The 72,089-nt window shown below is 47.4% G+C and overlaps 1 protein-coding gene and 1 long non-coding RNA gene across 2 annotated transcripts; one reads left to right on the forward strand and one right to left on the reverse strand.

Annotated features, from left to right (window-relative positions):
- Window positions 1-7,041: 7,041 nt before the first annotated feature.
- LOC144100723 (uncharacterized) lies at window positions 7,042-9,373 on the forward strand. The gene is made up of 2 exons (XR_013307820.1): window positions 7,042-7,153; window positions 9,094-9,373. It is a non-coding gene; the product is annotated as an uncharacterized LOC144100723 (long non-coding RNA).
- Window positions 9,374-10,750: 1,377 nt separating this feature from the next.
- On the reverse strand, window positions 10,751-33,105 carry LOC144100732 (Na(+)/citrate cotransporter-like). The gene is made up of 7 exons (XM_077633570.1): window positions 32,993-33,105; window positions 30,055-30,135; window positions 19,470-19,556; window positions 18,461-18,632; window positions 17,343-17,504; window positions 15,294-15,431; window positions 10,751-10,954 (listed from the first exon to the last, which is right to left on the reverse strand). The coding sequence occupies exons 1-7, from the start codon at window positions 33,052-33,054 to the stop codon at window positions 10,790-10,792; spliced, it is 867 nt and encodes a 288-aa protein (XP_077489696.1). The 5' UTR covers window positions 33,055-33,105; the 3' UTR covers window positions 10,751-10,789.
- Between the last annotated feature and the right edge of the window lie 38,984 nt (window positions 33,106-72,089).

Here is a 72,089-nt window from a genome sequence, read left to right on the forward strand (position 1 = left end):
CTTGCATCCCGATCACTTACGCTGAATTCATTAAGCACAAACCGAAGTGCAATGCTAGCCAGTCTTTACTGGCAGGTAGAACCACAAGAATGGCCTTTGTGTCTAAAATGTTACGATGTAGATAATTCTTTGTAATAGCCGCTAGTGCCGTACGCGAATCCCTGTGGGAAGGTATTATCGTCGCATATGGCCAAACTTTATCAGTGAATAGTCTGTCATTATTATGTCTGCCCGTATTATGTAAGCCCGTACGTACTGCCCGAGCCGCGCAGGCATCTCGAAGTCATCTGAACCGGTAGTCTGTCTGTTCAGCGCCTCCGCTATTCCGAATGATAGCCACACTTCTAGGTCCGGTATCTAACCGGTTAGGTATTTAACCTAGATGATGACACATATGCAGTGTGCAGTGGCGTCACGAGGGGGGTGCGCGGGGGCTGCGGTCCGCACCGGGTGCAGCGCTCAGGGGGGGGGGGGGGGGGGGGGTCACGGGGGCGAAATGAATTATTGTGTGAAAACGGGGAAAGGCGCGGGATGGTGCCGCTGAGACGCAGAGTGGTACGCCTGAGCTTTACATAGAACGAATTATTCTATTATGAGGAGCGTTGCAGAACGCATGCCTTAGCCAGAGAGACTACGCCATTGTCTTAACGTCGGCCCAGGCATGTGCTCGTGCGTGTACCCTGGAAACGCGAGTATTAACCCGAGACTCATCAGAGGCCCCTGCGCGGGAGCGAGGCGACTCCCGTCGGAGGCCGCGCCGCCGCATCTCCTCGCTTTTGTATCAATGTGCAGTTCACTCTCCTTTCCCGAGCGAGGCCCGTAGCAGTGTTTCTCCGCCAGTTTTAGCGCCTTTCTAGTTCATTTATCGCCTGTGCCTTTATTGGTCCTCGGTCCAGCCCATCTGCCTCACACTTTGAAAACGTGAAAAGGCGCGGAATGCCTGTAGTTCACTGGAAAAATGGCTAGTCTCGGATCACTACGCGCTGACAATAAAAATAAACAATATATTAGTAAGACGGTGCCCTTAGCAAGGTCGGGTGCTTTATAACGAGAATTTGAGATGAAGTATACCCAATGGTATTCACGTATAGCATTATGTGGTTCTTACAGTTTTCTCTCTCTTAACAAGACAAAGTCTTTGGTAAAAAAAGAAATACAACTGAATACGTTTAAAAAAACGAGCCTGGGGACGCCCACGTGCCCCAGCTCCAAAAGGTCGTTTCGCGCCTAATATTTTCTGTACGTATGGTATTAGTGCGCGTTGGTAACTTTGCAATCTGTATGCGGAAGTCAACTTGCAGCTTTTGGAGGAAAGGAGAGGGAAAAAGTGCAGTCAGAATGCAAAGTAAATGGTTTTCACCTAGGCATGTGGCATGTGAAAGGCTTTGCTTGGGCTCCAAATACAACGCCGTGAGATTGGGAGTATTTGAGGAACTGGTATATATGGAGTCAGCTGAGAGGGTGTTTCTCTGCGAACTCCCATTATGAAACCGCGCTTAACACCACCGCCCTCTTGATACCGACGCGTGCCCCCCCCCCCGTACCTGTTAGCTGCAGCATGACAAGAACTTTCAGTTGCGACATTTCAGAGGCACTTTCATTTTTGGAACATGCCTGAGAAACATCAAGCAGCGCTGAGCAAAGGACTGTTGTGGTGGCAGTAAGGTCGTTGTTTCCAAGAGTCAGATCGCACTTATGGGCCTCGAAGTACGCCCAGAGCGGGGGCAGTTGGCTCCTTTTCCAGACTGAGCACACGTATGATAGTGTATTGCAGGCTTAATTACACAACTCACGAAGGCAAGGAATAACACGTCGGCAGATTCAAGTGCGTAACGCTTGATGAAACTGCGGTATTGTCAAGAAATCTGGCAATGAATATTTTTGCGTAATCCGGCACCAGAAATTTATTTGTTTATACAAGTACTTGCAGCATCCGCCTATTGTGCCCACCTGCTCCTTGCGGCTCGTCTTCATTTTCATCTTCTAAATTGTTTGCTTCCGGTCTGCTTCTCCCAGCCTCACTTCGACAATGCGGATAGCTTATTCTGGTACATACGCGGTCACTTAATTGACATGTGACACGCGCTTATGAGGATGTTCTTCATTTGTGTCCAAATAAGCGTTATGGTCATCAATGTTAGCTGCATTGCGGACGGATCCGCTGCACAAGCCCAGGAACGTAATGTTGCACTGAACCATTGCGGCGCCAGTAGCGCCTCTCGGCAGAACCATTCGGCCGTCTCCGTATCCGACACTCGGCAAGGCAACAGAAGGACTTTTGCACCAGCAGCCACAGGCGGCATGAGAGAAGATTCTTACGCGGCCGTTCGCTAGACCGGATTTAGCATTCGACACTCGAGAATCGGGCCGTAGGACAGGAATCGGGCCGTCGGATCGACGCCACTGGCAGTGTGTAGTAAATCTGGAGGAACAAGTGAGCACACTTTGCTAGAATGTGGCAGCATTCATCCAGCTGTCGATGCAGGCACAGTCACTATCCTCGAGGCCCTAGTCAACAGAGATAACGAAGGTAATGTGAATGCATATGCGGTAGACGTCAGCAAAAAGTGACTGGAAGATTAGTGATTTAAAAGCAGGGCATTGTCCTCAATATAGAAGTTCAGGATTAGAAATTGCTATATTGTAGAAGTGAATAGAAATTGTATTCAAAAAGGGAGAATTGCTAGATAATACCTTTAAGTTTGACAAATCTTTCAGAGAAATATATAAAAAGAATACCGACGATAGTGGTACCCGCTACCACCCGTTTCAAAGGGGACGCTCCTAGCATGCATTCATCCATTCAGCAATCCTGTGGGACTGTACCGTTGAGAGGAGAACGGTATCATGCGTTCGCAGTTGGAGCGCTTTGAACGTTTTTGTTATTTTGCACCTCACGATGTGGCACACTAATGGGAAGCGGTGGCTTACATCGAAGCGAAAGATGCTAGCATACATGGAGGACAGAAACAACTTAGGAGAGGCCCTTACGACGTATCCCCCCCCCCCCCTTTTTTTTTTTTTTGAGGACGGAAGTGAGGGCTCCATCGTGCCAGTTGGCCGGCAATCAGGGAGCCGAAAGCGACTAGCGTCTCCGTTGACATATCCACACTTGCGCATGCGCCGAACAGTTCGGGGCAGCAGTTACTGCGGGAAACCTCTCCAACTAAGGTAAGCCGAGTGGCCGACCTATGTGCATGCGCCGTTGCCATGCAGGACTACGTCGCTGTTGTGCCAAAGAATCTAAGTGGTCCTTTGCGAAAAAAACCACCTGACTTCCCGCACGCTTTCTATAACGCCGCTCAGACATCGGGGGCTTCGACTATGTTTTTCTTCCTGCATGCTGGCATAGATGCCGTATGCTCCTTTCGCGAAGTAAAACTTAGCACAAAAGTTTGTTCGCCCATATCTCGTGGTATTTCGTGATTGGATGTTCTCTCTCTCTCGAACACCGAGCACGTGTGAAGCAGGCACGAATGCTATCGAATGGGAGAGCGTAAGGCATGGAGTAAAGGGCTTGATTTGCCATAACCAAATGATTTAGCTGGCACTGAAGTCAAGGAGACTTTGGTCGACACAGGGACTAATTGAGCGCTGCTGCACGCTGCACGCTGCACGGCCATCTTCACTTGCCACCAGGTCATTAGTCTAACAAGCCTGCGGAAAACCGCAGGACACTATCGTGCCCTCTACGAATGCGGTGTGCCGCCATTTATGTGCAACGAAGTAGAGATAGCCCTGCATAGTTTTTAAGAGACTGCTCTCAGCGAAAGCAGAACTTTTATGAGCTAGAAAACAAAAAAGTATAAGAATCGCCACCATCGGCAATTTTCGCGAGCAAACGGCGGAGACGCCGAGATATTTTGTCATCGGGAATCCCTGAGGCCGGGCTACACCACCATACACCCTCGGGCAGTCATCACGGAGTCCCTTTCGGTGTTGGCATCACGAGTTCGAATTGAGTGGCAGAAATAATTTTAAATATAATCTCCTTAGCGATAACGACATCTTCACTTGCCGAACAAACGTAAACACATCCAGAATGAACCGTGGAACCGATCTTTATTTACTAAGAGTATTGGGCAGCGTTGTCGTCGATGCGCCTTTAACTTGGAGAAAGAACTTATTCTTGAGAAACAACAAATATCTTGCCCCAGAAAGGTACACAACAGTAAGGAGAACCTCAGTATTGCTATTCGTATCAAAGTACCCGAAAACTCACCACTTAAAAGTACATGGGTGTTAATACAGCGTGTTGAAATTAGTTATCTTGAGTCTCAAACCAAATAAATACTATAAAAAACGAAAAGCGTGTTTCTGAACTTTTCAGACTGAAGTTGCGGGCAGGTTGTTTTTGAAATTTTCAAACCGCAGTTGGCGACAGTTGGCGTCGTAAGTGCTTGGCGTGAAAGCGTTAAATGCTCGACGTCAATACGCTTCTCGCGGCCGTCTTCCCGTACTTCACCCTTACTGCGTCCCTCTAATATTTCACCATTTTTTTCCCTTCTTCTTTGTCTCCTCTTCTTCCTTGTGCACGCTAGTCGACTGAAATTCCTTTTTTGTTTACCTCTTTTTTAATTTTTTCTTCACCCTTTTCTTTTATTAAGGATGGCCTAATTTGTCGAAAAGGAGAGTCGCAACCCGCAAGCTGGACAGAGTTCGAGAACTTCTAAGGTCGTCGACTCGACTAGTGAGCAAAAATCGCCACTACAGAAGAAGGGTGTAAGGCGGCCGGCGATGTTCTGCAGCTTGTTTGCGCCAAACCGGTTGATTCATCCTGTCAAGTAAAGGGTTCAGCTTTCTTTTTGTATGAAAACCACACCAAGAACCATATTTTGTACAATTTGGCTACGTTAAAGCTGATAGCTACCGAGCAATGTCATACGCCGGCTCTGGCATCAGAAGTGAGCCTAAGCAATAGCAAGAGGGGTGAAGAATGAATCGGGAAAGAATAATTCAACTCTAAGGTCTGTTTTGCACTGCTACGGTGGGAAATTGAAGCAATCAAATGCTCATTAGGACGGGCCATACCAGCAAAGGCATGAACTAGAACTCTATCGTCCCAACACGGCCGCTTTTGAGACTGATGCATTTGTGAAGAAAGAGCGCAGACATCCAGATATTTTTCCCTTATATTAATTTTTATAGCTGGCCAGCTGGCAATGAAGCATAAACATGCGATTCCCTGAGCCATAAACAGTTTAATGACATGCTTTGCTTTCAGGCTAATCTTCCAACCAGTTTACTAAGTGATGTAACGCAGTGGCAGTCAGTGGACGCAGTATTTTTTAAGCAACGCTCCCCGTATCCTTTCAGGGGGCGCTAAAACGTTTCCGATTTCAGTGGGAATCATTACTTCTGAAGCTTTTTCTTCTCTCGGCACTGCTAGCACAAAGCCATAGGAGGACTCCAGTGAACGAAAATAGCGGTGCACTCTCACATCACAGATGTCTTAAGAAACTCTTCCCATATTCACGAAGCTATTCGCATGCGTCCTGTAGGTAGGAACAGCTCCTAATTGACTGATCTTTGTAACTCTGTCCAGCCAAAGAGACGACATTGTTAGAGGCACATGCCAACTAAGAAACAGTATTATGAGGAACACGTAACAGAAACTTTGGTAGACATGGTCCAGGGCTTCGCCAATAATGACATATTATCGCCAATAATGGCATAGTATATACTATCAGATCTGGTGACGTTATCATTTATTTTCATTTTATTTCCATCAACGGGGGGATAGGCGAAGCAAAAAGCTGCACTAGCAGCTTGACTACTCCTCGCCCCCTTCAAGGCCACAGCAGCACACGCTGTACAGCCCGACACACATTACTTAGACATGCAAAAAAATTGTAAAAATAATAATAACAAATATAAAGCTTGTACAAGAAGAAATTATACACAAAAGAACAAATTCATGACAAGTAAAGGTGTATGCCCTGAATGCACAAGGACGTGGTCATTTTCGCTCATACACACACGATTAAGGACCTTCAACCATAGCTCCCGTGGCCGCATCAAAGACCGGCCCTGACACTCAGCACTCGGGGATGCGTTTGTACAGGCAGTGTGTAAGAGATATAAGAAAAGCCGATTGCCTAGAAGCCATTTCACATTGGCTTTCTTCGTGCCCGCTATACGTTTGCCTGCTGTAAGATATGCATTTATACGATACTTATCCGAGTCACTATGGCGTGGACGCCGGTTTATGATTGAGTGAAGGCTACTCGCCGAGAGAGCGTACTTATTTGCTGCTACTTCAAGTGCAACATATTATTTCTGCACGTTTTAAATAAGATAAGCCAACAAAGAATCAAAACCTTTCTATTGCCCTTGTCAGACCTTCCGTGGCAGCGATCGTGTTAGCGTGAACAGATGTGCGACGACTTTAGCGGGCACAAGGCTGACAGCCGAACACTGATAAAAGGGAAGCGCCACTGCGGCCAATAGCGTTCCGCTGCTGAGCAAACGTTCAGTCTCCAATCGTGGCAGCAACATATCCACGCAGGCGACGAGCCAAAACTCCCGTGCGCGGATCGAAACTTCGGCGCGCGTTGCGGAAATGCGTGTGATCAGTATCATTCCAAAGCCCTTCAGTACATCGTGCCTTTTGATGCACGTGTAATATTAGCACGAAATCGCGACTATTCTATAATACTAAAGAAAGGAGAAAACGCCAGTGGATTACGACCAAATCAAGGGCGCCTTGGAGCCGAAGCGTTCCGCGTAACGTGCGCCATGCACCAGCCTCCAGTTCCTCAACCAATGTCACTCCCATGGCGCGAAATTCTGGCGAACAATGCTCGGCCCAAGTCTCGCTGTGCAGAGACGTCGCCGAAAGTGGCGCGTGCAGCCTTTCTTTCGGCGCCCGTCGAGGGAAACCGCACCGTGATCTGCGGCCTGCGGCCCCGCCGCGGTCCCATGCCCATTGGCGCGAGACGTCTGCTGCGAGGGCTGTTGTGCCCAAACTCACGCGCTCACAAGCCTAGAATTGGCCCGGGCGGGAACAAGAGCGACCTGTTTGGTCAGCAGCTGCGCGCAGTCCCGCCTCGGTCGCGATATATAAGGGCCATTGTTACGCGCTCGGTCGATCACTGTCTCCCCAGGAAGCCGCACGAATCTCCCTGGCAGCCGCACCATGAAGCTCTACACGGTAAGGGGTTTCTCTTTGCTCCCGCCGCCGGAACTGCTCCGGCTCCGCGGCGCTTCGCGTGCGCCGCACTTTCACCGCCGCTCTCCTTCGCCGTCTCGCACGTACAACCGTGAGATGGCGAAAGAACTTGTGGTGATGGACTGTGGCGCGCATGCGAGCGTCTCCCGCTTGCGCTTGCGAGCCTCTTGACGACAGAGAGTTTTAGCATAGTGTTAGCGTGTGCCACTGGTGTTACCGCCGCCGTGTGCGGATGCGCTGTTGGCGGCTGGCGGTTAACGGTTTGCGGTAGTGGTATACACGGTAGCTTTACGCTGAAACTCTCTCATGGCCACAAGCAACGCGCTTGTGAAAGCAGCTTAATAGAACTAATCGAACGCTCGGTTCGCGATTTGTCGTGAAAGCGCTTTCTTCTTAACAATGTTCCTTTCGTAAGCACACAAATGGACTGTCGAGCGACGAGTGTGATGGCATGAGAGCTCTTGGAAAAAATATCTCTTTTTCTGAAGTAATTAATGTCATATGCAACTTGTTGCCGTTTTGGAAAGCGATGTTCTGTCTCTAAAGTCAAATATTCATAGCCAGAAATTCTGAACAAAAGCATTTTTCAACGGGAAAGAGTTTATGGCCGCAACTTTTTTTATATATTGTAAGATTTCTCTATAACAATGAACATATCCGCAGCAACGTTCCCTATTAGTTTTCTATAGCAGTTTTAACTTCTCGATGCGAGCTATGGAAAAACTTTAAAAGAAAGATTTTTCTACATATCACAAGAATAGACCACTACCTTGAATATTTTCATAACAGTAACTGAAAATATATCAATATTCAACATGTTTGACAAAGAAAACTGGACTTCTTCCCGACGATTTCATTGCGCTTATTTTCAAAAAATAAGATTAAGAAGAAAAAATAAACATCGTGATCGGAGAAGCATCTCAAAGTACGGATGAATATTAACCAAGTTCTGGCTCTTTCCCGCTTCACATTTGCGTTATTTTGCTTTTTTTTGTGCGTGCGGTCTCCTACGATACGATTCATAAATCTGTACCAATGGTGACCTTACGTTTGCATCCTCTTCTAGGTGGTCAGGATCACACCGTTCTCTGTCATCGTGTTCCCTACTGCGCAGGCAGTGAACTATAGTAGTCGCCAAGCGTCCAAATGACAGCACGCTTTCGAAAACGCCAAAAGTGCTAGTGACAGATTCATGTAGGACCAATTCGTGCGTCTTTCCTAATATGCGCTAGCTCAGCAAATAAAATTGACACCATGCCTCCAAGCACTGATCCGTGGCATGGATATTCAAATTGAGCGACGTACAGCCTTGTTCAAAATTTACAGCCGCTGGAGTTTGCTTCTAAGGCGCGGACTGGGTCTTAGGGGCGCTGGGGAGAAGAATTCCTCTCAGCATTCGAGAGATTTCAAAAGCTGACAGCGCGAAAATGAGCAGCACTGATTGGCCCGGAAACACATTCAGTGGCCTGCCTAGTTTTTACAGAGGCTGTAAATCGCATGTTTGGATTTATCGTACCTTAGCCAGAGCGTAATCCTTTAAAGTTAGTATATATGAGCCCTTTAAGGGTCTCACTTAACGACGTCGTCCGCTCAGCCCAACAGCTCGTTCCTTGCAATGACAGACAACAAAATTCCTAGTCCCATGCAAAGCTTCCACGTCAGCTGCATCAACGTAAGCCTTTAGAAGCAGCGAAACCGAAACTGCGCAGAACTATCGTTCCTTCCAACACGCGCGCGGAGCTTTTAAGGTCGGTCTGTCTAAACTGCTTGCAGCCATAACGAGCGCCACCGGCCCCAGCTTCTTAATCCACCTAACTGCCCGAGGTAGTACACTTCCGCCCAGCTGCGAGTGCTATTTTGGGTCCGCAAGCTTCGTACCTGCCGTAACAGGGCTCGCAAACGTTATCCTGCTCGTTTCGCAGGTCCTCCTTCTTGCTGCCCTTCTTGCGGCTGCGATGGCGGGCTACCACTACGGAGGCTACGGTGGCTACGGAGGAGGTGGATACGGACACGGCGGCTACGGATACCACCCAGTGGGTCGCAAATTCTTCTACCACACGCACATCAACCACGGATATGGCTACGGCCATGGCCACTACGGTTGACGTTCGGGCACCGTAAGAGGCATCCAAAGACCCCAACCAACCTTGCCCGGGCTGTCAACCACTTGGCGGCTACAAATTAAAGCGAATGGTTCCTACACTGAACTGTCTGCCTAATTGCCTCGTCAGCACGCACAAACTTTGCCCAGCAAGGCACCGCGCCCATCGCTAAAACCGCCACCAACCTCAGGCACACGTTGAAGGCAGGAATAAGCCTTCGGTGCGTTCAGCGACTTGCATCAATGCTTAAGCCTTTCCCGTCCTTCGTCTCTTTAACTAGAGGCTGGAATCAGCCAATCGAAGGAAATATTTGTATCGGCACATTAGAAACACTGCATGAATTAAAAGCGATCTATGACAGCCGCCGAATCCACAGCCGGCGACACGTGTCCCGCACATTCGCTTCGCTCTGCCCTCTTCGCCGTCTTATTTCCGAGTGCGATTTCCGGGTAGGCACGAGAGTTGCGGAAATCGGCTCGCGTTGTTCAGCCCCCGTAACAGAAATCAGCGCGCCTGTACTGCACTGGGGGGCGGCTATAGCGCGGAGAGGGGTCCGCCCAGCGCCGTGTCGCCCATTCTCCACCGAGCAGCAACACAATGGGCAGCGACGGCGAAGGCGGTAGCGCCGAGACACGCCGGTGCTGCGCGGTCAGCTTCCGCATGAATTGCGCCGAAATCAGCCAAGTGGGAGCCGTTTCTGGGTCAAATACAGCCGCGCGAGCCCCGCGCGCGAGTTTATTCCACCACTTCCGCGCAGAACCACTTGAGCGTTGCAAGGGCGCCGTTGACAAGCCCCCCCCCCCCCCCCCCCCCCCTCCCCCCCGCCTCCCTCCCCCCTCGCCAGCTTCAAATGCACAAGCGATGTGAACGAAGCAGGCTCGAATCTATCGCCCTTTGTGGCTATAGACGTAAACGCTTCGTGGCCGGAAGGCAATGCAGGTAATAAAACTCCGGTCCGCGCAACTCATGTGCCCTAAATGTACTCCGCGTGTGTAATAACGAAAACCCCTTCTCCTTGCCTCGAGTCCGCTTTTACGTGGAGGCCACCGAAAAAGCGATTGGTTATAAAAAAAAAGACGGCTTAGCAACTTTAAACGCCGGTGTTATACCGGCAGATGACGGCAAAAAATAAATAAACAAAAACACCTCCCGCTGCGAGTTTTCAACGGATGAGAGAAGGCTGCAGCTGCAGGATTCACAGAAGTATCTGTAGGTAATCTTCCATCGAACTGCACGGAAATAAACTAGCGAGAGTTCTGTGATGCTTCATTCTAGCGCATTCTACGCGATGAAGATTTACTACACGCATAGCGCTCAAGGTTTTTGAACCTGCTACATGTGCTCATGGCGAAAATGTAGGTTACGCCCCACACCCAGTGGGTTAGGGCCCAGGAAAAACTTTCTTACTCGCCAAACACGCGATTCCGTCAGGTGACTCGAAAAGACATGAACAGAGAGCAAGTGAAAAGAAGCGACAAAAGAAAAAAAACAAGAAAACTAAAAATGGCCGCGGTCTTCACGGCAGCCTTCCGCCGGGGTGCCATTCATGGGAAATGTTCATGTGGTGCGCCATCATCCACGAGGGCAGTGCTGACCAGTCGAACATAAGATAGCCCAGAGTGTCCACGCTGATGAGGACGCAGGTTATGATCAACGCCTTCAGCAGGAGCCCGTAGAGCAGCTGCGTAAATGAGAGCCACAAGAGTGTCTTGGGAACTTGCCGTGGTGGTTCACTTGATGTGGCGTTCAGGGAGGTCATGGACAAATGCGCGGGTGGCGCACTTCGATGGAGACGAGATGCACACACCACGAAACATCACAGGCATTACGATTTTGGTTCGCGTTAGAAGCTACTATTTTTGCATATTTATTAAAATAAATATTAGTCTATATTAACAGTCAAGTAATTCAGCACCCCTCACTACGACGTATCGGATTAGCCTGGTGCTGGTGAAGGCTTGGCGTTTAAAATACACCTACCTTTACGTCCTGCGCTTTTGCCATAATTGTTGAGTAATTTGCTGCATAAATTTTCAAAAAACAAATTATGATCTATCTCATCGTCGAGAGTAGGTATAAACTTGTAACGCATTGCAGAAAAGGCGCGTAGCGCAATCCAGTACGACTCATAGATAGCCCTCGGGTATATTGGTGAAGACTTCCGGTTGCTGAACTTGCCTCGCAGTCGCCCGCCTATGTTTATCACACTAGACAGAGCGCATGATGCACCTGGCTGCTTTCGCAACATGAGGAGCCTACGCATCAGCCTTTTTTTTTTCTTGTTTTCCCCAGCTGTGTTCAGCTGGGCGAGAATTGGCGCCGGCAAAGCTGCTGCTTTGGATCCGGCGGCGTTTCGAATCCCCTGTCGGGGCTGGACTTTTCTTCGGCTGAATGTTATTCTGACGAAAAATTCCGGAAGTTTTCGGGTATGTTCGTCTTCAGGTTCACCGCAGTTTCTAGACAATATTTACCAAAATTTTCCGATAAAAGAGGCTGGAAGCCTGTTATGCTTTAAAAAAAAACGGCTTAAAAATAGCAACCACATCGGCGAACTGTCGCGGATACTGTCTTGTTACTCATTTCACTAAGTTATAAATGAAAGTACAGTTCTACGCTTTTTAAGAACTTGGGCTACTTCTTACGAGCTTGTTCTCTAAAGCTTGTGAGAAGCTCATAAAAGCGTTAACGACATGAACTACAGTGCGAATAAGTTGTAATAATAAAAGGTGTTTTCATCTTGATTGGCGCAGCTGTATTCATCCTTTCTCTCAGCACAGGTTCATGATTCTGTGGAATTTATTCGTTAACGGGTAAGCTCCAGCGGGATGTGAGATAGACGAGGTATACAACTCCAGAGAAGGTCGTTACGCGATTCATTGTATAGTTTGTGGTGTTCGTGTTACGCGAGGGCTTGTGTCAGCCATGTACTTTCTTTGCTCGAAATTACCGCCTTGGAACCTTTCATGTGTATAATTCTTATCATGTCCTGCACAAGTAACTGTGTTGCTGTGGCTTTATGCTGCGCATGCTGTCAGACATCACTGCTGTTCAGGCAGGTCTGTTCAGGCTTGGACACGTCAGGGAAATAGCTCTTATTTCGAAAAATTAGGCCCAACAAAAAAAAAATAGCAATCACACGTGGTTCTGTGCACAGTCAATGGGCATACAAGACATGTTTTTACTCTGTTTTTTCACAACGAGATGTTGAAACTAACTGGATTCTGTTTAAAAATAAGATGCATAGCCTAATATTAACTTATATTCCCAGCATCACCGTTACTGAGCAATCCCATTCACCACGGTTCGGCGTAACATTAAACCGGCGTAACAACAAAAAAAAATGCGACAGTTCTGAACTGCTAAGCGCGTTAATGCAGTAACTGCATTGAAAAATATTGCAACACAAAAAGGAATTTCGAATCCATTGCGAATAAAACTAGACGTTCATTTTTCGCATCGGCTTTGCCTAACATGTTCCGCACTAACCTCAGGCAGTTCTGGAAGATTATTAGCCCCAAACCCCCCAAAATTTATCATTACGAGACGATCATGACAATCTTATCTCCGAACAAGAAATTCCGAAAGTCTTTAACACTACTTTCGGTTTATGGAGGTTGAACGTCCCAAAGCGACTGAGGCGACGAGGGACGCCGTAGTGAAGGGCTCCGGAAATTTCGAGCACCTGGGGCTCTTTTACGTGCACTGACATCGCACAACACACGGGGCTCCAGAATTTCGCCTCCATCGAAATTCGACCGCCGCGGCCGGGATCGAACCCGCGTCTTTCGGGCCAGCAGCCGAGCGCCATAAGCACTCAGCCACCGCGGCGGCTCAGTATTTACCTAAGAACCAGGCAATCATCTACCTGGCTTTCCTTCCTTCGATCCCTCACCTATGCCTGAAATAACGTTTGTCGCTAGCGGCATGCAGAACTAATTGATTCACTGACGTCAACTTCCTCCGATGGCATACATGGTATTAATTGCAAAATATTGAAGAGTACTAAGCATACAACTAGAGTCATTTGATCGCACATTTTTCAGCAGTCGCTCTCATGTGGTGGTGTTCCTAAAGACTGGGAAGTGGGGAAGGTCATTCCAGTGCCAAAAAAAGGGTAATACGTTTTCTGCTAATAACTGCCGGTCCATTTCCCTCACAAGTGTTTGGTCCAAATTAATGGCGCACATAATTTACTCTCACATTCTGAAATTTCTTCTAGTCGCCAATTTCTTTTATGCTAACCAATCCGATTTTCGCAGGGTACTCTCTTGCGACACTTAGCTAGCCCTCTTTATAAATGATATAAGCTCTAATCTTAGTGCCAACACCCCGGTCGACGCCTTGTTTCTGTATTTCGAGAAAGCATTCGATAAAGTACCCCACGAACGTCTATTTCTAAACCTTTCATCCTTGCCCCTCAATGACTTAGTACTTAATCGGATACGAGACTTTTTAACCAACCGTCATCAATTCATAAGCACTAACAATGGCTCCCCCACCCCCTTGTCCGCCATTATTTCAGGGGCGCCACAAGGCACAGTCCTCGGTCCTCGTTTATTCTTAGCTTATATTGATGATCTTCCAAATAACATCTCCCGAAATATCCGCTTATTTGCAGACGACTGTAAGATCTATCGCCATATTAAGAACATAACCGATGTTAATGCATATTAGAAAGGGCCATTTCTCGCATACTTGTTTTTCTCCGCGAGTGTCGTTCCGTGCAGCGAGCGTTCTTTTTCGTCCACATGTGTGCTTTCGAGGCGGGGGGGGGGGGGGGGGGGGGCGTCCCGCTACCCGAGGTACGAACTGGAGGGCCTTGCGGCACCTCCTTTCAAGTGGGCCAGTGCACGTGTACCTGTGAGTGTGTGTGTGTGTGCGCGCGCTTCCGGTGCACTACAAGTGCGCGGTATACCCTGCGTCGCTGGCAGGCGACTCAGCCAAGTGACGGACGAGAAGGGACGACAGTGTGTGTGCGATGCTCAACAGTGCGAGTGCTTGAGCGGTGTGCGAATTTGCGAGTATGTATTTTGGCGAGTAAATAAGTTTTTGTACATATATGCTTTTGCATTTCCTTCACATCAGTGCTTAATCGTTTCATTTCTTCAGCGCGTATTTGTAACATTAAAAGTAATTTTAAGTGTCGTTTCTAATTTCCACCTCAGAGCGATCTTGACAGCATACAAATCTGATGAGGAAAATGGCTAATGTCTTTAAATATTAAGAAATCATCTCTTCTTACTTTCCATCGCAGAAAATCCTATCCAATCCGGAAGAACACACTTTCTGGATCTGACCACAGTTTGGTAACTTCTAACAGATACTTAGGAATTAACTGCCGACTTTTCTTGACACCTATCACATAACGAAACTGGCAAATGAAGCTAACCGTGTCCCCGGCTATTTACGCCGACCCTTCGATTACCCCCTCATTCTGTAGAATTACTAATATATTGCACCTTCGTTCAGCCTAAACTCGAATACACATGCGCTACCTGGGACCCACACCAAACTAGCCACATCAATTTACTAGAATCCGTTCAGAACCGTGCTGCGCGTTTGATCTTTTCGGATTCTTCGCATACATCAAACGTTACTAAACACAAAGCACAAGCTAACTTAGCCAACCTTTATATCACAGAAAAGTCGCTTGCCTATCCCTTTTCCATAAATTCTGTCATGAATCTCCGCGTGACCCTGCCATTCCACTAGCACATCGCCACTCCTGCCGCCTCAGCCGTGGCAAGACTGCGCACCTACCTTCAGCCCGTTCATCAGCGCATCCTTCCTCATTTTTCGTAAGAACACCCAAGGGCTGGAATGACCTTCCTACTACTGCTGTCATCCATTGCAATCGCGACCACTTCAAGCGTTTCATTGAAGAACACATCTGTCATCGCGAATTTCTACCCCTCATGTAATATATCCTGCACAGGGCCATTGCAGGTATTGAACGTTTGACGCTTACTATAAATCGCACAACTCTTTCATTAGTGAGACATCATATCAGCTTAGCTGACCATAGAAAGCGGTCCTATGTCGGTGAGCTCGCTGAGCAGGGCGATGCTGACGCGTGCCGTCGGTAATATCACTGGACTGGAAGCAGCCACGGTGATAGGCAGGGCGTAGTACAGCGGGTTGCAGGGCTCTGCCACCGCCTGCAAGCGCCATTGCATCACAACGAATGGCGGGTGAGCAGAACCACATGACATCGTATGCAGTAAGAAGCAGGGCCCATCGCTTCCAGCGGCACAGAAGCACCTCGGGAAAACTCTGGAGTAGTGTCACGATTGCCCAGTCATAGGAGTGACAACGTTAGAAATCGAAACCACATGCAGAGTTTTAAATGACTGCAAAAAGTCCCTCTGTAACTTTACTAATGCCTGTAACGAGAGTGTTGAGCGGCCTAAACGCTATATAAAAAAAGCAAATGGTGCCGGGGGGGCAGCAGATGAACGGTAACGTACTATGACCATTCAGACAACGGTTGCTCCAAAAGAATACGCGACAAGCACGATTTTTTTTTAAGAAGCTTTCTTCTGGAAGAATAATGCCATTCTCAATCGCAGTGCAGAAATAGCAACAGAATTCGTTCTCCTGTGTAAACTGACTGTTCCATTTGATATTGCTCCTATCTCGACATTTTCTAGTTAAGAAATAAATCAATACTCGCTAGTGCAGCTTCAATGAATAATATTAAAGAAAAAGATCATAGAATGTCACAGGTAGTAATAAAAAAATCCCCTACACGTACTGTTTGCAGGTTTCTGCTAATTCAGCCACGGCAGAATTCGTTTCCTCTATTTTTGCGGGAATTTGTGCGCATGGACACCTAACTAATGTTGGTAAGCGCAAGACAGCGTCGAACTGCACACAACGCAATGTTATTTTCGCTTTTAATGGTCCTAAATGCTCGATAACGTTATTAATCAAAGCTCGAATTACATTAGGCTCACTTAACGTCGTTGTAAAATATATTTAGCAGTATCCAGATAATCAGACGACTTATTAATGAACTTAATACTGAACTAAGGTCATGACGCGGATCTCTTGATGATCGCCTCTGTTGTTTTTCTTTTATTTGTTACTCCATGCAGTCCTATTCTATTTACAAGTACCCTCGCACGTATGAATCGAATATTTGACGCAAAATACCCAGGAAGAGACCCTAGCAAACAAATCTGCAAACTAGCGGATCGTTCTAGCTGTTAATCTACGAAATCTTGTCCCTTGTACATCTTGCCCCGGTCTGGTCATAACTGCAAAGTTCGTGTCACATCAATGTATACGTTACATATCGCCAGTCTTTTATTATGTCCGCAGTAATCTGAACTGAAGTTACTTCCTGCCCTTCCTCTCATTCAGAACTGTTCCGTTTGCAAGTCTTATCTTTTGCTGTTTTCTTTTTCCTGCCCAAAAATTGACGTTATAACACTACTTTTTACAGCGCTTTTGAGTATTGAAAGCGAGTAAATATATGCAACAGACACAGAATGCATACGCCAGTGGTGTGTCACTTCGTTAGGCTTTCATTCAGTGCACTATCCATACTACAACGCCGTTTCAATGCGGCAACGATAATCAATACCACGTTCACCAAACATTATCATTTGTCTCCCATGCGAAGGGCAACAACAAGCCTTATTTCCTTCAAGGATTGTAGGGTGGATGCAACAAGATTATGGTTGGCCACTCGGTGCAACATGTTTAGAAATCTATATAATGAGCAAAAAAAAAACACAAGAGTGACAACATCGCAGGAATACTTAGCTGAACCAGGAACTCAGTCGTTAATCCAGGAGCTATTCAGTGCCATGAACTGCTTTGTCTTTGCGTCCTTTAAGCTAGTTTTACCTTTTCAAGCACTGGATGAATGATGCCACCAGCCGTGTAAATTAAAGGACCATCTAGAGGGTGCACAACGCAAAGTCTGATCTTTTCATTTTTCATTAATTTAGGCACACTTTGACGAGAGTCTGAAATCAGTGTAGTGTTAATGCCAGAGAATTTTAAGACGGCGTGCTAAAAAGCATGACTGAAGGCGATCTGGAGATGGTAACCGAGCTCACCGTTTCAAACGCCACAGGCAGGAGTATTCGGACGGTGTGACAGCTGCTCACCAGCTCAGCCATCATGGAAGCACAAACCGTTAAAAACGCTTGCGGCAGTAGTCTGTTGTGGTTCTCAAGGGTCATCAAGGTCTCCCTCAGCCACGTTACGAACTTCGTGCTCTTGAAGTCGGGGAACACAGAAAGCAGGACGAAATATTACACACATTCACCGCCAATTCGATTCTTTTTAACGCTGCAACGATCAAACAGTACGCGGACCCGACAATTTTTTTTTATTTTTTAATGTGGTGGTAGCAAAGATATGCCACATGATTTCGTGCTGGGGACAGCTATTGCGAAGCCGCACGAAAAGGCAGTCGTACAGACAAAGTAGAGTAACGCAGAAAAAAAAAGAAAGAATGCCCAGGCCGGGCTCGCCTTCTTCTGAGCGAAGACGTGGCACGCTAGTTGTACCGCAGCAGGTACTCCAGTGCACCAAATCCCCTGTAAGTGCGCCTACTCACAGGCCCACCTGCCTCGCGTGACGACAGATGGCGCGGCATGTCCATTGAGGCTCAGGTCCAGCTTGACGGCATGCTCAACAGCCACTAGGTGTTAAGGCTCGAGTTTTCAGCCAGGAATTACTACTGTTGACTAAAATCTTGATGTGGGCTAGTCTGTTGCTCATTATAGAAATTTAAGCAGCGCTCGAAAATACAAGCACAACGATGTAACACAGCAGTGACAGGACAAGCGCTCATAATACACCACTTGCACTGTCGTTTCTTCGTTGACCTCGTAATTTGGGGTGCTGCTTAAATTTTTATAATGAGCAACACTTCAGACGTAGCTTATTCAATAGTAAATCTAAGGTATTTACTGCGATTGTCAAAGTGATCTATAGCTATCTCTGATAATCACTTTTTCCCGCTGTCAAGCCCACTGGACTTCCTCATTCGAACTTCTTACTTGTATCACACCGAATGTTTTGAGGGGCAAGCTGTAGACGCTGACTAACCGTACCCCACTCCAAGAGAATGCCAAATGTCCGCTACCCATGGTATTCGTAGCTCCTCCTTTCTGTCAGTAAAACGAGTGCACCACCAGCTCGAAGAGAGAGAAAGCGCATGCGCTACCTTGACAATGAATGAAAGAGTGAAGGTGCTCCCGTAGGCGAAGATGGTACTCCACGGTATTCTCTGAACTAGAGGCCGGAGGCTTTCAGTAGTGGGGTGCTCGGGCCGACCCCAGGGAAGTGAGAGCAGAGCCAAGACGACGAAAAAATCCATCTCCAACTTCTCATACTCTCTGCAGATAAAACGGAAGAACCATGCTTGGTTTACGCTAACTTTTACATGCTCTAAGAGGGGCTTTTCAAGTCTTGAAGTGAGCTTATCAAATCAGATTGTCCCAGCTACTGAATGTGGACGAGGAGGAGCAGCAAGTACCATTTCCTGGTCAACTGTTGAGTAGCAACCACTGACTAACGAAATGGCAAGAACTGAAATGCGCTGACACTCTGCCCCCCCCCCCCCCCCCCCAGGGCCCTCTAACATTATGTAATTAAATCAGGATAACGGCTGGCAGAATTAAACCTTATTATTATGTGCAACCGAACCTCACGTAGTTGTTCATTACTGCCGGGTTATATGGCTGCATAGCGGCGGCCAGCTAAGGGCTACATCACGTTATGATTTCCGTGGTGGTGCGCGGGTGACTAAAGAAAAAAACTGTCTTCCGCTCATGGATACGAATATTTGGTGGGGAGAATACACATACGGAAACTGGAGTTGTGCACAAGTGTGGTTTTTTTTTCCTACAATTTTCTTTGAAAAGAGCAGCTTATGGTGTGAGGTTTACGAAACAAAAGTGCGTTCTTTTTCCGCAGTAAAATTTACCTTCCGTTTCAGAGTTCAGGCTTCGCAGTGCAGTTTAACGTTTGTTCTCTGCGTGTGGGTGTGTTTTCTTCTGTCCCGTTTCCTTCTGAAATTCCCACGCGAACGTTTACTCGTTCACAGTGCCTGCCAGTAAATAAAGTCTCGTCATCCATTGCTCTCTTTCGTGCTTCAATGCAGCTCTTAACATGTTTCACAAAATGGCTTCGAACGTACGCTTTCACGCTGGGGCTTCTCCGCGCATACTCACGTTCCATTGAAGGTGGCCTCCGTGAACAACGTGCAGTATATGGCCACCCAGATGCCGATCAGAATCACTTGCACGAAATCCGCGAAACTGCAAGAGCAAGCGATACTATTCCTTGCTTTTTTTTCTTCTGCTATTCGAATATTTAAACGTTCACTTTATTCAGCTTAAAGCAAGCTCTCTCACTCCAACCTCATTATGCCAGAATTTGGGGGGGGGGGGGGTCTTTGAAGGAAAGTTTAACAATAATTACGGCTGATGTCATCTGTAAGAGTGAGTGTAAGCAGTATATGCTCACAGGCATAATGCTACACAAAAATTTCGAACAATATAAATTATTTGCAATCCACACATTTCATACCACTGCCACTGGCGTTTACCTGAGTTTTATCGCATTGTTATGAAATTTTGCGATTTCTGAAGGCACGTAATTGCATAACCGGGCTATCAACACGCATTTCTTTGCCTTCGTCAGTCGGATATGACACAACATTCTAATAGAGCCGCAAAAATCAGCGTATGTGTACAGAGCGTGTCAGAGATGCGCAGTGCACATATTGACTTGCTCCTCGTGGTCCTGTTAGAATGCGCCGATAATACGCGAAGGAACACGCACTACCGTGTTCCCGCATGACCGTGATCAAGACGGTACTGATGCCTGAAACAAGCTTAGCTAACAACTCCTAAGAGGTACAAATTACAATAAAACGTTCAGGCATACCACCAGTACCCAGTGCGGACTCAAAGTGGTCTAGTAAAGTACAGTATAAATATATCTGTATTTCGTACATAAGCCGCAAATCTACGCGGATCTAAACGTCATTGTTAAAAAATGCAAAGGCGATCTTACGAGGTGATGCGACAGATCTCCGGCCGTATTGATTGCACGTACATTTCGCGGCTAGAACAATCGCTTTCCCGTTGCGATGTCTCAATAGTTTCCTAGTGGAGACGGAGCTGAACTGTTCGTCTAGTCTATCGCAGATGTCGTTCCAGTGTTGTCTATTTAGTGTTTGGGCATAGCGCTCAAGTTCATTATTGAGAGCTGCTATTCTCCTTCTCAGGTTACGGTTGCCCTTTTTTGGGCGAGCTCGGTTACTGCCTCTTTTTTCTTTTGCCACAGTTGTCTCATGTGGCTTTCAACCCAGTTTCGTTCCTCATCTAATTTTATTTCCTCCTCAGCCTCTTTGCACGCCTGCTTGATCCCATTGGCCCATTCAGCTAAGTCGGTGATCTCACCGCAACCCCCTCCGTTGTCACGGAAGTTGAGGGTTTTCCTCTCAGTTTGATTTTGACCCCGTTTTGGACAACGATCTCTATGATTCTGTGATCACTGCCAAGGTTCTCTCTCGTCTTGTGCCACGTAGCCTCAACGTACGCTCCGATCATGGCCAGGTCGGGGGAAGTGTCGTGTGACACGCTGTTCCCCTGCCTGGTTGGTGCGAATGGATCGTTAAGGAGTGTTAAATTGCACTGTATCATGGCGTCCCATAATTCCCTCCCCTTTATCTGGGAGTGGTTGTATCCCCATGCTTGGTGTGGCGAATTAAAATCCCCTACTATTACGAGACGCTGCTGCCCTTGTGCCAGTGCTTGCGCTTTGGCAAGGAGTTCCCTGAAGCCACAGCCTTTCCTTAGTTTAGGATATCTGTAGACGTTCAGGACTAGCAGGCTGCGTTCTTTCCGCCTCAGCGGTATAATCTCCGCTAACACCTAGTCAACCTGCGTGCATCCTACCTCATGCTGCATGACGGTGATCCAGCGCAGCAGTCTGACTGTTTGGTTACCGGCCTGGGTATGTTTTGTATCCGCTCAGTTTAGTGTTTTTCCTACTCTTGCAGCGCGATGATGTCAGGACCATCGCGTCTCGCAAGGTAGGCTTGGAGAACGTTTCTTTTTTTGTGAAGCCCCTGTAGTTCCAATGCCACATTCTGTTTTCCCTAGTGTTGAGTCTGGCCATGCTTCAACCGCAGAAGGATTTGTTTTTGCTGTTCTGCCAGCTGGTCAATTCTAGTTCCCATTAGGATGACTAGTTGGCTGAGCTGGGCTGAGAGTTGGTCTATATCGTTAACCTCCTACGTAGGCAAGCTCATGGAGCACGCCATACAGAATAGGCTCAAAGGATACTTGGAAAGTAAGGAACTCTACCCAGACACCATGGTGACCCAGACAACAACTATCCACAAACGACGCATGCTACAACTTAAAGAACAAGTATTGAAAAAGAAGACTAGTGACTGGAGAGTCACAGTGGGACTGGACGTCAGCAAAGCGTTTGATAACGTCAAACACCAAGCCATCCTGTCACACCTCAATCACCTAAACGTAGGAAGCAAGCTATACAACTATAACAAAAGCTTCCACACGGACCGAACGGTGAACATAGAAATCGGGGGCACAAAAACAGAAAAAAACGTTAAGCTAGGCAACAAGGGTAAACCGCAGGGATCGGTGCTATCCTCTACCCTTTTTAACATTGCAATGATCGAGTTTCCAGAACGACTCAGAAAGCTATAGGGCCTCTGCCACACTCTCTACGCTGACGACCTCACCCTTTGGGTCGACAGAGGGGGAGCGATGGCCAAATAGAATGCGCCCTACAAAGGGCAATCTGGGAAACGGAAAGCTATCTTAGACCCACAGGGCTACAATGCTCGCCGGAAAAATCTGAGATGCTAATCATGAGCTAGCAGCAGGTCAATATCCACCTCCTGGTCAACAACACCCCGATCCCAAGGGTGGACAAGATCAGAATACTGGGCATGTAAATACAACAAAGTGGGAGAAACAAAGAAACAATAAACAGTCTAGAAGCCACGACCAACCAAACTTGCAGGCTTCTCAAGAGGATAGCAAACAAAAACGCGGGGATGAAGGAGGTGAACCTACTTAGGCTTGCCTACTCTTTGATTATTAGCCGAATCACCTACGCTATCCCGTACTTAAAGGCAACTAAAGCAGAGAGAGACAAGGTAGACATCCTCATCAGGAAAGGTGTCAAAACAGCCTATAGGTTTACCAGCGTGCACATGAAAAGTGACGATCCTCAACCTAGGAGTGTCAAACACCCTAGAGGAAATGTGCGAGCCGAAACTCACGGCACAATATGTCAGACTTACTGGCAGCAAAACGGGCAGATCCATTCTTAGGAAACTGGGCCACCAAAATACGGAATTACGAGAGGGGATAACCACCATCCCCAAAGAATTTGCCAACAAGTAAAGAATACCCCCCATCCCAAGAAACATGCACCCCATACACAACGAGGAACGCAGGAGAAGCAGAGTACAACGACTCCAAAGCTCCCACCTCCAAAAACAAGGGGTAGTATACACCGATGCTGCAGAGTACCCAGAAGGGCACTACGCTGCAGTAGTAGCGAGCGACAACGACGAGCTAATCTCTAGCTGTAGCGTAAGATACTCTTCACCAGCGGAGGCAGAGATGGCGGCGATTGCCCTGGCAATCCCAAATCCATCAACCAGAATTATCATCACAGATTCGAAGACTGCAATCAAAGCCTATGACAACAGTAAGGTGTCCAAAGAGGCCGGCAAAATTCTGCAAGCAGGCAAGGAGAACGTACCCAACGACCTATTTAGCATAATATGGGCACCCGCCCATAGTGGACTCACAGGGAACGAGATGGCCAACGAGGTCGCCGAGGACTCACACACCGGGCCCCAGCGTAGGGAGACTACTCCCTGTACAAAAAGCGAGACTCAACCACATACAGAGAAATTCTAGAACACTACAGAATGCGCAGGACACCCCCCTCCACACAGATTTTTCACAAAGAAGGAAGAAGTAATCTGGCGAAAACCGCAGACGGGTACCTTCCCAAACCCGTATATCTTACACAAATGGCATCCTGAGGTGCACTCTTACAAATGCAAAAACTGTGAAGGCATACCGACCCTAAATCACATGCTCTTGGCTTGTCGAGCGCTAAACGGTCTACATGGAAACAAAGAGTCATGGGAGTCCTCCCTCCATAGCCAGGAAGAACAAGCCCAAAAACAAGTCATCGGTCAAGCCCAGGCCGCCGCCGGAAGGCAACTGATTCCGGCCGACATCTAGGTTGAAGGTAGACGGTGAAAGGGGGAGCTGCGCCTTTTTTTTTTATTCGAGAAGTGTGCCAGGAGGCATAAGTTGAAAAAAGGAAAGGGGGGAAGGAATGCACGGGGTTGAAAGTTAAAAGAAGGAGTGAAGAACCGTTGCGCTGAGGTAGTCGCAGAAGTTGTTAATGAAACGGCTGTCCATAGTCCACTTCACGTAGTCACTTTCGCGGTTCCACCGCAGGCCCACCTCCCTGGGGAGCGTTTTCTGATAGCAGCCGTTGCTGGGCACGTCCACAACAAGTGCCGCATATCACAAATGTCCGGTGCAGCGCTACAGTGAGGGCACCTGTCAGGTACTGGCAGATCTTTGGCACGCCACCGATGACGGACAGATGGTGTCAGAGCCGCACCTGCCCGAATCCGCGCACGGATACCTCCTCCTGCCGAGTAAGACTACGGGGGAGAGGGTGCGAACACGGAGGAATTAGAGCGCGTGTTCGCTGGCGCAGAACTTCGGAATCGGAAACATGGGACAGGAACGGATCTGGGGGAAGAGGGGAACGTGGTGCGTCGTCTGATGTGTGAAGATGAGTCATAGCATCTGCTTGAATGTTATGTGGATCCTGAGTATGGCCGCGAATCCAGTGTATGCGCACAGGACATGGGTACTTTGCGCAGAGCACGTGAATTGATTGTGAAATCTGGAATGTGCGTCGAACAGCCTTTAGCTGTTTAAGGACGGCGCGGGAGTCCGTCTAAATATGAACTGTATTGAATGTTGGCACAAGCGAAAGGAAAGCAATGACATTATAAGTTCCAATGCCAGGGGAGTGCACGTATCCGCGGTATACGTCGCGCGAGAGTTTAGATGCGGGCGGGAGGGACAACACAGCAGTAACTCCCCTCTCGGCAGTATGTGATGCATCCGTGTGCAATTTGCACCCTCCAGGCAGGTACGCGGCTGATACCGACAGAGAAACAATGGGTCGATTGTCTGTGAGCTGGCAATATGACCACGGAGGAAGTGTCTTTAAACGATGAAGTTGGAGAGACTGTTTTCGACCTCTGTTTGCCACCTGTTGGTCGATGAGTGCATTAAGTTGGGCGAACTCCTGTAGCACAGGTATGGGTGTTAAACGAGGCAGATATGTTATGGCGCGCATAGCCTCACGATTGATAGCTTCAAGGGAGTCCCAGGGTCTGCGGGTGAGACGTTGAAATTGTGCCTGATATACTATCCGTGGCTGAAGGATAGAGCGCACAAGCTGGCGGGCCGATGAGCACGTGCGCCACCAGAGCACATAGCTATGCGACGAATCAGACCTAGAGTAGAGTGAGCCGATTTACGGGTGGCTGTCAGCCACGGGGTGCCAGTCCCAGATGTATGGAGGAGAAGACCAAGAATACGAACAGTTTCTAACTGAGGAATCAGAGAATTATGTACCGTAAAATTTAAAGGGGCAGCTTTCTGTAAGGCGGCTTTATTTCCAATTCGAAAAAACCATGATTTAGTAGGAGAGAGTGTTAGACCCAGAGGTGGGAGGCGAGATGTCAATACATCCAGCGCGTGTTGAAGGACCGACTGATGAATAGACGCATCTGGATGACAGCACCACAAGGTGATATCATCGGCATATGCAAGCATGTGGATAGAAGGGATTGTCTCTAGGGCTCGAACAAGAGGAATTAAAGCCACATTAAATAATGTGGGGGCGAGAACGGAGCCCTGCGGCACTCCTCTATTGGAAGTGAAATTACCAAAGGGCTTTCCGTGGACACGCACGCTGTAGGTTCGATTTGCTTAAAAGGCGTGAATGGAGAGGAGGAACCGGTCAGGGAGACCAAGAGTTTGAATGGAGGCAAGAATGGCAGAGTGAAGGATGTTATCATATGCCTTTGTTATGTCTGTAGCGATTACGGTTCGTACAAGGTGACTCTGAGGAGAGTGGTCAAGCACGCCAGCAGTCAAAGTAGCAAGGCCGTCCTCCGTTCTAATTTGTGGGCGGACACCAATTTGGGAATCTGGGTAACAATCATGGGATTCCAGCCACCACGACAAGCGTGCGGCTAGAATGTTTTCATAAAGCTTGCCATGGTAGGCGTAAGGGAAATTGGGCGAAGGGCCGAGAGAGATACTGGAGGCTGACCTGACTTGGGTATTGGAACCACAATAGAATGCTTCCAGTCTCCCGGCATGACGCCAGAAAGCCACACTTCGTTAAAAGTATCATGTAGGGTTTGCAAAGCCCTTAATTCCAAGTTACGGAATAAGGAGTTAGGTATGCCGTCGTGCCCGGGAGTAGTAGTAGTTTTTAAACGTTCAATGGAGGCCAGCAGCTCTGCCATGGTGAGGTCAGAAGTAATCCCATCGGGGGGCTCTGTTACCGATAAGTCAGGTGGAGACGTAGCGGTGCAGTCATGGTTTGGAAAAAAATTGACGGGCCCCTTGTTGTGCAAATGTGTCCTCATCCACATTTAGAGCGAGGCGAATGCTCTCTGTGTAATCTGCAACCTGAGAAGGGCGCGCCATGGGGTGAAACACTCTCCAAAGATGTCGATTGCCCTGCGTAGAGGACAGGCGGGCACACCATGCAGCCCAGCGTTGCCTGCCTAGCCGCTTTGCAGAGCGCCGCGCCCGTGCGGTAGCGCGGTGAAGAGTAGGAAGAGCCGAAGGGTCATCGGGGTGACGAGTAGCGTAAAGATCCGCCTGGCGACGAAGAGCCCACAGATCAAGAGATGTATGTCCGGGTTTGGGCCGTCTTCATTTACAGTAGTGGTAAGAGTGTGAGTAGCGAGAACAGCAGAGAGAGTAGACAATGCTGAAGAGGGGTTGAATGTAGATAAATGATTGTCTGCGCGTACAAAGTCCCATGATGTTATTCGTACAGTGCGGCGTATTTTCCATAGACGCGTACCCGTGAGGGAGATAAAAATAGGGCTGTGATCGCTACCCCAAGTATCAGAATCAACAGTCCAACGAGGGTTACCGGGGCCTAACCACCAAGTCAAATCAGGTGAATACGGGCCACCTCGTGGGCGGGTAGAAGTATTCCGGTGGTTTAAAAGTTGAAAGGAATGATCCGAAAAGCTCCCTTGGATGTGTGCACCCCTTGAGGAATCCGATGGGTAACCCCACGCAGTGTGTGCGCCGTTGAAGTCACCACCAACTAGAATAGGGATACCCGAGTTGGTAGAACGTAAAAAACGAACCCATCCCAGATTGGGAGATGCGGATCCGGGACGACTATAAAAAGAAACTAGGACAAGGGGTGTGCGTGCAGGTTTTACGAGAAGGGCGACAACCTTTTGACGTGTGTTTCACCACCGTGAAAGGTCGAGTGGTGTGTGCGGAACTGAACTGTGAATATAAATTGCAGATTTACCTGGGCTGAGGGAGGAGGTGGTGCAACGGCGATCAGGGATAGAGGGTGAATGGTATGCGCAGAAACCTGAAAGGCGTGGGAGTGCATTATGCTCTTGCAGTAGGAACGCCCATGCCCTCAGCTTTCCGTCGCGAATCCGGATGTTCACTTCAGAGGCCTTATTAGCGAATCCTCGACGGTTCCACTGCACCACCACCGATGATGTTGCGCTATCCATGACGAGGCCGAAGAGCTTCCACGATGAGGGATGTCACCTGCTTCATCAGCGCTAATATCTTACCCACTGTCGGGGTAGTCACGGCTGACAGGTGGTCGGCACCTGATTGTGGGCCAGTGCTTACCCTAGGTGATTCCTCTGATGATTGCTCCCGAGTTATTAGAATTCTTCGAGAGGATTGAGAAAGACGCTGTTCCCGGCGCTGGGTGAGTTCGTCTAGTCGGCGGCGAGCCTCCGCGATTGCATTGTCTAAAGCTGTGTCTTCATCTGTGGTATCCACATGTGATGGATGCACTGGACGTTTTGGCGTACCATTTGATCCGGGAAGGTGAGCCGCTTGTGCATATGTACGCTGGTGAGGAGACGTATGGTGAGCAGCGGGCTCAGATAAAGGAAGTTCAGGGAAGTCGTTGTCGTCACATGCGAGAGCTGCAAAGCGATTACTTGTAGGAACATCCATTTTTGGAGGCGACTTGTGAAACTTCTTCGCTTGCTTCTTCTTTGGACAAGCGGGGGAGCGAATGTCATGGTCCGGCGATTTGCACAGGGCACAAAGAACTGTTGGTTCATTCATGTCGGCCACAGCTGCTGGATTAGGGCAGGTATTTTGCATATGTCCTTCTTTGTGGCAGTGATAAAAAAAATACGACGAGGTCAGAAGGGCTCTTATTTGACGATCGCACCGTAGTAGGTAAGGTACTTCGGTAGAGTCAACGGGCCTTGCAGGATGAGCAGGTATGAGCCCCGGCGACCCATAGGCCGTGCTTGCAGTACAACATGAGTTGAGCAGCGAATATTTGCGCGCACCTCCTCGGGAGGGCTAGTGCTGTAGACATGATAAACCATGCAGCGGAGTGTGTCAGGACCAGATGCAAATTATATTTGCACCGAGACATGCTTGCTGTCATCCAGGGGGATCCGCGTAATTGCGCAAAGTTTCTGGGCGTTCATCAAGGATGACAAGTTTACCGTGATGGTGTTGGATGGGCGATGGACGACAAACCCGCAGTAGTTCGAAGAGCCAAGAGCGTGGTCAACTGTGGCTTGAACATTAAGGCAGGGATGGCAGTCATATCAAAGCGCAATGTAGGCTTGATGGTAACGCGGAGCGAGTTCGCAGCAGGCGGAAGAGAGCCTTTACTCACGGGAGGCATCTGTGGAGGAGGCTCAGACGCTGGTGACGGCCCTTGGTGGGAATACTGAACTGGCGCGACGGGCACAGTTTCTTGAGGGAGTGCCACGGGCACGGAGGCGGTGGAGCAGTCCATGTCACAGGCCAAAGTCGTAGCATCGGAAGACGGCGCAGGCTGGAGGCCCAGAGGCGCTGACGATTGCGTGGAAGTGGAGGCTGCATCAGGTGGCAACACAGCGGGCATCCGCGTAGCTGTCGTCGACAACGCAGAATCCATGCAGACGCGTAGCGCGGCCTCGCTCGGCAGCGCCGAGCTAAGCCTAGCTTGCCCCTGAGGGTTCCGGTTGGGTTTTCTCACTTGAGAATGCGCCCATCGTGCCGGGAATTTCTCCGCAGGGGCGTCGTCAGCATTCGGTCTCACGGAGGGCTCTGTACGACCCACGCCACACATGAGAAGACAGCGAAAAGCGAAAACACAGACCTAGAAGCAGACACGTAGCCGCCCACTAGGTCTTCGTCTTCTCACCCGATCACCCATACTCTCTGACGGGTGCAAATAAAGTGCTTTCTCTCTCTTTCTCTCTCTCTCTCTCTCTCTCTCTCTCTCTCTCTCCCGTTGCGGCTTTGAATTTTATTTCGCCGTCGCTTTTACGTTAAAATGCTGCGTGGGTTTCTCGTGTGTGGAGGCGTTTGAAGAGTGTAAGTGAGTGTATGGGTTGTGGTTAGGGCCGTCTGAAGGGTGATGCTGGGTGGTTGGTGGTGGGTAAGCTTCGGTAGGAGGTGGGTTGTTTGGTGGCTGGTGGAGGATTCTGGAGGTTGGCGATGGGTGGAGGGCAAAGGTGGGCGGAGACACCAGTAGGATGGAGGCATCACGCAACACCAGACGGACAGATTTTTGGAAATTAAGAGTAGTAATGCTTACGCATTAAAAAAGAAATTCCACACTTTGAACCTTAAAGCAGCAGAAATAGCAGCAATAACTTCTCCGTATCCTTCCACTGTTACCCAATAAAAGCACGCGTCACCGCGTATTCAAAAGCGTCTCAGTGCAATGCGCGTTATCAACGGTCACGCATTGTTTACTACGGCGTCGGCCGCAAATACACAACCGGTGAGTTCGACACGCGCGCCTTGGCACTGAAATGTAATGCTTTTCCGCCAGGTGCTGTCTGTCTGCTGCCAGAACAATCCACTCAAGCACTCGCTAAGAATCTCTTATGCGTCGCACTAGCTTACTTCGTGTAACAACAAACGCATCAGTTACAAGAATAGGACAGTTTTTTGGGCTCAGTTATCTATCATTCTTAAACTGCGACAGTGAGAGAGCACTAGACGATAGGAAGGATCACGCTGTCGTAATTGGCGCTTCTGGGTGTGGTATTGAACGTAATAAATGCCTCCCTTCGAGCTAAGAAAGTTGCTGCAGTGTCGCTTGCGCGCCCGACCGTTGAGTGCAACCACATGCACTAATCGGCTTATAAAGATTTGATGAAATTTAAACAATGAAGGCTCATCCACATGTGTCCCAATTCGCTCACAGCAGCAATATACATCCTGCGCCTTCACACACCGATTCACGAAAGCAACGGCACAAACGTAGGCGAATGTTGCCCTGCAAAATGCAAAGGCAAGCGAATAAGGCTGATAAATAGACGCAGGGGTTGTGTGTATGAAAGATAACTGACAATCTCTCACTAGATGTCATAGCCCAAAAGCGGCTACGTATATACGTCTCCTCCGTGAGCAAGCGGATCTTCGAAATGCGTTACAACGTATAACCAGAAGGCCAACTTACGTTACGACGCCCAGTTCGCTGCTCCGCTTCCGAATTGTCATCCGAATCGCAGCTCTCGTCGCTACTGTTTGGGGAGCATCGCTGCGAAAGAAAAAAACACACTCCTGTGATTGCAGCATGCCAAAATCACAGTTCAATGCCCATAAAATAACCTTGTTTCCAATATACATTCGCACGCAGTGCGAGAATCAGCATCTTCATCTTCAACGACAGCACCAAGGTCTCTCCCAAGTGATGCCCCGCTAACTCTTCCCTACGTCCTCCACCTTGCCCCCACAAACTTGCTAACCTCGTCCGCCCACTGATTCGTTTGCCTTCTATTGGAATCCAGTGCGCTGCCCTGAGAGACTATCAAATATCTGCTGTGCTCTACACTACATTCTTCCCTGCCCATGGCGATTTCCTCTATTGATTTCAGACAGGACACAATTGGTATAATTGACTCGCGTTTTTGTTCCTAATCCACTCTGCCTTTTTCCCGTGTCTAACGTGAAGAACCAATTTCCTTTGCTACGTTGTCCTTAATTTCAAGCATTTTCAGTTTCAAGCCCTCTTCGCTATAGCCTCCAAGTTTTCGATTCATAGGTGAGTACCCGATACAACTGCTATATGCAGTTCTCTTTGGGGATATGCAAGAAATATTGTCGCCTATACTGACGATAAGCCCCCTAAGACTTCCGCAGGAGATGGATTCTCCTGAACCAGCTGCTCCACCGTTGCTTACGAGGAACGCGCAACGCCTTCCGTCGCAATGATCGGTGCGACTACAGGTTGTAGCTCTCACCGCGCGCCGGATGACTTCTCAATTAAGATTTTGGAAAGTATACGGTTTTTAAAATATATTTAAAGTTCTTTTTTACAATTTTAATAACTGCGCGTTTTTTGTTCGCCTGTTTTCGAGAAGAAAATACCGCTTTTTGGCTTACAGCTAATTGAAACTTAAAATAATTATTCTCTCCCCCCTTTTTTTTTGTTACAGTGAGCTGATATCTTGTATTCGCCATTGCTTAGCTACGGCCACATGAATATGTGTACAGATCTGGCATTCAGGAGCAACAGCACTGCATTACTGTCATACTTCTTTTCACTACAGCTATTTCCTTTCACTCGAAGCTTACGCCAGCAATATTGTAACAAGTTTTAGCGCAAACAGACACAGACCACAAGAACGACAACCAACGAAGGGACAAAGATTCTCAGTAAGAGTAGAGACAAGACTGCACGGATTAGTCTACAATCCTACCACGTAAACAAATTTGTCAGTGAGTGCTTTAGCACCCATTTGTATGCGGCTGAGGGTGATTTTTGGAAAACGGCTAACGGCTGACTAAACGCAATGAACAACTAAACAATATATGTTTTAGTGTGCAACGCCCCTTGCTTGCCTGCGCCTGCTTTCTGCTGCCTTGGCTTTGTCATGGCCAATTATCATTCATCTTTGCCATTTTGTTTTGTCACGCAACACTTCGGGCTACATTAGGTGTGACCTTTCGCCAATAAAATCAGTTGTCATTTAGCGCTTGTGTGCCCGTCGTCTTTGTCGTGGTCTGTGTCTGTTTGCGCTAGATCGTTTTACAAGATCGATATGCACCAACTCGACTAAAAAGAAGTTTCAATGACTTACGCTAGCAAGTCCATGGTTTTCCTACCTTGGCAACAGAAAAACCGTAGTTTTGCTGGCAAAGGAGGTAGCTGTAGAGCATAGAACGCTGGCAGTGCGTCACCGTGAACTTGTGGAAACTGGCGTAGGTTCAAAAAGGCGGCAGTGTTTGCGCGCTCTGAATACTAACATCTATTCGGATTCACGCGATTCACATTGTTTCGCGCAGCGTAGAGATTGATTTTAGTGGGCGGCGCCGGCGTTTGATGAGGTCGTTTACTCAACAAAAGAGAACCTTCTTTTGTTTCTAGGAAAAGCGTTCGATGCTTTTTTTGTTTCTCTCTTCCTCCTGAATAAATCAAACAGGTATAAAGAGACACTTGGCTTTCAGAAGCTTGCGAATGCTCCTCATTTTTAAAACCGAATCGATGAGTCGAATAGCGAAGGTATAAACCTGAACGCAAATACAAATCGAATCAATAATGAACTGGCCTTTGTATGAGTGCATGCTCTTCTTCATGCCCTGATGCTTTTGTTATTACGTTAGAGAGCATTTTTTTATTACAGTCATAATACATAGCGTCAAAATCTGTTAAAACATAAATATTTGGCTCTTTGCAAACAGCGCATAACATGCGCTGCTCTTTGCGTGGTGCTCTTTAGAATATTCTAGTATACAAAACCTGAATGCAAACATACCAAATATATAACAATAATTCTCGTGTCAGTGAATAAGATGGCGCGCTTTTCATTCGAATGTTTAAAAAAAATACTTGTTTTTGGCGTACACCTTCTGCAAACAAATTTATACTCTCTGCGCAAGAATTGTGGCCAAGTGTGTCATTAGTACGGGCCAGTTTTCAAGAGCAACGTGGACGAAATATATTTATATATGTTATTAATGGAACGTAGGCACATCATTAATACTCCAGTGTATTAATATGAATATCTGTGGCCTCGACAAGAGCGGTCAGATGGTAATGAGGATATTAACTGAATTAGAGCCTTCCCTCAGTGAAGCGAATACTACGTACTACATTATGACAGTCTCTTTGCTGGAGCGGGTTTTCGTCCGGAGAATATGTTTGTTACTGCTCGTTTCTTCAAGCCTTAAAAACTTTTAAACACTCATTTCGACAAACGAAAACGCATTTCTAGAACCTATCGGAAAAGTACCGCAATTACGCTTGATCCTAGCACCAAACCATAAGTAAAATAAAATAGACCTGAGAACGTTTTAAATATACACGCGGCCCTTGTTATTCTTCTCACATGTTAAGCGATCGAAAGCCAGCGGTTGTCACGTGACCAGAGTTTTAGAAAAGACCCAGTACGTACTAGCGATAGAGAAAAGTCATCCACACGAATTGCCAATGAAGTACGATGGCAACAACTTGCATTGGAAGAAACAGGAGCCACCAGTGTTTCGTTAAAATGACGGATTCCTGGCCAAAATTCCTGAAAGTAAAATACAGACCAGAGTAAAAACATTGGGAGACATTTAAGGACCAGCTTGAGGGCATGACACGAGAGAGTTAATGGTTACGTTCAACTTTCTTTCGCAATTAGTACCTCTGTTAAGTACACACACTAATTAGCGTCAGTAGGCATGCATCAAGAGGCATACCAGGCCGCGTGATGCACCACAAGACACACAAGTTCTCCCTTTAGCCAAGTCCAACAAACATGCCTTAAAGGAGAAGGAGCAATGTGTGTGACCCTTATGTCGAGGGTCATGGGTTCGATTGTAAACTAATTTCTTTCTGACCTAAATTATTTAACTTCACATCCTTATACGTCATAGTGGCATTTAAATCATACTACGACCTTATAAACACAACTTAACTGGAGTTTCAACCATTTCTATTCACTAGCTCAACGTGTGACGTCACTTTCCTCTCCACCAATCCTGAATTAGAGTGAAAACGCGCATGGTTTTTCCTCCGAACGTCCACTCTAACGCTGTCGCGTTAAAAAGTAAGCTCTAGTTACGAAGGGGTTTCACAAAAGTCTCCTCGATTGTGGAAACTGGTGGGCGTTTCGGCACGCCATGTGCGGCACGGTCGAGAAGGGCGGGTGGACGTATTTTGGCTTCCCCGCCTGCTTCTGAGCAAGGCTGCGTGCGATGTAGAGCTGAGCACTATGCGCCTCGCATGTGCCATGAAATCATCAAATACGAAACAAGGTAGTCACGAATTTTTCCCTCTCTCTCTTGTTGTGCGATGTTGTTGCATCCAGATGTTGACGTAGAGTGGTAGAGGGCGGGTCTCGTGAGTGACCCGGGGGACGTACTTCGCGACTGGCGAGTTTGAGACAGGCGTGCAGGTCTTCTGACGTTGGCACTTGGAAAGGTTTTCCTCAAAAAGTTATTTATTACAATATTTACAAAACTGATTTAAATCTGCCGAAAGATTTCGGCCTCTCCGCTTTCAATAAAAAAGACAAAAATCCAAACTCGCGACTCCGGACCACCGTCGGCTACCACACGGCCAACCCGCCCGGCCGCCGCTCAAGGAACTCGCTTCTCCAACTCCGCGACCGGGACCACCACCGGCCGCACACGACCGATCTGTCCGGCTGCCACTAGCCAACCTTCCGCGCTCTCCTTAGCGCGCACCCATCTCCTAGTCCTCCCGCCAAAACTACACCCTCAGCCAATAGGTGACTTTCCTGCCACATTTCGGACGCAACATATCAAAACACAAAAGAAAAGCACACAATATAAAACACACGCCTTTCAACGAAAAAGAAAAGCACCAAATATCGAACACACGGCTCGCTGCAAGCTACCGTGGCTAACTAGAAAAACGCCACAACGAGGGGGGGGGGGGGGGGGGCGGGAACCATTTACGACACATGCGTCCTGTTAGCCGCTCTGGCCTAGGGTGCCCGGATGCCCGCTCGCTTCCGGCGCTGGCCCATCGAGCAAGCTGCCGTGGCTAACTAGAAACATGCCACAACGAGGGGAGACAAACCCTTTACGACGACACATGCGTCTGATCAGGCCATTCCTCCTCGCTTAGGCCGAGGCTCCCGAAACTCGCGCGCGACGCCGCCATGAGAGCCTCTCCCTTTTGCCAGCGCGTTCCCCTGCTCCCCCCTCGGCGACCCTCCTCACGCCTTGCCACGACGTACGCCAGCTGCGTCGTGACAAAGGTGTTTTGCAGCCACGCATGATGCCTTAGTGTTCTGGCTGAGTATCGCGACCAGCGGTCAGAATGCAGCAGTGTTCGGCAAGTGGCAACGTGTGCAGTAGTTGCAGAGGCGTCGGAGCCTACACTACACTCCAGCAGCAATCTGCATCACAAATGGTACAACACGTTAACGCAAGGCTCTGTGCAACGCTTGATACCACTTGATCCGTGCACCGGAAAGGAAGGGCAAAAAGGGCTGCCATCCCTCCACCTGTAACAACCGGAAGCTCGCCTTGAAAAATGGTTCAAAGCTTCCACCGGACCTGCCCTTCTATCCATAACGTCGTCTGCGACAACGTCGCGTAAAAGGAAGCTGAAAGAAAGAGCTCATCGTAAATGTTTGTGTTTTGTGCGTCCGGTATGGCGTCATCGAAGCCATATCTCAAAAACCGATAATTCATGGAAATGTGGCCCTCAATTGAATTCACAAGGGTACCATTCGCATTTGAGTAGAACGCTTCGCAGGTTTATCTGAGTTAAATGATAATCTTTCAAAGGATGCTCCGCAGGGCACGCACTTGCTGAACTCCACCTGCGCGAGAACATACCTCCTGAAGGAGAGCAAAAGCTCCAGGTTGCCCCTGTTGCTTGTCAGGTTCATAATAGACGCCAGGACACAAGTCGTGATTACGGTGAGAAGAAGTTCCTTATGTATAAGCTGGTACCGCCTGAAAAAGACCCGCCGAGCACAGCATTAAACGAATTAGTTTAAGCAGAATGGTCCAGCTTACGCCCACCCGCTTTATAAATAGTTTACTAAACACACGCCGGCACGCACACACGCACATGCACAAACATACATATACTGGGTGTTTCACGTAACTTGAAACAAGAATAAAAAAAATGGCGCATCGCAGCTGGGTGAGACCAACGGCATATTGTTTCCCGCCGTGTGGCGCTGCTCAGAGTATATTTAAATTAATTTAAAATAATTTAAATCTTACTTAGCTCAATAGGTAAAATAATTATGCAAAATTTTATTCACTTAAGAGTCACGTGCGTTTCATTAAATTATAGAGAGGGTTACGAAACAAGCGATTCAGTTTTTTATATCAAAGCATCTACGACGTGGTCCTTTTTTCAAGCAATTAAGGAAAGCCCGCTAAATACGAGAAAAAAAAAGTGAGTGCGCTAGGGATTGTAGCGTTCCCAAGCGCGTTCTGAATGAACGAAGCGTGCACGCTCGCTGTCAGAGGCCGACGCCGCTCTCTGAGCAGTCCTGAAAGTGCACGTTCTACGTGAGCATGGAAAGCGCACCCCGCGATCTGCGATAAGTGATAGGCAGGCCATCGACAGCCATTTCAGACTTGGTTTTATTGCCACCGCACAGATTTAAAAAAAAAAAATGGAAGGGAAAGCAGTGAAGTCGTGTATTTCAAGGTAGCCTTCGTGTTTATTTTATTTCTATAATTTTTAAGCCTGTCGAACTGAGCGGCAGCCGCTAACTTCAGCAGGGTTTGCGCGTACATTTCGTTTGTTCAAAAGACGATTGGGAGCCCTAGAATATGGCAGCGCATGAGCGCAGTCCCGTAGTTTGTTTTAATATTTCGCGGGGTTTCTTTAACTGCCGGGCAAAAAGGATCCCGTATAGGAGGCAGGTTGCTGCAAAAAACTGGATCAGTTCTTTCTAACCCCCTCTAAAACTTTACGGCATGCACCTGACCCTAAACTGAATTTTAGATATCTTGTATAATTAATCTTGCCTAATTAACTAATTAAGCGGAATTAAAAAATATATACTCTCAAGAGTGCCACTCGACGGGAACAATATGTCGTTGGTTTCACCCAACTCCGGTTCGCAACTTTATTTAACGTAGTCACGTTAGCAGGCCCGCTGCAATTCTTCGGCGTTTTATTTGTTCGCATACCGTCGGTCTCGGCGTAAAATATGAGCTAGGCGGGAGGAAGGCTAGGGGCATTTTCGCAAATCATCTTTACGTCGCTTAGGTAAAATTGCAGTGCACCAGCTATTAAAACGTTGCAAACGTCGCCACTCACGAATCGCACTCTTGCTTTCCTTTCGCTCGCGCGTAAAGCAGCGGAGGATATCTGCGGCCGAGCAGGAGAGCGCGGGGCCGATTCAGGGCTTTAGAGGTAGTATTTGTGACGCAGGCGATATGCGGAAACGCCCTTCAGATTTATGTGCACATCACGGCACGGCACGCCTCATATCGTCATAGCGTCGGCTGATTACAGTGCGCAAACAATGGCAGTGTTTGAACGTATGCGTAGATTCTTTGGCCCAAATGTGGCAACGTGCGCGTTGAACCCCACCGTTTATCTTTAAGAGACGGTACAGTTTTCGTTCATTCACAGTCTTGCGGATGAAAGAAAAACCTTGCAATAAATGCATTTCAATAACGAGTTCCTAATGACCACAGTGCCGCGTCCTCGCTGCTGTTCCGCTCATTCATCAAGTTCCAGCAATTATAACACGAAGTAGCGTAAAACGACTTCGTGTGGGTATCAGTTTCAATCATTCTGTGCTTTGCCGCACTTAAACAAGCGCACGCTGCGCAACTGCTCCCTCCATATTTGCAGTACAGCCGCCGCAGCTCGGCGACCTGACAAGCCTGCATCGCGTGACGCCATCTGTTCGCATTTAAGAGAAGCACAAGGAGCCGCGGCGAATAAGATCTGGTCGCGCCGTCGGGCGGAGTGTCAGCACCTAAACATATTCTTACACCGTGTCATTAGTTTAACGAGGGTCTCGGTTCTGACAGTCGATGTCATAGGCAGCACAGGAGGGTTCTCACACAGCTTCCGCCCTCACCATTCGATCACGTTCCATGTGACACTCGCGGTAATACAGGACATTCTATATGCGGCGCTATAGACAAAGGCAGCGCTGATGAGCACTCTTAATATTAGATTACACGCAGCAAATACCCCGAAAGCGGAAGATTGGACAGCTGCCGCTATAGAACACCGTACACGATATACGTAAGCCGTGGGTCGGAATCTCACTGGCACAATAAAATTATAATTGGTTTTTGGGAAAAGGAAATGGCGCAGTATCTGTCCTATATATCGTTGGACACCTGAACCGCGTCTTAAGGGAAATGATAAAGGAGGGAGTGAAAGAAGAAAGGAAGAAGAGATGCCGTAGTGGAGGGCTCCGGAATAATTTCGACCACCTGGGGATCTTTAACGTGCACTGACATCGCACAGCACACGGGCGCCTTAGCGTTTTTCCTCCATAAAAACTGGCACAACGAGGTTTTTTTTTCATCTATTTTCTTATTAATTACTTTTCGGTAATAAAGTGATTACACTTCTAATTTCAACACCAGAAATAAAAAAAAGATAATTAATGTCTGCTTTACTTGGTTTCGAAGCCTGTTGCCTGTTGGCTCCCTTAATATGTATAAAAACTTGGCGTGACATGACACTACAAATTCTACCTTCGTTCTTATTAACGCGAGTGATCGGCATTACGTGGTGCTCGTGGTGTCTTAAACAATGAAATTACTCCACAAACAGGGAAAGCAAAGACAATAAAATCGACTTAATTTTCTTGTAAATAAACAGGGCAGCCCACATACTGTGAGCCAAGAGATTAAGAAAGCCGCAAGACTTTCTGAAGCTTACTCTTTTTTCCAGAAGTAAATATGTCGCACTTCTTCGCGAATCTCTGCAGGAATCGACAGTCTTTCTGCAATGCAAGTAAGACACAGAAAACTCAGCCAAGATGTGAAGAGAACAGACACGCACTTTCCGTTCCCATCATTCGACTACGTTTTTAGATCACACCGTCATGCCTGCCTGTTAACCATCATCATCATCATCATCAGCATCATCATCATCCTTACTGCGTCCATTGCGGGCACCTTATCCCCGCAAACGAGTCCTAATCTCATTTGCCCTCATAAGTCTGCCGTCCCCTGCTACGCTTGCCTCCTTTTGGAATGCCGTCCGTTACCCTCAGCGATCTTCGCATTACATGACCTGTCCATGCCCATATCTTCTTCTTGGTTTCGACCAAGACAATGTTAACATGCACTTGTTACTTGGTCCACAGTGCTCTTTTCCTGTCTCTTAACCTATGAGGCCATTTTCCGGGAGACTAACTCTAGATAGAAAACAGAAAATAGTGGTCTGTCTTAAGAAGGACGTTGTTTTATCCAAGTCAAATTGTTAAAACAAATGAAAAAATCTATATTTTACTTAGAAATATACCCCAGCCGCCAGCAGTTATAACTAACGTAGTCCATCGAGAGTGAAGCTGATTTTGCTGTTATACACACAAAGACAATAGCTGTGCAATGTACTAAAATAGTTATGATACTATCAATTGCTATTGTGTAATAGTGGAATGACAAAAAAAATGGTTTTCGTGTAGGCATCTTTTGAGGAAAAATGCAACAGTAAGAAAACTAATTGCGCGATTTTACTCATTGCGGTTCGTTGCCCCGTTAGACATATAAGAAATAAGAGTACAAAGTTTCAATAAAAAATTTTGCCCAGGGATGAAACTAGGATAGCTCACGTAAGAAGGTATAGCAAAACACAAGCGTGTTTCGAGAAAACGAGACAGATTAGGAATAATTAAAAATAGTGCCATAAACCAATTTCCTTGGTGGTTAAAATCCACCACATTTGTTGCTCAGCTGTTCATTAGTCTTGCTTTTCCTTTATTTTGTTCGTGTCGAAGCTCACTTTTTTTACTTGTGATTTTTTTGCGGCATCAGGAAAACGGAAGGAAGATTTTCAGGCTCGTTGTTGGTCGCCTATTAGGAAGGCTTCCTGTGCGTGCGGACAAGGTTTGAACCCATTGTACTCAAAGCGTCTAGCGTACCTCTGTTACCATTGTTGAAATGACATATGCCATTACAAAACCAAACTTCAGTGTTGATATCCTTACATATCCGTCCAATGTGTTCCAAACATGTTGCGTCGTTTGTGTTGCGGCGTTTCTGTTATTAAATACAAAACAAATACACATAGATAGAAAAAATTGTGCAAGTCTGAACTGAAAAATGAAGAAGAAAAATGATTTTTAATACGAAAAGGAGGTATTTACTTAGCACTTTTAGTTTCAGTTTCGCGAGATTCACAGGGGAGTTACAAGTTTGGCTATATCTTTGTAACCAAGTTAAATAGAAAGAATATTTTTTTTGCAGCTCATTCAGGAATGCATCGGTACTTTGTTGAGACATAATTCGAAAATTTGAATTTTCTTCAAAAATATTGCGGCTTAAAAGTGGCCTCATAACTTAACGTTACAACCATTATTTTTCTTTCCATAGTTCGCTGCACTGTCTTCAATTTAAGTTGAACACTTTTCGTTAGCCTCCAAGCTTGACCCAATAGGTGAATGCCGGTAAAATGCAGCTCTTATATACTTTCATCTTGAGGGACAATAGAAAACTGCTATTCATGATCTGAGAGTGCCTGCCAATTGCGCTCCAACCCATTCTTATTCTTCCAGTGATTTAGTCTTCGTGGGCCGGATCTGCAGCCACCTGCCCTGAGCAGATGTACAACCTTTGTCCGTAAAGTTCCCAGACTGAGTCCATTAAAAAATGCGTTTAACATTGAAATCATTTGTGCAGCACCCCTTCGAAATAGTCTCCCTTCCAGTCTATACTCAGCTTCCAACGCTTCTTGAGGTCTTGGAAACATTTGTAATACGCTTCTTTTGGCAGGGCTGTCAGCTCCTTTGAGTGGCGTCTTGAATGGCCTCCACGCTTCCCATCCAGCGACCTTTTAGGGCTCGCTTCGCACGAGGAAAAAGGAAAAAATCGCATGGGGAGAGGTCAGGCGAGTATGGCGGATGGAGAAAAACAGTAATGCTGTGCTTGGCGAGAAATTTTGTCACGCGGAGAGCAGTGTGCGGCCTTGCGTTATCGTGGAGAAGGCTCCATTGTCTTCCCCTTAAGTCAGGGCGACGGCGTCGCAGCGCATCAGACATGTGTTGGAGCATGCGGATATATAACTCCTGATTCATCGTCTGCCCTTGTGGGACGAACTCGTGGTGTATGACGCCTCTGGAATCGACAAAAACTATCAGCATCGTCTTTGTTTTGGTCCTCTGTCGCTGCACCTTTCTCGACGCCGGAGAGCTCGTGGACCGCCATTCGGTGCTCTGCCTCTTTGTTTGAGGATCGCATTGAAAACACCATGTTTCGTATTCAGCAATGATGCTGTCGATGAATGCAGCATCCTTATCTGCCTCGCACCGAAAATCAGTGCTCATTGATGCCCGCGTGTCCTTCTGGTCCTGTGTGAGGGAGTGCGGCACAAGTCTAGCATTAAGGTTTCGTTTCCCCAGGTTCTCACATAAAATTTGGTGTCATGTTGTCTTACTAATGTCGAGAGCATCTGATAGCATGCGGACTGTAATGGTGCGGCCTTGATGTACGAGTTCCTTGATCCGAGCCACGTTGTTTTCATCCCGTGAGGCTGAAGGGTGCCCTTGCCTTATGTCGTCTTCCAACGACGTTCTCCCCGAAACGAACCTCTTGTGCCACTCGAAAGCTTACACCCGCAATAATGTATCGTTGCTGTAAGAGTCACGAAGGAGCTCATACGTCTGTGTGGCTGTCTTGCTGAGCTTTGCACAGAATTTTATATTTACAGGCTGTTCGAGGTGGACGTCCATATCTCCACATTTACTCACAGTAGAATGCGCAGACGACTAGTGGCAACGTATTTTTCTACATGTAGTGCCATCTTGCGGCTGCCACAGCAATTAACATAAATACCTCAGGGTAGGCCGAAAAGAAGGCTCTACATATAAGCACCAACATTTGGTTTGGGGAGTTATTTCTAGAGGAAAAATTAAATTAGTCTCGAAACTTTACGGACATTGGTTGTATTTCTTTAGCATTTCCAGAGCATGGCTGCGTAACGTGAACTACTGCTTCTTTGCGAGACAGTTGAACATAACTTTAAATTCCTGCAAATTAAATTTAGACCAACTATTCTGCTGTGCCTGCTTAAGTCATTGATAACGCTTTGCAATTCGTCCCCCAAGTTACTTAGCGATGCAATGTCATCATTAAATCGCAGATTAATACGGTATTCCTCATTAAAATTTATCCCAATTGCTTCCAAAACAGGTCTCTGAATACCTGTTACACCTCAGAAAAACATGTGCTATAATCGCAGTACAGGTACTCTTGTCCATAATACAACGCCAACCAACGGTTTAAATCAGTTTGGCTCTAGCTGATAAGGTCCACAAATGCCATCAGCGGGTATTAGGGGAGATGAAAAAAACAATGACGATAAATGTCACTTCCAAGCACACGAGCACATGAGCACGTATACCAGCAGAACTTCATGTGCAGCGTTAGTTCAGTGCTGCGCGGCGTGCCATAACCGTGCACCGAAAATGGCAACGGTGTCTCCTTATCGTAGCGGCAAAATTGGGTGCAATGTTAGCATATTTAACTAACTCTTAAGGCTAGAATAGCTCATGCCGGAAGCGCTCACCTGTATCACTGGAACCCGCTCAAGACCGATTTTTATGCAACAGCAGTACGTTTCAGTGCTCTATAATCCTAGTGTTAGTAAAAATATCCACAACACTGAGGTTTCCAACCTGACATTAAATATCAGGCAATATCAGATGGCAATATCGGGATTTTTTAATATTAACACCTAATTGTGTGAAAATAGGTAATCAAATAGTATATTGATCCAATGTGGAGCCTTATTGATCCCACTGATCAATAGTGGAAAATTGGTCCAATGTGGAGCCAATGTGTAGACGCGGACGTTATTGAGAACAAGAAGTTTCATGTCCAGCTTTCTTGAATAAAAATTTAGAATATCAGAATATTGTAGGGTACTATAATGGAAATACTGATGGCAATGGTCTCCTCTTCCGATGCGTGGCAAAATTTTTCTTTTCAATTTCTTCCGTAGTTCGCATCGGGAACGATTTTGACGATGGCAAACGTTAATAGCAAAAAAATGGAAATCTGCCAACGGGAGATCTGTGGATATATTGATGGTTATAGTGAAATCTTGTATGAAAAAATAGCGTTCATGAACTATTTCACGTTGAAAAATGCTTTTGCCCAGAATTCCTGGGAATGATCACCACCTTCTCATCACTGAGAGTTTACTTTCCCTGCCTAACTTCTTTACGTTTTTACCATTAAATATGGGCAGGATTTAGACTTCGAGGTGAAGAAGGGATGCGTTTGTCGCTCGCTCTCCAAGCAAACGACTGATGCTGGCACTAGTCAATTCCAAATGATGTGCATACAATTGCAATTACACAATGTTTTAAAACTTTTAATTTCGTCTTAAAACCTTCGAATTTACCGAGACACTTCAAAAAACGGGCAAGATGGAACAAGTTGAGATGGGTTCATAACAAGGCAGGGGTATAACAGGCATTACTCATACGGCTTTCTTGCGTATCGCGTACGTTAGCGACCTCGTACTTTAAGAGGGCTCACCAGTGCCAGCGTCCATAGGAAATACATGGGAACTTTCAGAAGCTGCAGTGTGTCGAAATGTGGTTAAATTTTCATGCGGTTTGTGGCAGCGTTTTCTTCGTTAGTGAATGGAGGAAATTTTGGGGTCAGATTTTATTTTTAAAGTTTTTTTTTACACATCTGAGGGTAATATCCAGAAAAAGTGTGCTTTTGGATATGTCGGCCTTTCATATCATCTCGTGAAAAACCTAAGCTAAATATCAAAATTTAGTCAAATGCGTTACGTTTCCGGTTCTTTAACTTCACTTCGCGACGAAAATATCTCGAATATTTTTCTGCAACCGCTACCCAAGAGTAACGCCAAGCAAGGCTTGGTCGTGAATTCAGAAAAAGGCTGTCCAATTGTATATCATTGGAAAAGAAATTGAACTGCCACACACAAGTTAGACCACAAGTTAGACTGACAAAAAAAATATGGCAATCAATAAGAAGGCTGGGCAATGTACATGTCCCCAAGAAACATTATCATCGCTTCTGAAAGCCTTTTATAATGTTATTTAAAATTTCTTGCGGAAAATTTGTCAAAAGGCATTCTTTAGCACACACCTTGATGTGTCGCGTAAAGTTTAATTAAGAGGACCCCTCGTTGATCTATATGCCGCATTATCCCCAGCGAGCGGCACCTCTACTTTTGGAGAAAAAGTATACTAAGAGCCCTTGCCCTCCATGCAAATCCAACGTGGGCAGATATCAATGTCACGCTCTCGTGGAGGCTGACATGTTGTCTAAATGCTATCACATTAGGTGACTGAAACATGTTTCCTAACACTTTCGAATCGAAGTAAGCGCTGCCAGCTTACACAGTTGTCATGCCGCGCAATTCTCGCGTATTTAGCGAGAGTGCTTATTTGGAAAAGTATACTTGGTTGCATCGCGTCATCTGTTCAGCAAGCGATGTGTCAGTGGTAGCCGACGAACCCATGGCCACACGCGCAGCATTCTGTGCCTTCGGCAAAGAGCTATATATATATATATATATATATAAAATGTCGCCTACAAGGCAACAGTATTTAGAGAGCAGATGCTAATAATAAAAAACGGCGTGCTTTGTCCAGATCAAAACATCATTTAACGTCGGTCAATTATCCAAAACAAAATGTCGTCGTTGTACAAGCACCACCTGCCATCACTTTTACCTGTTTTAGTTTTTATGCTGCTTTTGTGTGGCTTCCGTATTAGAGTCCCACTTCAATAGGGGAAATGAGGAAGGGAGAGCAATAGGGCTGCAGTTCGTGCGTATTATTGTGTCTACCTCGCTTATACAATACGGCTTCAAGTAAAGTGATATGCTATGCCATTCACAGAGAGTATAGTTAGTTGACGATCGTTATATATTAGAATGGTGCGAACACTTTACAAGTGCGAACTGAGGGTTTTCTTTTTGCCGGGCATCTCTGCAGAAATGTGAATACGAATGACAATTGTTGCTTTACATCCAGCTCCACGTGTCGACTGATTCTCTAACGATGGAGAGCTGTCATTTTTTTTTCTTTTCTCGGCTGGCTCGATGTGTGCCTTAGTTTACCTCTTTAAAGCGCCTTATAAACATAGTCAAAATGAGACTGAAAAAGTAAGTTGTTGGGAGAGTTGTGGTGGTACTCGATAACTGCCGCGCGACGAACAGGACATATAAGAAAGGAACACGCAGGGATACAACACAGCAGGGGCTTACATCTTAAATCTTTATTGGCTGACCAGCCGGAATATGTACCCAAATAGTGGCCAAAAATGGAAAGCAATGCACACAATTAAGCCATGTGGTAGGAACAAAAATATAAAAGTACAACAAGCACGTGTCAACATTCGCGATGAAGGTAACATTTTTTTCTTTTTCTGACAGCGCAATAGAGGGTGCGCTAATGCATTCTTGCGGAAACCTTGCTATAATATGTGCTTCTATAATTTCCCTTGCCAGCGAGTCAAAGTTCCTGCCTATCAGTATGCACTCGTTGTACAATGGCTCGCAGGCGCTGATGTCATCGTCGTCTTCATCATGTTTACAGTTTCTGCAGTGCTTTGTTGCGTGGCCTGTGATGGGGACACGTGTGACTTTATACTCGTGCTCTTTTAATCTTCCCGTGATACATCGGCCAGTTTGGTCGATGTATTGCGTCCCACCTCATAGCGGCAAAGAATAGATTGCTCTTTTCTGGCAAGGGATAAATTGTTTTGTGTTGCATTTTAAAGCAGCCGCGTGGTCTTCCGTTTGCCGAATTAACTTTCATCACCAGGCTGGACAGTCGGTAAGGCGCCGAAAACACAATGTCGACGCCAACGTGCTTTCCAATTCTCCTCAGGTTGCGCGAGACATGATGCAGATGTTGCACTACAGCTATCTTTTGTTTCTTTTTCGCCTTAATAGTTCCGCTTTTCATTTCAGGTCTGAACTTTTTCTGCAGTTTTTTCTGCCACGGAAACCTGAAACTCCTGAAGGTTGATCCGGGGCCCTATTTCAAGCGACCTACTTGGTTGTGGAAGCTTGTTGCAGCCTGTGCTGGCATGTCTTCTTTACAGCAGTGTCAAGAACAGGATGAACAATTGCCCTTTTCACGGGCTTCGAATGGGCTGATGAATATCGCAAGATTGGTTTTTCACCACGGGGTTCAAAAGCCCAACATACATAGGATGAAGCAAAGTGAAGCAAGATATCTGAAAACCTAATAAAATCATTAGCTGGTACTTTAATTGAAGGACTCCAGGAACACTGAATAGACATGAAGGAACTAATGCTCGAATTCAAGGTTGTCACTCTAAAAACACGAAGAATTGGCCGCAAACCTAAAAGTGCCATAAACGCCGGATCCTTCGAACCAGTCGTTCCATAATGCCTCGCAAGGTGCGAAGCATATTGCTAAGGATAGGCGCTAGGCATGAATTATTACAAATTCCGTCTTTGTGAATGTATAAATCGCCGTTCCATTCAGCAAAAGTAGACTCTAGATGAAATTATAGAAATTCATTCGTTAAAAAAATGGAATCTGTATTCGTTCATGCCAAGCACCTGTTCTTAATGTTTTCCTCCTTGTGCGACCTAATATAGAAAGGGCGGTTTGAAAGGCCCGGCGTTTGTGGCGTTTTTAGGTTTGTGGACGATTACTTCGTGTTATTAGAGTGCGACAACCTTGAATTCGAGCAGCAGTTCCTTTATGTCTATTCAGTTTTCTTGGAGTGCCTCAAAGCAATGATTGTAGCACAGGAAGTGCCAGTCAATGATTTTATTAGGTTTTCAGATATCTCGCTTCACTTTGCTTCATCCTATGTATGTTGGGCTTTTGAACACCGTGGTGAAAAACCTATCTTGCGATATTCATCAGCCCATTCGAAGCTCGTGAAAAGGGCAATTCTTCCTTCTGTTCTTGACACTGTTGTAAAGAAGACATGCGAGCACAGGCTGGAACAAGCTTCCACAACCAAGTAGGTCGCCTGACACAGGGCCCCGGCTTACCCTTCAGAAGTTTCAGGTTTCCGTGGCAGAAAAAACTGCAGAAAAAGTTCAGGTCTGAAATGAAAAGCGAAACTATGAAGGCGAAAAAGAAACGAAAGATAGCTGTAGCGCAACATCTGCATCAGGTCTCGCACAACCTGAGAAGAATTGGAAAGCACGTTGGCGTCGACATTGTGTTTTCAGCGCCTTACCGACTGTCCAGCCTGATGAAGAAAGTTAATTCGACAAACAAAAAACCACGCGGCTGCTTTAAAATGCAACACAAGACAATTTATTCCTTGCCAGGAAAGAGCAATCTATTCTTTGCCGCTATCAGGTGAGACGCAATACATCGACCAAACTGGCCGATGTATCACGGGAAGATTAAAAGAGCATGAGTATAACGTCACACTTGACCCCATCACAGGTCACGCAGAAAAGCACTGCAGAAACTGTAAACATGATGAAGACGACGATGACATCAGCGCCGGCGAGCCATTGTACAACGAGTGCATAGTGATAGGCAGAAGCCTTGACTCGCTGCCAAGGGAAATTATCGAAGCACATATGATAGCAAGGTTTCCGGAAGAATGCATTAGCGCACCCTCTATTGCGCTGGCAGAAAAAGAAAAAAATGTTACCTTGATCGCGAATGTTGTCACGTGCTTGTACTTTCATATTTTTGTTCCTACCACATGGCTTAATTGTGTGCAGTGCTTTCCATTTCTGGCCGCCAGTTGGGTACATATTGTAACTGGTCAGCCAATATAGGTTTCAGTTGTGAGTGAGCGCTGTGTTGTGTTCCTGCGTTTTCTTTTCTTCTACGGGCCGTTCGTAGCGCTGTAGCTATTTTTAACAAAATAGGAGGGTACAACAAAAAAACGTACTTCGTTTTTCTTGGCCCTGTTTCTTGGGTGGCGAAGATTCACCGGGCAAAAAAATCTTCCCGTGTTCTAATAGTGTTGCCGTCTTGCCCGCCCCCTTGCGACTCTCACAGAGTATCGCCGATTTTGGCATCGGCCCTCGAAGAAGTGCTGGCGGTGACGTTGCGCTGACTTCAGTGATGGCGCTGTCGCCCAGTACGGTGGCCGCGTTGAACTCGGACGAGCCCGACAGCTTTGCCATGAGTGACTGCAGCGGAGCAAACGCTGCTCCTGCATGGTGGCTCATCTTGCTCAAGACGCTCCTCCAGAGGGTGCGCCTGCTCTGATGAGCTGCCGTGGCCTCGGCGGCCGTCCACAGGGGGCTCCTTTCGGGGACGCCAATCACGCTTCTTTGACACTTTTTGCCTAGAGAGCTGTCACTGCTGTACGCGGACATCTTTTCCGACGAAGTGTCGGCCGCAGTTTCGAAAGGTTCCGGGTTTAAGCTGGATATTTCCAAGTCGGACCTCTTGGAGTGCATGCCTTGGACGGCCGCCCATTTCTTCGAAGAGGCAGTGCTATTCGTGGTGCACCGAGGCTTTGTGGACAATGAGGTATCGCTATGAGAGCTTTCGTTCTCGTGTTCGTCGGCACCGTGGTCGGTTGGAAGATGGTTCGCAGAATTTTTCTGTTGAGCCGACGGCGAGCAGGCACTGTCCATCGGAACGTCGTCGTCTTCTGACAGAGTAATCACAGCTAACAGTTCAGAAATACTCAGGCTCATGGCCGGCACGACTAGAGGCACGTCGTCGGATTTGGAACCAGAAGCCTGACCGCCCGCTGGCGATGCCGGCTTGTCAGGAGAATGGTGCCCAGGCGCAGGCGCAAGAGGTATTCCTCGCACTTTATCAGGACTGGAAGCTGACTCTGCGCCTAAAAAAAGAAGTATAGAATTCATAAGTTGCTAAATATTATTATTACTTCGCAAATGAACCCAGTCGAATGCACCAAATTAAAACTAGAGCTTTCAAACAGCGTGGGATAGCGTCTCTAGCTTCAGCGACAAAACAACGCGGGTGCCTTTTCACCGCTAGGCTATTGTCTGCTTATAGCTTGTAGACTTTCATTGAGCATCCGGCAATGATGCCTTGGCTGGTCTTCCCGAATACCACAGATAGGTGAACGACAGGACACGGCACGCGTGTGGCTGGTGTACATAATCTGTAAATAACTACAGTGAACACTGAGTATAAACTCCAACTGTAGAAACTGAAAAAGCATGACAGAAAAAATTCGATCACAAATTATTTACGAGACGCAGCCGAATACCACATGGTGATTTATGCGTAGTAGTGGCTTCCACAGCATTCTATAGAAGAAAACAGCAAGGCGCAACGCCAGCGACCATCTACGCGCGTGGTGAGGCTTCGATGCCACGCCCCACTCACTCCGGTCCTGTTGGACCTGTTGCAGGATGGCTTCGCGCACACCCGGCTGAGCTGCCAGAGCGGGCATCCGCGCCACCGTCTTGCGTAAGAGCTCCCGCTGGTGCAGCGCCTGAATGCTCTCCTGCTGCAGCACGTCGACGACCTTGCGGATGAGCCGCACCATGAGCAGCACCGCCAGCGTCTCTTCTAGCAGGAGCGATAGAAGGTAGCTGAGTACCACGCAGGCGATCTGCACGTTGCGCAGCCGCGTTCCGGACGAACCGAACACGAAAAAGGCAGCTCGAGCAGCCAGCGTTGTGGAATCCGTAGACGCCATCACCAGGATCATTGCCACCAGGTGTAGGACCGAGCCCTGCCGGCGAATCGGAGACGTGTAAATGCCGTAGCTACGCTTAAGTGCACTACGACGCCCCGTTAGGAAACAGAGCGCCTGGGACCTTTGTCGCTCGGACAGTGCCGCATATAACGGCGTGTAACGGCACAGCGTCAATACTTGCAACCTTTGTTGGATAAGCGAACAAGTGGGCGTGGGAAAACAATCACGGTGATGCAGTAGGCCGCTCAAGACAGCGCGAAATAAAAAGATAGAGTTCCACATGAGGTGCACGAATGATGGCGTTGAGGCGGATCTAGTTACTTGGTCAGCAGTGACAATAACGAACAGCTTCTTTTATTTTGGGTTCTTAGTTAAGTAGCTTTTGCAGCATATTTTAACCTGCAAAGCTGTAGTCAACCCCCATGTGAAACCTCCTCAAACTTTCAAAAATCAGTAAATGACCATGATATTCTTCACATTCGCCAGTTTTGTGGTTCCGCTTGCACTTATTGTATGAAGGTAGCGAGGAAGATTATGCTTGTAATTTGTATATGTATTCGGCTTTAGTCATTACGCATCAAAAATACAACGACCTTGTAAAGGAAGCCGCATTTGGAGTTCACCAGCCTGAACTAAAATCTCACTGTGCGAAAGTTGGTACATGTTGCTTTCATTGAAGTGAAGCCACCATGGTGGCGACGAGACCTGCGGCCTCGTACGAGCGTGTAAATGTCATTCAGCAGCAACGTACAGCCACCGTTTAATACAATCTGTTGTAGGGTTTGTAGACGTACACTATTGAATCACTATAAAGAAAAGTCGACGTATACTCACCGGCAAGTAGTAATCCGAAGGGGACAAGAGCTCAAGATTCGCAAAAAAGAAAAGCGGCATCATAACAGTAACTTGAGTCGGCAACGCCTCCGTCAGTAGTAGTATCGACACCGAAATTAAGCAGAATGCACTGCGGCCGTCCTGTAATGTACCAAAGCAAAGCCAGAAGGTTAGTGTACGGTTACTTTACGCTGAGGAAGCACGGTTAGAATGCAGCTGGACACATCATCGTGCATATTTTATCCTGCACAGCCGGTGTACGTTACCTAATACTTTATATCATCACCAGCCTGACTACGCCCACTGCAGGACAAAGGCCTCTCCCATGTCTCTCCAATTAACCCTGTCCTGTGCCAGCCGCTGCCACCCTATTCCAGCAAACTTTTTAATCTCATCCGCCCACCTAACTTTCTGCCGCCCCCTGCTACGCTTCCCTTCCCTTGGAATATAGTCTATTACACTTAAAGACCCGTGGTTGTCTTGCCTTCGCATTACATGCCCTGCCAAAGCCCATTTCTTCCTCTTTATTTCGACTAGGATGTCATTAACCCGTGTTTGATCCCTGATCCACTGTGCCCTCCTCCTGTCTCTTAATGTTACACCTATCATTTTTCTTTCCATGGCTCGCTCCGCTGTCCTTAGTTATAATAATAATCTTTATTCAACAATCACGTCGTACATGATGACAGGGCGCAGGAGTAAAAGCTGCCCATTGACAGCTTGGCAAAGCTCTGGACCGCCTACATTTTGGCAATAGCACATGAGGTCAAGGAGCATGGTTCTTTGGAATGAGAGAAAAAAAAAGAGAAAGGAATTGGCTGTCGCTCAACTCGGCTGAGCCAGGTTATACGGAGCGAAAGCTCTATTAAGCATGGTTAGACACGGTTTAGCTTTGGCACAGCGCGGCGCAGCGGCGGTACCACATAGGCGGCGAGCGCTGCCCTTTTATTCAGCAAGAGTGAATCACGTGACTAGTCACGTGACACAATTGACAAGACCGAGTAGTCGGAGCGGCAATCGACGCAGCGGCGGAACGAGCGGCAACATCTGTGACAAGTCACGTGGTATGAAGTCATAGCCACACCTGCGGCAAGCCTCCAGTTAAAGGTCAAATCCAAGCGGCATTTGACCTTCAGCTTTGCATGCGAGAAGTGGAGCCTTCGCTTCAAAAGGAAATACAAGTGAGCATAAAATAGCACTTCAAGGTGAAACACCATCACAAGAAACTACAAAAAGCATAGAGCAAAGCCATTCGCTTACATCCTTTCGATCAGAGTACCGGTAAGAAAACGGAAAGCGCAAATCCAATAGTACTCGTAAAAAAAAGTGGGCTGAATGAAAAGAAAGGAGAAAAAGCAAGCGCTAAGAGCGAGAAAGGTCGTGTGCGAGAGAAACAGCTAGTTCCGCTAAACTTTCGAATGAGACATCCTCAAGATTAATATTTTGCTCTTTAAGTTGATTAAGTATTTGTGGCCGCCTATTTTCTAACGTGATCAGAATATATGTAGTACGATAGGTTTTTATTTCCTATTATTCCCCGCTTCTCATTGCATATGTCGGAAAACCCTTTTCCTTGGCCTCCTAGTTTCTGTCCCATAGGTGAGTACGGGTAATATACAGTTCTTATATACTTTTGCCTATTGGTAAAATGCAATTCAAGATCTGAGAGAACTTGCCAAATGCACTCCACCCAATTCTTATTCTTCTGGTTATCACACTCTCGCGATCCGGATCTACCGTCACTACCTGCCGCCCTAAGTAGACGTGTTCCCTTACACCTCGCTACCAATTGTACTCTGCTGTTCCCTTCCGAGACTGTTGAACGTTATTTTGGTTTTCTGCATATTAACTTTTAGACCCACAGTACTGCTCTTCATGTCTAACACATTGATTATGTTTTGCAATTCCATGTCCTGAGTGGCTCAGCAAGGCAATGTCATCAGGGAATCGGAGAGTACTAAGATATTCTCCAATAACTATTATCCCCAAATGATACAAATACAGGCCTCTGAATACTTCCTGTAACAGGCGGTGAATAGCATTGGTGAGATCCTGTCTCCCTGCTTGGCACCTTTTCTTATTGTAATTTTATTGCTGACTTCATGGGAATGTGGTAGCTGTGCACCCGATACAAATATCTTCCAATATTTTTACATAAGGCTCTTCTACAACTGATTCTGCAATGTTTCATGACTGCTGCAGTTTAGGCTAAGTCAAATGCTTTCTCGTAATCAATAAAGGCTATATATAGCGGTTGTTTACATTCTGCGCATTTCTCTATCACCTTATTGATAGTGTGGATATGGTTTATTGTCGAGTACCCTTTACGAAAGCGTGCCTGATCATTTGGTTAATTTAAGTCTAAGGTTGTCCTGACTCTACTAGCGATTAGCTTAGTAAATGCCTTACAGGCAACAGACAATAAGCTGATCGGTCTGTAATTTTTCAAGCCCTTGACGTCTCCTTCCTTATGGAGTAAGATTATGTTAGCGCTCTTCCAAGCATCTGGTACGCTCGTGGTCATATAGTATATATAGTACTATATTACGCTCGTGGCTTTAACGAACAAGTCCACTCGATTATTCTGTGACTGGATTGTCTTGCCTTCCGACACGAAATGCGTTATCGACCGTTCACAGAGAGCAATTCGCACTAGGCACAACAGGCAGTGCCACTAGGGCGGCCGCCATTTCTGGCTGTCGGTGCCGCTATTAACACCAATCGTGTTCAGTGGGAAAAGTTGCTCCACAGCGTGTGTACGACCGTAAAGTGAAGCTTTCACACTGCTGCTCTGATTCAGATGTGAAGTGTATTTTTGAAGCAAAATGGGCAGGGAAGTAAAGCTAATGTTGCTGTTGTCGACTGAGGGAAAAATTCATGACGCTATTTACATTCCCTTATTAGCACTTCGTGGCACAGGCCGCCGTTCTCTTAGAGCATATCTTGCAAGTTCATGCTTGCTTCTGTGAGTACAGAACGCCTATGAGCTGCTGCATAAAAAAATTAGCACGAGCCTCAAGTGCCAGCAAATTTCCGGGCTGGCATTCGATGCGGGAATGCCAGAATTAGCTGGTGGCCTTCACAGCAGTGATAAATTGCGCCGTTAGGTGTATATTGCCGACACGTGATAGCCGCAGCCAACACAATCCGCTCCCCTCGTGACTGCAGCTTAATACAAGAGGATGTGAACTCTGCGCACAAATCATGTTTGCCAAAAAAGTTGAAATTGAACTCCAAAAATACTTTCATTATATGGTTTACGCGCAAGGCCTACCCCACTGAGTTTTCTTACGCTCTAATATTCAGGCCATTACGAGGGTGTCTGTTGTTCGTGACTTAATGTTAACTGTTTACATCATTCATTCTCAATGTCACCGTGTTCACCTTTTCAATTGATCTTTTAACGCGATAGTGTTAAAGGCCCCGTTCACCAGAATATCCGGTGTCGACACTGTCGGCGTTGCGAGCGAAAAATCATGGGCATGGCTCTGGCAGATGGCCCAAGAGAGCAACCCAGGATGCAGTGGGCCACCTAGGTCAAGTGACCTTCAGACGTGATCACAACATGCTCACGGGATAGTGAGAAAACTGGCCACCGTGGCAAGTGGCACTTATATTAATGATTGGTCCCTCGGGAAGAGCAAAACGGAACCGCACAAGGCTACTGCTGGGAGCACCTGCCATTGCAGGTCAGTGGCGCATCGCTTAACCGCTGCACTACTGCGCCAGGAGTGGTACGGGGGCTTCCAAGTATCTATGAATGTGAAGTTGAAAATGATCTTCTGCATATATGGGAATTAACCCAATACAGTGTCCCGTCCAATTTTTATTATTCTTTTATTTCCCTTTCAATGTTCTGTGTACATCACTGTAAATGGCCCATGGCTGCTAGTGCATCACAATAATTAAAAAAATGCAGTGATAGGCCCACGCCGGACCTATAGGGAGCGCCCCCTCCACCGTACTCTGGTGCCGACGGGCGGACCGTCTAACTCTTCAAGGGCGGTGCTAGACTCGCTTCCGGCTTTCGCCAAGGAGTCGGCCTTTTGCACCGCCTGCCTTCACTGACTCACTGCCGAACTGTTATTCATACCAGCTGATGAGTGAGCTGTAAGTAATATAGGCCCAGACATGAAGTTGGTGTAGGTGGATAGATTATCTTTGCTGCGGATTAAACGCGCAGATTACCGCACACACAAAGCTCGGTTAAAATTGAAAATAGCGCAAACAAGTCGAATGCACGAAGCAAAATAATACACTCCACAGCTCTACGCGCGGCGTTTATGGGACGAATAAGTTGATTTGCGGAGCTGGCCAGTTGATTGGATGACTTCTTCTGGGGGAACAACACTCAGAGGATGACAGAACAAGATATCTTTTTACTTGAAGTGACTATAGGTATATTTGGAGTAGCCGTTGAAGCCATAACACAAAAAGAATGAAAACAACAAAGAAGACGCCTTCTCTACACAGGATAATGCCATTTCACTCTCATAGGTTTATGCACGTTACAAATAGCTTCGCGCTTCTATTCCGCTCAGGTGTTACTGAACCAGGGGAGAATCAGAAGTGCAATGTGATTTGAAAAAATTACGAGAGCGTTTAGTTACCATTATGCGATGACAATGCGTTAGCGTTAGGCATTTTCCTTGCTTTTAGTTTCTGCTCATCTGCTTCTTCTCTGCACATTTCGTTGCCAGCCGCCACTGTGGCTCATTGGTTGTGGTGCTTGACTGCTAGCCTGAAAGGCGCGGATTCGATCCCGACCATTTCAGTCGCATTTCGATGGAGGCGAAATACTAGAGGCCTACATACTGCGCGATGTCAGTGTACGTTAAAGAACCTCAGGTGGTCAAAATTATCCGGAGCTGTTCAATACGGCGTCCCTCATAGCCTTGGTCGCATTGGGACGTCATACTCGATAAAAAAAACAGTCTTAATTTGTTAATACTAGTAGTGCCATGTGTTTCTTTGCTCATTAAAGATTCATGGCTATACTTGGGTGAGCAAACTTCTGAACAACTTTGCTTCGTCCTTTGCTGAGCCATTCTTTTTCATTTTGATTTTTGACACCTGACAAGGTTTAGCTCTTCGTGGGTTTTACTACCTAAGAGAAATCCACCTTCCTCCCCTCGGGTGGCAAAACCCAGGTGCAAAAAAAAACCTACGAGGTGGCGGATGGCTAGTATGCATAACACTACGCTCCGGACGCTGAACACTTTTTATTCGCTTTCTGGCATCTTCCTCCTCTCCTCTACAGGTGTAGAGGAGGAATTCTCTCTCTCCATCCTACCATCTGCCAACCATAGTAGGTGGCTCTTTCGTCTCGCTGGAGCTTCAGATGCTAACGCATTAAATTAAAAAGAACTGCTTAGCTGTCAAGCGGTACAAAGAGGACATCTCGTCTGCGTTACAGCTCGCAGTGGTACCATGCGGAAGGCACTGAACGACACTGTCGGCCACCCCTTGCTACTGCAAGCAGGACACGGCTCAGACATCATATACCTATACAGCGAACGGTATCCTCTCTAGGCCGCCGAAAAACAAACGCTATAATAGCTGTGTTGGCCTCAGAAGTTGACACGCCCTTTTTTTCGTGCTGCTTCTGTACAAGTGTTGATCAGCGTTCCGCAGTCACCGGGACTCCTGGGTCAGAGCCCGTTATCCCGGAAACGCGAGCTAAATGGACGCATCGGATTTATTCTGTTTCAAACTGATGAAAAGCAGTCCAGTCTAACCTGAGAGAACCACATCTTTATGGTGCAGTGGTGGTGACGGAAACGGTACGAAAGCGTTGCCTGTAGCCAGCAGGATTGATAAAGGCTGCAAAACGGCTTTTTTTTAATGTTCCTCGCCAGCATCCGACGACGCAACCCACGCAAGGTACCTCCCCATTTTTCCTCTTCCTGTTCTTGGTACGTGAACCTGTTGCCTCCAGCTTGAAGTCATGAATCTACCCGCTCGAAAAACGAATCAGTCATTTTAACTGCGACTTCTGTCAGGGAAGGAACCTTACAGAGTCGAACAAATGTGAAGATAATTGCAACAGGATGACCTAATCGACTGCGATAAGGAATTCAACCGAGAGGAGTCTATTTGAAAGCTACTATGAAACAACTGTAAATCTATTGAAATAGACCAGCGCCCACGTACTCGACCTATTTCGGCGCCCCTTGAAAGCACCAGATGATCAAAATTCTTCTTAAAACATCCACAACGGCGTGCCTAATTGCCCGCATATTTTCTTTGACGCGTAAAAATCAGTCCATCAATCAACTAATCAATGAAAAACTGCACATACTGAATAACAAGAAGACGCTGTGTGAAGCTCGCTTGAGGCGCCTGCTTCTGAGCAGCAGCATAGCGTTTGGTGTAAGACAAAGCAGCCGTTAAGTTCTCTGCTGTTGAGTGAGCACTTCGGCAAGGCTTCAGAGGGCACCTTGAAAGTGTTGCGAGGTGTCCAAAACGCAGTCAAATACGAAGAAAAGTGGTCTCCCCCGGTACAGGGGATGCTTCCTCCAGATCTGTCCTTTAACCGCGCATACAATGGGCACTGCGCAATTCCCATGCACTATCTTCTACGTGGCCATCTTGCAGCCATATGCTGAAGTCTCGTGCGCGCAAGAATATATGCCAAATCTGAAGGCACTAACGGCTTCGGATGCAGGCTCACCTCGCCTTCATTGGAGATGATAACGAGCAGTGCGCAGCATATGCTGACGCTGGTGATGAAGAGGTACTTGCGCGCCTTCTGCCCCCCAAATTGCTCGAAGTCGTTGAACAGGCCCGACATTGTACTTGCTGCGCTGCTATTAGTGTGAACTTGACGGCTTCTTGGATGACGCGCTCACGACGCCATGGGTGGATCCAAGGCTTCTTTTCTTTCTTTCACATTTCTACTGCATGACGGGCACGTGACAGCCACAGGGACAGGGCGAAAAGAGTTCGGAATATTGTGCTGATATTCTGCAGTAAATATTGTTTTGAGCCACAGAAGTCACCTCTTCTGTTTGCTGTGGATAAATCAGAGTACCGTGTTTCTAGGGAAGAAGAGAAATAAACATAATAACGGAAAGGCAGAGAGGTTAACTAGGTGACGCCAAGACTTCGTCTTTATTCTGAATTCTCAATCAATGTTTACTACTACTACTATACTACTACTATACTACTACTACTACACTACTACTACTACACTACTACTACACTACTACTACACTACTACTATACTACTACTACTACTACACTACTACTACTACTACTACACTACACTACTACTACTACACTACTACTACTACACTACTACTATACTACTACTATACTACTACTACTACTACTAATCGTGGGAAATGAGACCAAAGGAGAGCAAGGAAGGGAAAGGTAGAGAAGAGGGAAAGAGACAAGGAAACCGTGCTCCTTTGTGTGAGGCCTCAGTCATGAAAGAAAAATACTTCTAATGGCCACAGTCAAGTTATTCATCTCTGAATTTGTCCAGGAAGGGAGTAATTTGAGGGTGGAATTCGACGTATACTTGTATCCCAAAGAGGGAGGGGATAGACGCTTGCTCAGGCATGCGATTGACATTTCGTCAATTCTTTTGTCAACTGTTATTTGTTGTTGCTGTTGTTGCCTGAGTAATAGATACCGTTCAACAGCCTAACTGAAGGCTGAGTTGATCTGTTAGCATTATGTCATAAAAAAAATTTTCATATGGAGTGCCTGTTGCTTTTTCGTAGCTCACCTAGAAGTATCTCCAAAACGTAATACCCCTGTCGATAAAGAGCTATATGACTCGAGAATACTCTGCCCTTGAACGTGTAAATACACTGAACAACGCACAACATTGCTTTTCACGATCGCATATTTATTTTCAAAAAAATAAAAATCTCGGCGTGGTGCGCAACGCAGTGGAAGTCAAGTAGTGCGATGGAAGACGCTCAGATATTCAGGTGTAGGTAGTAACAAAGCATAGGGCAGCGCGCAACACAAAGTTAAATTGGCATGTCGTCGAGAGGTACTTATGATAGAATTTATTTATTTATTTATTGGAAGTGATGTGACTGCACCTGCCTCGTTCTTTCCGGCCATCCATCATACCAGACCGCTGCACTTGCTAAATTTCAGCGCGCCATACTCAAAGGGAAAATAATTTTAAGGAAAGGAAAGGCGCAGTAGTTGTCTCACTTTCAGGTGGACGCATCAACCACGCCGTCAGGCAAAGGAAGGAAGTAGTGAAAGAAGCGAGAGAGGGGGAGGCGCCATAGTGGAGGGCTCCGGGGAATTTCGACCACCTGAGGTTCTTAAAGGGACACTGAAACACATTTAGAGCGAAAGCTCTACTCGATGCAAAACTCGATCTCCGATTCTGTCTCCGGATCACCTTGAAATAACCTTGTGATGCCTACCATAGCAACAGTGTTACAGCAAGTTACATAAGGTGTACCATGTCTACAAGGTTCACCATAATCGCCGTTGTCCACCATGGTGGCACCGTATTTGACTTTTGACCTTGTCCTCTTGCCACCCTCAAAATTTGGCCAGGGCCACCCCCAAAATTTGACCTTGCCAGATTCGAACCAAAATCGATTTCTAGTTCTAACTTACCGCCCCCAACACGGTGGTGACCTCCAAATTTCGCCCGCGCCACCTCCTAAATTTGACCTTGACAGATTTGGACCAAATTCGTTGTCCATCTATAATTGAGCATGCCCGACACGATGGCGACCGCCAAATTTGGCCCGGGCCATTGCCAGAATTTTACCTTAGGGATTTGGGAATGCTTTTGCAATATAATAGGTTCAACCGAGTTAAAACCACGACATTTGTTTTGTAAAAATCGGGCTTGCAGCGGCATCCTACAATTTTTCATGCTGCGTATTCGATAATCGAACCTAAATTAGGCGAAAACAAGCGCGTACTTTCTTTTTTTAACCAGAAATGTGGAGACGACGCCGCGGGTAACACCGTGGGTCGTACGCCGTGTGTGGTTGGTCAAGAGGTCGTAACGACCCATTGAGGACAGGAGAAGCTGGCGATACGGATTCGGCGCTGCTTTGAGGGCAGATCACAGCTCTCCGCGGTGTTCTAAAAGTGATTATGGCGACTATTTTTTCGCTCCTCACCAAAGAAAAGGATACCCCAGTTTGTTTATTGCGCGAATCACCTGAAACCAAAAAAAGGCGCAGCTAAAACAAATATATGCCTAGCCCAAGCATACGCCAGCGGGAAAGACGCGTATGCATTGCATGCGTAACACGCGCCAGTGAAACCTCGACTCGTATTGTCGGAAAGGAATGGGCGCGAGGAATACTAAAGCCGATTACCACCACCGGAGGCCCGAAAGACTGTCATCCTAAAAAAAGGCCCGAGCACCCGGCGTTGTACCTTGGGGAGGCAAATAATTTAACGGGTGGGATGAAGCAGCACAAAACCGACGCAAAGTGAGCGAAGCGCAGTGGCCGAGCACTGCGAGGAATGTGATCAAAGGGCAGACTTGGACAGAAATATTGTGCTGGAGATCAAATCAAATCCGCGCACAAGGCTGCTGCTTCAGTCATGGCATGTTCAGCCCAAGGCGGGAAATATTGATCGCTCCCCTTTGGAACCCTTTTCTCTTCCTAGATCCACATTTCAAGTTCAGTGACCTCGCGGTAAATTATATGTGTGTCTAAAAGCCAAGCGGCCACTCGCCCGCAGTCACACCTTTGACAAAGAAACCGAGAAAGGTTTCGAAATGTGTTTTCTTGCAAAAACTTCGTTGGTGTTTATTTCTAACTTAAATTTGCATCCCAAAATAGGCAGACCCCTGTCGGACTTTTTCATTTTAATCGAGTAGCTATGATTTGTGACGAGGCACCAACGTGTGGCAAAACAAGATGCCGCATATGAAGAGCTTCAATACTTGCTTGCTTGGACGCATCGAACTGAACCTTGCTCAGCACACTCCAGGAGGTCTTGCCGCGACTGTGTTCAGAAGAGCGGCACATGTCTGAGCCTCTATAAAGCTTCCGCAGGGGCTCTGGGAGCATGTCAGGCGCGTGCCACACGGAAACACATCTCGCAGAGCCACCACGACCTCTGAAGCAACAGTGGGCTGTTCTCAATATATCCTGTCCGCGCGCGAATATTCGTATTGCTGATGTATTACGCGACGATTAGCGCAGATACCTGTACCTGCAGATACCTGTAAGACACGCCGTTGCAGCCGCACGTTGAAGCTGTCTGTCCGTCCAATCGCGTGGCCACTCTCCATGGACTAATGGCTGTCAGCACTTCACGCAAAGCTCCACACACAAAGAGACCTGAACTGTCGCAAAATAAATTAGAATCGCAAGTAGAAGTCATTAGACCGTTTTAGTTGACCGGGGCGATGGTCCCGATCCCGCTCAGGCAGCCCAGCGGGAACACAACTGCGCATGCGCAGTCCGCTTGGCCCTGCGCGGGCTACCGGAGCGCGCCTCCCGTTCCGCTCGCTGACGACCCTTGCGGAGCGAGCCTAGCGAGACGTTCCCCGGCAGCGGAGCAAGATGGCTGCCCCCAGCGAGGCAAGCACGCAGTGTTCGTCGTCGACTTCTTCCGCCAGCGGTGCTAATTCGGCTTTGGCATCGTCTTTGTAGATGTAGCGAATGTAGAAGATGTACGTATAGACGTACAGTGGCTCATGAAACCAACGTCAACGTCGGGAAAAACTAGTACGACCTTGGCTAGAGCTTCTGTTGGCTTGCTTTGGATATCGAGAAGACCCGACTTGTCGAAGTTCATCAATATATGTTAAAAACGTTTCTGGTGCCTAAATTCTTTTTCAACTGCATATAAAATGTTACAATAACGAGTATTTTTAGTATAAAAAGAAATAATGACCCTATACAGTTTATCAAATGCAGTGCTTCCAGTTTAGTTACACAGAGGGCGCTACGAGAGCTCTCCTCCGCTAAGGGAAATTCGTTTCACGCGCAACTAAAAACGATTTCGGTGTCAGCGCTCCGCTACCGCTTGCCGTAATACCGTGACCTGAGCGGGACCGTCGCTCCGGTCAACTAAAACTGTCTATTACCACGTGTTTCTTCTTTTAGCAAGCCGCTTCATGGCAGTGGTAACACGTACCTCATACGCGAAAAAATCGAAAGAACCGTGTCTTGGTTCCGCAATGCCTTTTTGACAAAACCCCGTAGAGGTCGCATGACGATCAAGCTCTGCATGCAGCCTCTCTGACGAAAGTTCTGTTGTGACTCTGCGTCAGTTCGCCGACGCCGGGCAAGGCACGGGGGATAGCTGCGCACGAAGTACCCTCTCCTTCCTTTCCGCCTGCGATCAGCGCATGGGAGTTCTCCAAGCTTGAGCTCTACTGCGATGCGGAATGCGGCGCTTTGCACGGATTGTCCCATACAGACAGCGGATGAGTAACCCGAGCGGCGGCGGCACGGAAGACACCGGCCGCCTGTTATGGAGCGGCTGGATAAATGGTGGAAATGGACACCTTCCGAGCTGAGGGATTCACCGGTGGGACTCGTCAGATCCCGTTTCTCACGGTCGGGTTCGCCGCATGAAGGTAGACAACCCTTTGGGACTGGTCGGCCCCCTCTGCTTAAAACAAAACAGCTCGCGACGCCAAAACACCAAGATGCCTCCTTGTGTGTGCGTTTGTGTGTTCACGTGTGATGGGGGTGGAGCCTATGAAGTTGCTAACGCACCATTAGACGCTCGTCAAGCAGTTAGATTCCATGGCTAGGTGCCTGGGGACAATCAACCGTATTTAAACCCCTAGCTGGCGGGTTTGGGCGCTTCTTCACATTTATACTTTTGGTATCCTTGGTCACTTACATGCTCGCATGTATTCTCTATACTTTTTAAATATGTACAATAAACATTCAGTTACGCCACATCTCTTAACGGCCGCCCTTCGTCGTCTTCCTACTTCACTGCACGGCGGTGAAGTTCTCGGCCCGGACCCAACCATAGCAGTGCTTAGAGCAGAGTACGCTTATTTTGGTCGCGTGAAATTCTCCCTCTCCAAAGCAGCGACCGTCTGCGCTGCGAGCTTTTGATCTTACGGAAAGCAGTGGAAGACGACACAGTCGCGGCCGTAGTTGTTTGTGCACCCGAATGCAGAGCAGTACCTCGTGTTTAACCTGGTGTTCAGACTCAACTGACGCGTTTTGTACGTCCACAACACTCACAGCACGAGGAACAACGCACGCAGTGCGAAAAACAGCGCTCGCTGAGAGCTCCCCCTGGTGGCTCGAAGTATCCCAGGGTCCTCAACGTGACGTCACGCGGACCGACATGGATGATCCCGCCTCTGCTGTTCTCTCCTGCGCTTTGATTTGAACACCTTGCTTTTAACTGGTGACTGTGCCAGTGTTTTAGCGATAAAAAATCCCTAGAAAATTAGCAGATTCAAAAACCGGCTCAGTATCCCTTCCGCCTCAGTATCAGGGGAGAGTTCTTAGTAGAATTCGCAGATAGAAATAATTTACGGACCATGAATACCTTCTTCTGCAAACGAGAGAACAGGAAGTGGACCTGGAAGAGCCCCAATGGTGAGGCTAAAATGGAATCGACTACATAGTATGCGCTCCACCTGGCACCGTTCAGGATGTGGACGTCCTCGGAAAGGTGCGCTGTAGCGACCACAGAAAGGTGAGGTCTCGAATTAGCTTAGCCTTGAAAAGGGAACGAAAGAAGCTTGTGAAGAAGAAGTACATTAACGAATTAGCGATAAGAGGGAAAATAGAGTAATTCATGATATCGCTGCAGAACAGATATTCATCCTTAACTGAGGAAGACGACATTAATGTCCACACAATGAACAATAATCTGAGAGCTATCGTTACGGAGTGCACAGTAGAAGAAGGCGGTAGGACGGTTCGACAGGATACCGGCAAGCTATCTCGGGAGACGAAAGATATGATTAAGAAACGCCAAAGCATGAGAGCGTCTAACCCTATTGACAGGATGGAACTAGCAGATCTATCGAAGTTACTAAATAAGCGCAAGGGGTAGTCGGCATAAGGGAGTTAAATATGAAGAGGATTAAGCATGCTCTAAAGAACGGAGGTAGCCTGAAAGCGGTGAAGAGGAAACTAGGCATTGGTAAAAATCAGATGCATGCGTTAAGAGAGAAGGAGGGCAATGTCATTAGCAACATGGATAAGATAGTTTAAGTAGCAGAAGAGTTCTACATAAATCTATACAGTAGTGAATGTAATCAGAGCAATAATGAGAGAGACAGTAACGCACAGCAGTGCGTCATTGCGCCAGTAACGAGAGAGGAAGTAAAGACAGCCTTAGGAGCAATACAAAGGGGAAAATCAGCTGGTGAAGATCAGATAACAGAAGATCTGTTGAAGGACGGAGGGAAAATTGTGCTAGACAAACTAGCCACCCAGTATACGCAATGCCTTATGACCTCGGCCGTACCAGAAGCTTGGAAGAACGAATAAGAAATTCATAAGAAAGGAGACGCCAAGGACTTGAAATATTACAGACCGATCAGCTCATTGTCCGTTTCCTACAACGTATTTACTAAGGTAAAAGCTAATAGAGTCAGGGAAACCTTAGACTTTAATCAACCAAATGTTCAGGCAGGCTTTCGAAAAGGATATTCAACAATAGATCAACCCGCCGCGCTGGCCAAGTGGTTAGGGCGCTGGGCTACTTATCTGGAGCTCCCGGGTTCGAACCCGACCGCGGCGACTACCTTTTTATGGAGGCAAAACGCTAAGGCACCCGTGTGCTGTGCGATGTCAGTGCACTTTAAAGATCCCCAGGTGATTGAAATTATTCCGGAGCCCTCCACTACGGCACCTCTTTCTTCCTTTCTTCTTTCACTCCCTCCTTTATCCCTTCCCTTACGGCGCGGTTCAGGTGTCCAACGATATATGAGACAGATACTGCGCCATTTCCTTTCCCCAAAAACCAGTTATTAACAATAGATAATATTCACACTATCAACCGGGTGACAGAGAAATGAACAGAATATAACCAACCCCAACATATAGCCTCCATTGATTACGTGAAAGCATTCGACTCAGTGGAAACCTCAGCTGTCATTCAGGCATTGCGGAATAAGGGTGTAGAAGAGCATTATGTGAAAATACTTAAATATATCTATAGCAACTGCACAGCTACCACAGTTCTCCATAAAGTCAGCAATAAAATTCCAATAAGGAATGGCGCCAGGCAAGGAGATACGATCTCGGCAATGCTATTCACCGCTTGTTTACAGGAGGTATTCCGAGGCCTGAATTGGGAACAGTTGGGGATAAAACTTAATGAAAAATACCTAAATAATCTGCGATTCGCAGATGACATTGCCTTGCTGAGTCACTCACAAAATGAATTGCAAAGCATGATCAATGATTTAGACAGGCACAGCAAAATGGTGGGTCTAAAAATTAACATGCAGAAAACCAAAGTAATATTCAACAGCCTAGCAATTGAACAGCAGTTCAAAACTGAAAGCGAGGTGCTGGAAGTGGTAAAGGAATACGTCTACTTAGGGCAGGTAGTGACAGCTTATCCGGATCTTGAGAGGGAAATAACTTGAAAGATAAGAATGGGGTCGAGCGTATATGGCAGGTTCTCTTATATTATGAATTGCAGCTTACCATTATGCCTCAAGAGAAAAGTGCGCAACAGCTGCATCTTGCCGGTACTCACCTACGAGGCAGAACCGTGGAGGCTAACGAAAAGCGTTAAGCTTAAGTTAAGGACAACGCAGCGAGCCATGGAAAGAAAAATGATAGGTGTAACGTTAAGAGACCGGAAGCGGGCAGAGTGGGTAAAGGAACAAACGCGGGTTAATGACATAGTTAAGGTTCGTTTCTTCAGGCTCAACTGCAGGTGCCCCACCGTCCGAGACGGCATAACAGACGAGATCCGGAAACACTTGACTGAAGGAAGGAAACTGAAACCTTATACAGGAATTTAGATATTTACAACAGAAAAAACAGCAAGCATGATTACATGGAACTGGCTAATGGAAAATCTTCCCTCCTTGACATCGCCGAAGATCCAAGGGGTCTAAATCTAGCTCAGAACCCTTTTTCCAGGCTTCGGGCTCGTTTTAAAGACCTAGACGCCCAGCCCATCCCTTGCATCCCCCCAATCACAATAAACAAACATGATTGGTTTACAAACTGCATGACACGCCTTCCAGTTTCGGCAAGGTTCTAAACCCTCTCCTTAAAACCCGACAGGAACATCAGAATTGCTATAAGGAAACGGAATTCCGGGAATGGACCCTCGAAATGATTGGCCCACTAGGTTTACGTGCCACGCCCTGTACATCCACAGTACTACTCCAACCCTCTCCCACAGAAGGAGAAAAGCAAAAACAGCCACACAACCGTGCCCGCACGTGCAATCGGTTTCATCCAAGCTCGTCAACCCTGGCGTCGTTCCGCAATTAGAGCTGTCATCGGACTCCGGCGGGGTGCTTCCGCTATGTGCGACTGGCCGCTCGGTCCCGACTTTCTCAGGGGGATTAGCCTTCTCTTGCGCTGGTTACTTGGGAAGCGGCGTCCGCTGCGCCAGGCAGCAGCGCATTTCATCGCCTGGCGGGACTGCGGGCGGTGTCGGTGCGGAAAGCTCGCTACTAGCGCAAGCATGCTTTGTTGCTGCTCGTGTATAGCGGGCGGTGTTTCCGGTAATATGGCTATTTTGTCTTTTCTGGTGCGAACTTCAACACCAAGCCCAGCAGTAATCAGACCGCTGCGGGCGGCAAAGCGTATGCTTTGAGCTCGAGTGCTTTAGTCGAGCGGCGCAGCGATGCTTACTGCTCCGTGTGTCCTTGCTTGCAGTGCGGCTGCAATTTGCAAGCAGTGACTGGTGCAGTGCGCCGGCCGAGTTTTCGCACATGGATCGCCTGCTTTACTTCTGTCGCGAGTTCCACACTGCAGAGTGCTGTTGTGATCGCGCTTCCTTCCTGCTGTGGAATTCGGCGAAGAGACGTGACTGCAGGACTGATAGAGGGAACGACAACAATAGCTACCTCACAAGTTCGAACAGGAATGCCGGAAGCAGCGACGATAGCGTCCCCATAGTAACGGTAGTGCTCAACAGGAATGCCAGCGACGACCATAAGCGTATTCGTTCCGGTCACCAGTGCAGGATCTTTCGACACCTGCGGGGAGACAGCCAGCATTCCTGTGTCATGCAGCTACCCTCCGGACGCACATGCGCGGCCACCTGGAAGCCGCGGGGACGACAACGTGACCGGGTCCTGTTCCCTTTCCCTCGACCGAGCTGCGAAGAAGCATCAGGACCACCCTGCTGTGGGTGGTACCATCAGTGCCATCGTGTGATTGGACATCATTCTTCGAACTGCCACCCTGCTGTGGGTGGTACCATCAGTGCCATCGTGTGATTGGACATCATTCTTCGAACTGTATTCCCCAGCTAGGGATCTGGGGAATACAAAGAGTAAGGAGCTGCTAGTTTGATGCCAAGAGAGCCCCCTTCTTGAGGGGTCCTGTTCCCTTTCCCTCGACCGAGCTGCGAAGAAGCATCAGGACCACCCTGCTGTGGGTGGTACCATCAGTGCCATCGTGTGATTGGACATCATTCTTCGAACTGCCAACCTGCTGTGGGTGGTACCATCAGTGCCATCGTGTGATTGGACATCATTCTTCGAACTGTATTCTCCAGCTAGGGATCTGGGGAATACAAAGAGTAAGGAGCTGCTAGTTTGATGCCAAGAGAGCCCCCTTCTTGAGAGGTATCAGAGACTCCCGACTCCTAAGAATCTCTCTTTACTGAGAAGCCCTCTCAGTTGCCCGTACTTGTACATACTGTAAATAGTCCTTGTATAAAGTTTTCCAAGTTTTCTTGATCCGATCGTGCTCGTCTCTTCTCCGGCCCAGTCGCGCTGCCTGAATCCCAACAACTGGTGGCAGCGGTGGGTTGCTGCTACCTGAGATCCAACAACAGGTGGCAGCGGTGGTATGTCCACGTGAAGTTACCGGCTCCAACGGATCTCGGCACCTACGGGACTGACAGGCGTCAGCTATACCTTGGCAGGGCGAGTGCCCAATGTTTTCCGTTCATTTCGCCAGACCGTACTAGCACAGGCAGATGCTAGGTGCGGATTCCTGTTTTCTGGGAAATTGATTTAGGGAAACTACTTTGTCCACTTCAAGCTAGGGCTTTTGTTTTAGTGGGCTTGCTAACGCATGGTGGAACTCACGAAGGAGAAGTTAAAAGTGCAGGAGCTGCTCGAAATTTGCCAGGAGCTGGGGATTTCGCTACGTTCTGCGAATAGAAAAAAGAAATTTTCGAGGTTATGCGGCAGGAGGAGGTGACTACTGAGAAGGTCGACGAGGCTTGGGAAACGATTGTTGGACAGAAAGATCAGAAAAGACGGGAGTTGTGCGAACAGAAAGAAAAAGAAGAGCTTCGGTTGGCTCAAGAGAGACGGGAGGTCCGTGAGGCAGAGGAAAAAACGAGAGAACATGCTCGAAAAAAGAAGGAGCTCGAAATCGCGTCGAACGGAGGGAATATTGCGTGTCTTAGCCCTGTAGCTTCGGTAGAGGAGCAAGGGAGGCAGAGATTGCAGGATCTCGTCTTACCATACCGCGTGGGAGGCGATATTGCACTCTTTTGGGTAAATTTCGAACGCGCATGCGGGAAGGTGCACATCGACAAGAGCGCTTGGTCTGAGAAGTTACTTCCTCTCCTTCCGTGCGAGGCGGCCGAAGTGGTGGCTCGCCTCTCACGGGAAGAGTGTGATGACTACTAGAAGGTAAAGAGTGCACTGCTTAGAAAGTACCGGCTTTCTGTGGGAAGCCTTTAGGCAGCGCTTCAGGCAGGCAAAGAAATTCGGAGAGTCGCATACTGACTTCGCGTACCGGCTTAAAGCCAACTTAAACGAGTGGCTCAAGACCGCTGAGGTGCACGGAAGTCATGACAAGGTACTGGAGTGCATCGCACTAGAACAGTATTATAGCGCAATTCCAGAAGATCTGAGGATATGGCTGCAAGATAGGCTAACAGATATAGACCTAGACAAAGCAGCACAGCTCGCAGGCGAGTATTACGTTCGCCGAAACCTCCAAAGCAAGACAGGGTACGATAACAGGGTAGGAAAGGGAAAACCTATTTAAAGAGAATTCCCGACCTGAAGGGTGCCACCAGCACGCCGAGATCGCCGAACAGAGGAAGCGGGATCAAAAGGAGGAGGTAGCGAAAACAAGATGGAGTCACCTAAATCTGCCGATTCGCCGAAACAGCAGGCACCTGTAGCTCGCGCGTTTGAAGCGCGAAAGCCCATTGTCTGCTATAATTGCAACAAGGAGGGTCACATCTCAGTGAACTGCAAACAGCAAAAGATGGCGTTCGCGTGCATGCGAGAGTCGGAGGAAAACCTTAAATTGCTGGAGCCATACATGCAGAACGTGGTTATAAATGGCAAGAATTTCCGGGCACTGTGGGATTCAGTGGCTACCATGGATGTTGCTCACCCGTCCTGAGTTTCCTCCATGGACACACCGGTGAATGCGCCTGGATTAAGCAGGTCGCCGAAGAACAGAGTGCATGCTTGCCTATAGCGAAGGTGACCCTAGAGGGGACTTTTGGCAGGCTAGACGCAGAAGCGGCAGTTAGCGCAAACTTGCCGAGACACTTGCCCTACCTGTTTTCGAACAAATCCGAGCAGCTGCTGAAAGAGAAAGGTCTCTCTTTCACCTCGGGCTTGGCTTGCATGGCGCTAACACGTTCTCGAGCGCGTAAGCTTGCAAAGAAACTCGACTGCACTCCGATAACTGAGCCGGCACCGAACCATTCTCCCGACCAGCCGGGGGATTCTAGCAGGAAAACTGATCCGTCTAAACCGCATGAGCATGACCATGAAGGTGTTCCCGAACAAGCGGTAGCTCATGAAATCCAAGGAACTGCCGATTCCGTAGAGAATGGGGCAAAAGGAACCAACGCGAAGGGTTCGACATTAACACCTGCTTCGACTTGTTGGGAGGAGTTGACTAAGGTTGATAGGAAAGCACTTATTGCAGAGCAGAAAAACGACCGATCGTTAGGAGCTTTAAGCAATAAGGTGAGCGAGGAAGTCGCCAGAAAAAAAACATCAGCTTTCATAAAAAATCAGGCCTTAAGTACTGGAAATACTGCGACTCAAAGGGACGCGCATATGAGCAACTCCTATTGCCTGAGAAGTACCGGCGGCAGCTTCTAGAAATCGCACACGGAAGTGCAAGAGCGGGCCACCTGGGCATAAAGAAAACAAAAGCTAGATTAGCCCTCGAATATTACTGGCCTCGCTGCTGGAAAGATGTGGAACAGCTTGTTAGATTTTGCGACACCTGCCAGCGGGTCGGCAAGTCGACGGATAGATGGAAAGCACCCGTGACACTAGTTCTCATAATTACAGAGCCCTTTCGGCGTCTTGTAATAGATACTGTCGGCCCACTGCCAGCGTCTAACTCTGGCTGTCGCTACATTCTGACCTCATTGTGCGTGGCAACCAAATTTGCCGAGGCCATTCCCTTGAAGGAGCTAAGTTCCGCATGTGTTGTAGACGTCCTTTTGTCAATTTTCTCTCGCGTGGGGTTCCCTGCAGAGATACAAAGCGATAACGGGAGCGTGTTCACAAGCTGCTTCACAACAACGTTCTTTGAACGGTGTGGGATTAAAATAATCCGAAGTTCCATTCACCACCCTCAGTGAAATCCAGTCGAGCGTATACACTGTGTGCTAAAGCGGATACTTAGGACTCTGTGTTTTGAGCATAAGGGAGATTGGGAAGGCTGCATTCCATCAGCACTCTTGCCAATGAGATCCGTCCACCACAAAAGCACAGGATTTAGCCACGCTGAACTAGTCTACAGGCGTGACTTCAGGACCCCATTGTGCATGCTAAGGGAGTCATGGCAGGGTTACGGAGAGGATCACTGTGTAGTGGAATACGTCCTGATACTACTGGAAACACTTGCGAAAACCAGAGACCTCGTGGAAGCAAATGTCAGAGCAGCGCAGTCACTGTCTAAAGTGTACTACGACAAATCTGCACGCAAGCGCACCTTTCAACCTGGTGACCAGGTGATGTTGCTGCGTCCGTCAAAAAGGAACAAGCTTGAGGTGCAATGGGAAGAGCCAGCTAAGGTGGTGTCCAAGCTTTCGGACACCAACTATGAGGTCAAATTTAAGAACAAACACAATCGGATAGTACACAGTAATTTGATGAAGAATTATGTGCAGCGTCAGGCTATGGTTAACATGGCGCTGAACATGCCGGAGGAAGAGATCTCGGACATACCTTATGTCCCTCGTGAGAACGAGCAAGCAGCGATTGATCTGCTAAATTCAATCGACAGAGAGCCACGTTTGACGGAAAGTCAACGAGGAGACATGAAAAACGTCGTGCGCGACTTTGAGGCGGGGTTTTCACACAAGCCAGGAAAAACACCCCTCATCAAACACGACATTCAGCTGTCCAGCGAACAGCCGATCAGGTAACATACGTAGGAGTACGTTTCCTTATTTCGGCCAAGGATAAGTAAGAGCGAGTGGTGTAACGTACCTTGGCTCTAGGTTTTGGGGCGGGCAAAATTCAACGCCACGTCGGCCGAATCAAGTCACCTATTCCCGTACCGCGTGCCCTCTAAGCACCAACCTGATTTCATTTAGCGAATTTTTTCCCTATCCAAGTGCGCCTCGAGCGAGAGCACACACCTTGGACAGGTGCCCTGTCAATACTACTCGTCGGGAGACACCATGTGTTCATTCAGGCAAAACGTTTGATCTCTTCAAGTTTTAGTTGAAATTTTTTTGCTAAGTGCAGTTTTGCCCCAGAGTTTTATCTGGCGGTATGAGTGGGTTCTGAGGGCACGTGCTTTTGTCAGGTGTGGTTTGGCGTCTATGATCCCTTTTGGCTAGGATGGCAGAGAATTTCCCAAAACGGCATTCTGACTAGGAGAAGCAATGCCGAGCTTCGGCACTGAAGGTCATCAGAAGACTCCCTAAGAGCATCTGGTTCCTGCCACGCCCAGTCAGCCGAGCTACGTGCGAGCAGTTCATCTTCCGGGCGCAATATCTGGCGGCGGTGGTGCTGTTGTGATCGCGCTTTCTTCCTGCTGTGGAATTCGGCGAAGAGATGTGACTCCAGGACTGCCAGAGGGAACGACAACAATAGCATCCTCACGTGTTCGAACAGGAATGCCGGAAGCAGCGACGATGGCGTCCCCATAGCAACAATAGTGTTCAACAGGAATTCCAGCGACGACCATAAGCGTATTCGTTCCGGTCACCAGTGCAGGATCTTTCGACACCTGCGGGGAGATAGCAAGCATTCCAGTGTCATGCAGCTGCCCTCCGAACGCACGTGCGCGGGCACCTGGAAGTCGTGGGGACGACAATGTGACCGGGTCTTGTTCTCTTTCCCTCGACCGTGCTGCGAAGAAGCATCAGGACCGCCCTGCCGTGGGTGGCACCATCAGTGCCATCGTGTGATTGGACATCATTCTTCGAACTGTATTCCCCAGCTAGGGATCTGGGGAATACGAAGAGTATTTAAGGTGGCGGTCCCACTCTGGCGGTGAGCGGGAACCATTTTTGGTGATATTTGTACGTCGACTGTACCTAGCTCGTTCGCTGCATAAATATGGTTCAGATATCTCCGAAAAGCTAGTTTTCTCTGCTTTCAAAACATGCATTTGTTTTAACGGTAGCTGCAAATTTGTTTCAACTGTAAAAGAAAACGCAAAGATGAAAACTGGCAGTTGAGCTCAACTTGTCTCAGGAAATGCAAAATTGTGAAAAACCTCTTACACCTAGAGAAATATCTTTCGAGATACTTTGAGATGTGATGCTAGTGCGCATATTTAAGCATTTAGAAGTACGTGTATAGATTAGTTTATTAGCCACGCTTGTTTGAAAAGCATAGAAAACAGAACA

Source organism: Amblyomma americanum, chromosome 1 (genome assembly GCF_052857255.1).
Source record: "Amblyomma americanum isolate KBUSLIRL-KWMA chromosome 1, ASM5285725v1, whole genome shotgun sequence".
Classification (NCBI taxonomy): Eukaryota; Metazoa; Arthropoda; class Arachnida; order Ixodida; family Ixodidae; genus Amblyomma; species Amblyomma americanum.

Bases quoted from the DNA above. Each gene is read 5' to 3' on its own strand.
- LOC144100732 (XM_077633570.1), bottom strand. From the start codon at position 33,054: ATGCAAGTTGTTGCCATCGTACTTCATTGGCAATTCGTGTGGATGACT. The intron at 18,633-19,469 runs GTGAGTATGCGC...TTTTATCTGCAG, and splicing joins GAGGCCACCTTCAATGGAAC to AGAGTATGAGAAGTTGGAGA. The intron at 10,955-15,293 runs GTCAGCTAAGCT...TCATTTACGCAG, and splicing joins ACATAGGACCGCTTTCTATG to CTGCTCTACGGGCTCCTGCT.